Here is a 71,138-nt window from a genome sequence, read left to right on the forward strand (position 1 = left end):
GAAAAGCAATGTCTGCTGTACTGTTTTTGAGTACACCCATAATAAATCTGACCCCACATCCTGCTTTCCATTCATTGCTTTCATCCTGAAAATGAACACATTCTTAAAATCTCTTATGTTTAATGTGTGCAATTCAGTTACTGAGAATTTTTTTAAAATAGTACTTGAAATCAATAGCCTATTACAGCCTGCTGCTGTTGCCCATTTCAGCTCTATTTAACCTACTGAAATATAAGCCTGTGTGCCTAGAAGTGCCAAAGAATACTAAGAGTACTGGTTCACTAATGCAACTTCGCAGTTTCCAATTCTTTGAAGTCCTGATTTCTCCAGGATAGATCTCCCAGGTAATAATTTAATCTGACCACCACCACCCATAAGTCAGCCTATAAAGGTGCAAACCTTTGAATATGAATTCATACCTCTGAAACTGACCAGCACCATAGGCATCCTTCAGTCTCGAGAGACTACAGTAACATGGTCTGAATCAAGGAGTGTCCTCTCCAGAGCATGAAGCCTGGGTAAAGTAATATGGAGGATAGGCTGTTACCCAAGCAGCAAATCCCCCCTCTCCTCGTCGCTGAAATGGTCCAATGGAAAGGCAAGAGCCAATACAACTGGTTTCAGCAACATCGCAGGAGCTTCCAGAATGACACGAACTGCCTTCGGGACTCCAGCTCTGGATTTTGCCTCTAGGTTAACTCCTGAAGCCTTTTCCATGAGTGGATATATCCACAAGGCAGTGGAGGTTTGAAATTGGAGTTTTCCTTCTCCTGGATGGGCTGCCTTCCATGGCTGACGAGCCCCATCTACCCAGCACACCTTCAGAAAATCCTAGACAAGCTCTACTTATTATTATATGGTCGTCATCGTCATCTTAGAGCTGCAGAGCTGGAAAGGACCCTATAGAATACATTGAGTCCAGCCCCTGTCAAGGAGGCACAGTGGGGAATCAGACTCCCAACCTCTGGCTCCATACCAGATGCCTAAATCACTGAGCTATCCAGTCAGTGCCCAATATCAGGTTGTTAGTACAAGAGGTAATTGTAAAGGAATATTTAAAAGCAACTGTGTCCAACACAGCAAATATTCTAGTCCATTCAGAAGATTAAAAGATTAAACACTCTTGGGCACAGTTCACAAGATAACTCAAGTAAGGCAGAGGTTAGGAATTCAATTTCCCACTGTGCTTCTTGTGAGTAGAGCCAGCCTGTGTTGCCTTGGGCAAGCTGCACCGTCCCAAAAGTGCTCCCCAGAAGAAGGGAAGGGTCAACCACTTTTGAGTACTCTCTACCTGGAAAACCCTGGAAAGGGTCGCCATAAGTCAGAATTGACAAGGTGGCACATCATTATTATTTTTCCATTGGATACAACAGTGTGTGAATTGTACAATATTAGTCACCTAGATGATGTGAAGCTTCCTGAGGGGAAATGTGTCAATATAAACCAAATCGGGTAATTTGTGTGTTTCCAGAATGACCACAGAGCAGAGCAAAAAGCCGCTGGTCATCACTGGGACAGAGCAAAATCTCCACAGAACCCTTCACTTCAAAGTCTCCTCTGATTTTCTGGAGTGCTGGGCGGGGCCCCTGCGCTGGGCACACTGGGTTCCAGCCATGACTGGAAGCAAATGGGCAGCCACACAGCTTAGAGGGAATGGTGCTTGTGTTAAACCCAGCATCCATGCATTGCAAATGGAACTGGAGAAACAAAGAGAAAAATGAATAAGATGAAAGAGGGGATGCTCGTTACAGCTTTTCTTGCTGCAAAATTATTGGTTAAATCATCAAAGCCTTTACTGCACTTGATGATTTGACCAATAATCATGAGCAGCACTTATTTCAGATTCAGGGAACAGGAAGGAACAGGAAGGAAGGAGCCAGAGAGAAAGAAGAAGTGTAGAGAAGTTAGTGATGATCCCTGCGAATCACTCTTAAGAATAAACCAGAGGTGACAGTGCCCATTGCATTTTAAGCCCCTCACTCATTCCCTTCCTGGTGGCTGCCATAGGAAACTGGCTGGGACCTTCTCTCCTGGGAGCTAGGGGGAAAACGAAAACAAGAGATTTTATTTAATAAGAAAATAACAGCATAAGAGAGCACTCAGCTCTGCACTCTCTTGCAGGCACCTTTCTGCCTTACCTGCACCATTGGGTCTATGACTTGGCCGTGCCATTGGTCTGAAATAGGTGTTTTGGAAAGGTGGGGATGCGCCTTTTGTATCTCTAAATGAAAGACCCAAAGCATAAAAGAGGCTCTCGGTCGCATAAATCGGGTTCTTACATGAAGTGCCAAAAGACAGCCTATAGAACATGAATGATTTGTGCTTCCAAACAAAGGGCACATGCAAGGTTTAGATTAGACATGGGATATTCGTATTTGTATCTCTGTTTTTGCCCTTTTCTTTCTTGAAGCATTTTTGCTGCCTGGGCCTGGCCTACCTGCTGGACTAGAAGAAAAGAGAAGGCATCAAGTGGTATCGGGGAGAGAAATCTTCCAGTATCCAAATACTGTAGATTTGGTTTTGATGTGACTCTGATTATAATTTTCACTCCACTCTGGTGGAGTGAGTTCAAGAGGTGTCGGCACTGGGGTACATGTGGCTGGTAGGCAAGCTGAATGATGGAGACCATCCATTTGGCAATGTGCTGGGAGGAAACCTGAAGGCCCTCAGAGGCCAATTATTCTTTCAGTCTCCTCCTTAATAATTACCAGAACTTCTAAATCATCACCTTGTGCTTGAAACACTGGCAACATCTAGATTCAAAAGCAAAAGCAGCAACAAAGATCAAGTTCAGCAGATACTGAGCTTCGGCAAAGAAAGGTTCCTGATGCAGATGAGAAGAGGAAGGACCTCCATCCTGTGAATCATCAAAATCAAAGATATGAAATGTGAAGTCAAAGCCACCTCTCTCCAGACACATCTGCAATCAGTTCAAGGGCCAGTTCACTCATTAGTGCGACTGATCATCTGGATGTCTAAGCCCCTGTCAGATGTCCTCTCCCAAAGGTCAGAGGTTTCATCATGGCATTTGATTATTGGTATATGTTACAAGCAATAGATACCTAGAAAACTTATTGCAGAAACAGTCCTGACAATTGCTTTATGTAGGAGAGAAGTGATTAACTGGTGAAAAAAGGTTATGGGATTTTCCCTTGCTTAGTGTCTGTTTGTGAATGGCAGTGAACATAAAAGAGCATCTTGTAGACCATCTTGACTGCTGCCATGGGTGTTGTCAACATTCAGGATGCACGTTGTGATGTTACGTTTGGAGTCTTTTTTTCCTGCTGGCAACATGAGCATGATATTATTCAGCAATATTGGGCCATTTCCTGACATTTTGAATCATGGATATAGAAAAACAATATATCACGTTCATAAACAAGAGGTTTTTTTGAAAAATGGAATTTTCTGGCTATTTATAATGGAAATTTATAACAATTTCAAACTTCCCTCATGTAAAATTATCCAGTGCTAGAGGATCTCAGAAGATAAGCACATGGTCCATAATATGGTCAGGAGAATTGTCACTCTATTACTTTCTTTAAAGCAACCTTTTTTTTCACTCTTAAAAGAAAACCTTTTTTTACAGTCTGTTTCTGTAAACTTTCTCTCCAAATACCTCCAACCCCACCTACAAATGTATAAAATGATTCATTTAGTGAATCTCCTGCTGGCAAGCCTGTACTATGCATGCTCTGTCTTATAACAAAGTGTCTGTTTTTCCCTATTGAAAGGCCTTTTTAAGGATCAACATTTCAGCACCTGCAGCTTGGATTCTTTCCAAATTAAAAAAGAAGGTGGGACCAACCATTCTCTTTCAAGATAAGCAAGATGGGCCTTTTCAATTTATGCTATCTCTTTTAAATCTGAGGTTAGGTGTTGCCGATTTCAAGAAAGGGGCAGTTTTATATTTAAAAATTCATAACTTCAAAATCTTTTGTCAAAAAGTCCACAAATGTGACACAGAGCAAGAGCAGGGTGTCTGCTACATCTATGCCAGATTTGGTGCTGATCTGAAGCCCAGTGTCAAAGTTCTACTGTTTTCTGTTTGAGCTGCCCCTATTTTTAGAGTGCCCTCGTAGAATGTTGATTTGCTTTGCTGCACAATAACAGCCGTTGTCTCTTGCAGCTATAATAAAACTCTGCTATATAACTCTTGCTGGCCACCTTCAGGTTATAGAATGCAATTCCCTGTGAGGCTAGGCTGGCTTACTCTCTTCTGGCCTTTTGGCAACAGGTGAAATTCTGACTTGTTCAGCAATTAGTAACCAGTTTTCCAGGTTCAGATGAAACAGGAATCAGAAGTTTCCTGGCTAGTTTATTCTTGCCATGATGTAAGATGCAAAGGGGCTCATTCACATCTTAGCCCAAGAAATAATAATCAGAATTCAGGTAATTTATATTGCATTGCAGCATTATTATCTAGCACAACAACTGAAAGGTTTAATTGCTCTAACATAAGCATAGTTGAGATTTTTTAAGGAGCCAGTTTTACTAAAGCACTGTAGATCTAATGTGGGTGCCTTCGACTTTTTAAAAAAGCGCCTTACCTAACTGTTCTCTGGAATTCTTGGGATTTCACATGGGAAAGATTAAACCAAGTAAGAGAAACCTTACTTGGATCAGACAGGATTGGGTTCAAACCCCATTCCAGTCACCATGGATGTCTTTATATTAACATACATCTCTGAGGCAATCTGAAAATAAAGTGTAGACACTTGCCAGGGATGCAAGAACAGTATGTAAATTTAGACCTCTAGTTGGCTATTTATTTTGTAAAAATATAATGCGGTAAATTGATCTGCCGCGCTTAGCCATGGGGCAGAATTCTCAAAGATGATGGTCCAGGAAGAATGGGAAATTGTCAAATATGAATTCTGCACAAGTGAGTAATATTGCAGTTAACATGACTTCTGACTCATCCCAACTTTTTACCTACTACGAGGGGGTGCTGACAAGTATTGAGCCTTTGCCAGAAAAAAATTGAGCTAGGAAGCTATAAATCGCAGGGTGCATTGGCCAATTTGTCTATATTCAATGGTGCAAAAATCATCTACCTATGATTTTAACTTATCTTTCAAGTTCAGGTCCAAAGTGAACATTTTTTCACTTTTTTTTTTCCTTTAAATGTTTGATTAATTGATACTGTTATTATTTTCTGTTAGATTATTTTTATTTATTTATAATTGTATAAGTTATTTATTGTGGGTTAATTGATTGTTTGTATTTTTTTTTCTTTTCTCCTCTTTTCTTCTCCTTTGATATGGTTTGGAAGGCCTGCCTTCCCAGCGAGGGGCCCCAGAACATTTCTGTGATTACGGGTAGGGGGAGATATGGCGTTGGCTCCGTCTCTGCTCGTGTTAGAAGAACTAGGGACAGATGTTTAATGGCTGTTCCTTGTTCTGAGACGGAGACCAGCCCCCAGCATCGAGGTAGCCAGACCAGCCAGCCTTCCACTCTACGCCTGGTGTTGTTGAACGCCAGGTCTGTATCCAATAAGGCCCAGGTAATTCAAGACCTTATCCTGGAGGAGGATACAGACCTGGCTTGCATAACCGAAACTTGGATTGGCGGAGAGGGGGGTCCCCCTCTAGCTCTCATCTGTCCGCCCGGTTATGCTGTCCAACACCAGGGTAGACTGGAGGGTCGGGGGGGGGAGTAGCCATTGTCCATAAGTCCAGCTTGGAGGTCACTAGGCGCTCCTCGGTGATAAAGCCGGGTCTGGAGGCCCTCCACGTGTCTATCGGGGCCAGGGATGGTATTGGGATCTTGCTGGGCTACCGTGCTCCCCGCGACCCAGCCACCTCCCTACCGGAGCTGGTGGACTTCGTCTCCGCGGCACTGTTGGGTTCCCCGAACCTTTTGGTGCTGGGGGATTTCAACGTGCATGCGGGGGCGGAGACCTCTGGTCCAGCTCTTGAGTTCTTGGAGACCATGGCCTTCTTGAACATGTCCCAACATGTCAACGGCCCCACTCACGTGGGGGGTCATACACTTGACCTGGTTTTTTCTACCAATGGGAGTGAGAGTGGTCCGATGGTGACTGACCTTGAGTCGGTACCCTTGTCATGGTCGGATCACCACCTAATAAAGTGTACCATTAAAATGGCTCTCCCCCCCCCGCAGGGAGCAGGGATCTATTGTTATGGTCCGCCCTCGAAGGCTACTGGATCCTGTTGGATTCCAGGATGCCATGAGAGGGGTTACGGCTGACCTGGCTGGCGCTCCTGTTGAGGCTCTGGTAGATGGCTGGTTTGCCGCTGCGACTAGGGCTGCTGACATGATCGCACCTAAACGCCCTCTCCGCCGCAGAGATCGCCCGGCTCCCTGGTTTAACCGGGACCTCCGGGCGAGGAAGCGGGTCAGGAGACGGCTAGAGCGCAGATGGAGAAGGGCCCCGACGGATTTTAATAAGATAGCTGTCAGGGTCGCTACTAACCTTTATCTAGCTAAGGTAAAGGCTGCTACTAGATCATACCTCGCTAACCGGATAAGCGAGGCGTCCAACCAGCAGGCGGAGTTATTCCGTATAGTACGCGACCTCTCCGGAGTTGGTCCGGGCGATGGGCCTCCCCCTAGTTTCTCGCCGGACCAATTTGCAGCATTTTTTAAATCAAAAGTGGAGGCCATCCGCCGGGACCTCTCTCCTTTTTTGAGTACAGTGAGTCGAGCTGAGATGTCCAGCGCTCCGTCTTGCCCGGTGATCTTGGACACCTTTCAGCCTGTTACGCCTGACACTGTCTCCAGGACGCTTGACCGCTGTCGTGCCACCACCTCCTCTTTGGACCCTTGCCCGGCCTGGCTAATCAAGGCAGCCAGGCCGTTAACAACGGAGTGGGCCACGGCTATTATAAATGGGTCTCTCCTTGAGGGCAGATTTCCATCTGCCCTGAAGGACACACTCATTAGGCCCATCAGGAAGAAACCTAGTTTGGCGGCGGACGAAATTGGCAATTACAGGCCTGTCGCCAATGTTTCCTTCCTTAGCAAGGTAGTCGAGAGGGTGGTGGCCGACCAGCTTCAGGCGCTCCTGGAAGAAACAGATGCCCTGGACCCATTCCAGTCGGGCTTCAGGCCCCGCCATGGCACAGAAACGGCTTTGGTCGCCCTGTATGATGACCTACTGAGGGAGGCCGATAGGGGCAAAGTGTCCCTGCTGGTCCTCCTCGACATCTCAGCGGCCTTTGATACCATTGACCACGGTATCCTCCTGGGGAGGCTCTCCGAGCTGGGAATAGGTGGCCTGGCATTGTCCTGGCTCCGCTCCTTCTTGGAGGACCGTCCCCAGAGAGTTCAGCTTGGGGAGAGAGTCTCGGCCCCGTGGAGCCTCAATTGTGGGGTTCCACAGGGGTCGATTATCTCCCCAATGCTATTTAACATCTATATGAGGCCGCTGGGTGGGGTCATCAGGAGGTGTGGGGCTTCGTGTCACCAGTATGCGGACGACACGCAGCTCTACATCTCCTTTTTGCCAACTGCAGGAGAAGCCGTCCTGTGCCTCCAGCGCTGCCTGGAGACTATACTGGAATGGATGCAGGAGAACGGACTTAGGCTGAACCCGGACAAGACGGAAGTACTGAGGGTGGGCCCCCCCACAGTCCGGGATTTGGGAAACTCCCTCTCTTTTGGGGGGGTGACCCTCCCTGCAAAGGATGGGGTACGCAGCTTGGGGATCCATCTGGACCCGGTGCTCTCCATGGAGTCACAGGTGGCGTCGGTGGTCCGCACCGCCTTTTTTCATCTCAGGCGGATAGCCCAGCTGCGGCCCTACCTGGAGGTGGGGGCGCTCACCACCTTAGTACACGCGCTCGTAATCTCGAGATTAGACCACTGTAATGCGCTCTACGTGGGGCTTCCTTTGAGGTTGCTGCGGAAATTACAGGTGGTGCAGAATGCGGCGGCCAGATTACTCAGTGGAGTGAAAAAATTCCAACATATTTCGCCCACTCTGGCCGCATTGCATTGGCTGCCCATCAAGTTCCGCATTGACTTCAAAGTGCTAATGCTTACGTATAAAGCCCTAAACGGTTTAGGGCCTCGATATCTGGCGGAACGCCTTCTCCCACCAAGTTCTACCCGGGTCACACGGGCGAGCCAGGAGGTGAGGCTGAGGAGCCTAACGCCGAGGGAGGCCCGGAAAGAGAAAACAAGAAATAGGGCCTTCTCGGCGGTCGCTCCTCGCCTGTGGAATAATTTACCTCCTGGTATTCGCGGAGCTCCCTCGCTGGGCACTTTTAAGAATCTACTAAAGACCTGGATGTTTCGGCAGGCCTTCTCACCAGATTACTTCTGATTTTTTATCTTTTATTGTTTTTTACTTTTATCTGTTTTCTAATTTGTTGTTCTATTTTTATTGTATTCTTCCCTGTTGTAAGCCGCCTAGAGTAGTCCTTCGCGACTAGATAGGCGGGATATAAATAAAATAAATAAATAAATAAACATGGCAGCACCTCCAGAAAAGTTCAATGTGGAAGAGCATAGGACCATATTCAAGTTCCTGTTTCTCCAAGGGAAAGGTGCAAAGCAGATCCATGATGAAATGTCACAAACTATGGGTGACATATGTAACAGTTAAACATCGGGTTGTCAAATTTAAAACTGGCCATTTCGGTGTGGAAAGTGAGAAACCCAGTGGAAGGCCTGTTTCTGCCTCTGTGCCTGCAAATGTGAAAGCCATCCATTACATGATCATGGAGGACCACCGAATGTCAGCCAAAAGTATTGCTATATATGAGAATATCATGTGAGAGAGTTGGTGCCATTATCCACAATGGAAATGAGAAAGCTGGCAGCAAAGTGGATCCCCAAACTTTTGACAACCGAACAAAAGAGGAAACTTGTGGAGTTATCGGTGGCTGTTTTGGACCATTTTGCAAGAAATGAGTCAGATTTCCTGGGCAAACTGGTAACTGGTGAGAGACATGGATCTACTGTTACGATCCTGAAACAAAGGAACAGTCTAAGGAATGGAGGCACAGTGGTTCCCCCAGGCCACAGAAGTTCCAAATGCAAAGGTTGGTGCAGAAGCAAACGGCAACAGTTTTTTGGGATAAGAAGGGAGTTCTGCTGGTGGACTACCTCCAACAAGGTTCAATCATCAATGCAAAATATTACTGTGCTTTATTGAAGAAATTGATGCAAAACATCAAGGAAAAACGTCGAGGAAAGCTCTCCAAAGGTGTTATCCTGTTGCATGACAACGCCTCATCACACACTGGAGGTGAAACAATGGCAAAACTGACATCCTTAGGCTTTCAAGTGATGCCCCATCTCCCTATTCTCCCGACCTGGCTCCTTCTGACTATTATCTGTTCCCCAAGCTCAAAAAACACCCAAAGGGACGATTTGGGGGTGTTCTGGAAGCAACTAATGCTGCAAATGAGTGGTTACACCAGCAGTCGGAAGAATTTTATTTGCAGGACAGATGTCGCAAGTGCATTGACTTCCTGGGGGAATATGTAGAACAGTGTGGCAGTTACAGCTTCCTATCTCATTTTTTTTCTGGAAAAGGCTCAATACTTATCAGCACCCCCTCATATATGGTGACTCTAATCTCTTCTCAAGATGTTTCCACTTTTATGTCCTTTACAGAAACTAATAATCAAGACTGCTGCTTTGCTCTTATAACAATCTTTCTTGTTGCAACGTTTATTACAGCTACTGTTCAGTGATGCTAGTGCATTCAGCCCTGCCGCATTGTCTGAAAGTTTGACATGTTCACCTGTGGGTCTTTTACACAAATGGGCAACTTAAAGGGGAAATAATGGGGTGAAAATTGTGATTTTCTAACCCCACCCTATCATAGGAGTACCTTTTTGTGCAACACTTTGGAATACAGTATCGTTTCTGGAAAAGGTGAGGATTACACCACCTGTTTACTGGCAAACACTGCATGATCTACTTCTTTATGAGATAGACTTAAAGGGTAATCACCTCTCTTTCCTGAGTGGCTGTGTTTTTCCTGGAGATCCAGATGTTTTGGAGACAAAAATGATAAAGGTCATTGGAAATATTCAATATACATCCCCACCTTTTGTCCAAGAAACTCTAGTCAGAAATGTACCTGTTCCACCAGACTGCTGTGTTAATGTTCTTGTGATGAAGTCTTGCTCGTGCAGAATTCCAAGTGGGGGAATCCATATTATTTCCTTGAAAGCCTCAATGTATAAACAATTGAACCATGACAGGTACTGTATTTCACTTCAGCCTTTACTACCCTTTCTTCAGTACTGGCCCTGCCATCTTAAATTTCACTTTGGCCCTGTTAGAATTCAGATGTCTCAACAAAAACAGACCTTCAACCTGTCTCTTCGTACACATACCTTTGACACAGGGGAGTACAGCAGAAGAGGTAGTACATGCTCTTTTATTACAACTATGTAGCCTCATTCATTCTGAAGCGACAGGAATTGTTAGAGTGTAAAACTGTCAGTAAAAGGGACGTGGATGTACAAGTGCAGAAAATAGCTCTCATTAACTTGAAGATTGCTGTTATGTTTTATGAAAGCTTTAAATACTGACAATTTGTCTTAGGCACTTACTTCAGTCAGTCCAGCGCCTTTTTTGACTACACATAGGAAAGATAATTGACAAAGATAAAAGGCAACATCAGTTTTCAATCCATTCTCCAAACCTAGTGATATCAAGCAGCAGTTTGAACCAGAAGGCAATGAGACTCATTCATATCCATGCTTACTAGTGGCAAATGAATGGGGAAGATTCATCACCTTCCAGACAGGCATCGTGCGTCAGTTACAGCAAATAAAGAAAAGTGAACAAATCATGTTGCACCTCAAAGACTAATGCAATTTTGTCATAATTCCTAACAGGCCAGAATACACTGCAGATGCAAAAAATTAGGAAGAGATGTGTGTAAGCCGCCTAGAGTGGTCGAAATGACTAGATAGGTGGGGTATAAATACAATAAATAAATAAAAGTATCCCTAGCACAAAGAGAAAGTGTACTTGGTTGTTGTGGGTTTTTTGGGCTCTTTGGCTGTGTTCTGAAGGTTGTTCTTACTAATGTTTCGCCAGTCTCTGTGGCCGGTATCTTCATGTCCATTGTCATGGACCAGAGCACAAAATGCTGTCCTCTGAAGATGCCGGCCACAGAGACTGGCGAAACGTTAGGAAGTAACAACCTTCAGAACACGGCCAAAGAGCCCGAAAAACCCACAACAACCATTAGATCCTGGCCGTGAAAGCCTTCACGAATACAGAAAGTGTACTTATTTTTGCAAAGGAAAACGCAAAGGCCAAGCAATGTAAGAAACAGCAATAAGTGGGCAGTGTTACCATCAGAGAGCATAAATGAGCAGGACCTAGCCAGCATTGGGAATTACCCTGTAGGTGTGTATTTACATGCAGGATACAGTCACTACCAGTGTCTGAGTGAGAATTCTAGAAAAATCAACTCTCTTAATGAACTGTACTGCAGCAATTTGAAAGTAGAATTGCTGACTGAAAGGTCTGTATATAAATATCTCAGAGGCTGGCTGGAGTGTTGTTTTTTAAAAAAATTCTGTACTCATTGCCACTTTTAAAAAACGGGTTTAAAGAGTGCTTTGTGATGTAACACATTGCTCTAATTACTCTTCTCTACACAGTTAAGTACAGGAATGACCAAAACTCCTTCAACATGTTCCTCCAAACTGCCATTTTAGAAAGAACAAGTAAGTGCACAGGGACTTACTACGCTAAAATACTTGCACTTCCAAGCACTGGATCAAATCTTGTTGTGCAGCTCTGTGTGCACAACAACGTCATTATCCACAGCAAATTGCTGCTGTTTAAAAGGTGATTGTGGATGCACAAAACCCATACACAATGTAATAAATTCACATGCACCTTGAAGTCAACAAAGGCACCTGTAATCAGTGATTTGCCACTGATGACATCACCACTGCACACACAGAGATACATAACAAGATTTCAGTATTTGTTACTTCTTATAAGCATCAACCTCAGTTAGCGTTAGTTTATTTGCCATCAAGTTGCTTTCAATTCATGAAAACCCTAAGCAGAGTTTATTGTAAATGAGTTTTTCAAAGATTGATTTACCATTTCTATTCCCCATGAGCTTTTATGGCCTAACGGTGCTTTGAATTGAAGTCTCTTGAGTCCTGGCCCATAGTAATGCCATTACCTGTACCTATATTGCTTCCAAGATTTGAAATATCCTAGGATATAAAAGTGCTTACTCATGGGTTTTAGGGCATTACCAGGTTTAATGTTTTATCTGCATTTCTTTCCTTTTGGAGAGGTCTATTAGCTTACTTGTGTCTACTGACAACGAGGTAAACCTTGGAGAAGCAAAGTATAGGGTTCAATATGTCCTGTTTTTATAACTATCTCTTTCATGATTGAAATAAGAGAAAACATAAGATACTCTCACTGGTCTACCTATTTCAACTGCAGGATCTGAAGAGTAGACATGAGATTTAATGGTATAGAAGCACTGCTACAGAAAGTCGAAGGAAAAGTTGTTGATAATGCTAGATGTTGTATTTCTTATTTAAAAAACCCCTGATACTGGACAAAGCTGTCTATATTCTTGCCATTTTTTAAAAAGTATCAAAGTACTGTACACTTCTCATTTGAACCTATATGCACGTGTGGACACAAACAGTGTATGGTATCCTGTCTACCTCTATGCACACTAAATTCATCAGAAACATTGACAGTCAAGTTTGCCTATTGTTACAGAATATTGGTGATCTATACAAAGCATGATCAGCTCACAAATCTACAACACCATCACTTTTATTAAGAAAGATACAAAAAGTTAGGACAGCTGCAGATTTAGAATCATTCTGTCCAGCATTTTTATAAACATTGATTACAATGTAAAAGAACTCACTTTTAAAAAAATGTTTTAAAATTGGCAACAAGTTTCTTTTCATACAACAATCTACACGGAGTTTATCCTGCAGCAAACAATGCCATCCTTCCAGACATAGAAAGAGAATCAAGCTATTGAAAAGCCATGAACAGTGTTACATGTCCTGAAATTAAGAGTCATGTGTCGCACACAAATTAATTTTTACTTGAATTATGCCATCGCTACAGAAGATAAGACAATGACTGCAACTGTTCAACAACATCTCGGAGTCACACATATATCCAGATGCTGGTTAAAGTGCAAATTACATGTGTGCCAAATACTTTTTAGAAGGCAGAGCTGATGTTCAAGATGCTACCATGAATGGTTATACAACCAACCATAGACACTGGCACATTGGCATAAAGTCTAGCCCAGCTCCTTCACTTTTGACTACCAGCCAAACATGTACTCCAGAGCTTTGGACACAATGCTTTCATCTTTCCTTGGAGTCTGTCTGTCAGAAACCACCTAGAAAGGAGAAGCACATAATAAGTAGCAGATCTGAATCGTCAATAAGAAAACAGGAATTCCTCTCCTCCAGTATAAAAGTGCATGTTGCTATTTTTCTCACTATGTTCTGTTTAAATACCTGGTAGTCACTAGTTGAAGCTTTATATGCTGTCGCCAGGGGTCTCATAGTGGAGATCTTCTGTGTACTTGAAGGCTGCACTGGTGTACCTGGTGTTTTCACTGGTGGTGTGAAGACCGATGTTGGGGATGATGCAGAGCCTCTATCTGTGCTTTCCATCACACTCTACAAAAAATTCAAGTACTTTTTAAAATATTAAAGTTATCTGAATCTAAGCATTTCTTTTCAGAAGCATAACAAAACAATACTACATTTCATCATCAAAACTAGGCTGAGGGACTATATTCCTTTTCAGGGAAGAACAACTGCTGTAAACAATGATTAAATAAGCTATGTAGGCATGCTGTTACATGTAAGTATAACTAAGGTTAAATGAATGTAGATGTGCTAAAAACTGAGTCCAGCAATTCCTTGAACCTTAATTTTTGATGCTGAGCAATATAGTAAAGCTTTACTCCTATCCTTAGGAACAAGTACACTCCCACTGAATGCAGTGAGGCTTCTGAATTCCCAAGACTTGTGTAATAAAGGTTATACTTACAAGAACACACATTCTGTTTACTGTTAAAATAGATCTCTTTGCAATTTTATTTAAATACGTAGTACCCATTTAACTCCAAAGAAAATATGATGTTGATGCCAGCTCCTTAGACTAGATTTTCCTTTAACTTACTATCCATCTCAAGAAAAGGCACTTGTTTATCAGACCACCATTATCATTCTTGAAAGGAAGTAAATACTAAAATACTCAAAACATCCTACTCAATTTATGCACCGAAATACTCACAGGGAGGTGGCTTGTACTGATGTCCTGTACTAACTGTGCCTCATTTTATTACTGTATAAGGTCCATCTAAATGTTTAATATAATTCAGGCATTTGGCAAAAGCATGGAATGGTCAGGAACATAACAGACCAGAAAAAGTGATTAGAAGACAAAAATAGTAGACTCACAGAACTAGAGACAGACACATTTTTAAATAAGATCACTCACGTTCAATACTCCATTTATGATCGAACTTTTACAACTTAAATAAAAGATAAAGGTGGGATCAAGGTTCAGAATCTAACACACTGAATTACAGCTGCACAACTTATATATATATAAAACAACTGAAATTACTTGCAGGGGCACTTTCCCTATGTAAGAGGCACTGCTAATACATCTTAGTTCATAGACAGCAGTCATAGCACTTTGTAAGTTCTGTTCCATTGTACACATTGAACAGAAGCTTCAACAGTTTCCCCACACTTTCAAGGCCATATAAAATCAACTCACTTTATCTATACAGGGTTTCACACCAATCATAATGGATTCACCAAAAATCCTTCCATCTTTACTCAACGCTTTCCGGGCCTGTAGTTTTGACTGGTAGCGAATGTGCATCCAGTTCCCAGTGTTGGACATCTGTACAGATTAGTAAGAAAAAGACTTAGAAGGGAAGCAGAAATCCATAGACAATTTTTAAAATCCATATATCTAGACTCACCACATGCTTTAATATGTTTCCATACTGTGCAAATTGTAGCAGGATATATGAAGCTGATGCTTGAGGAAACCTGTGAAACCAGTAAGACTCATATCATTTAAGGATCAGAAATAAAATGTAAATACTCAATATTAATGAAATGCCACTGGCAGTATTCCCAGAACTACAGGTTATTATATAACACCTAAGCTGCTATCAGTCTCCAAACACTGCCAATCCAGTCATCCATCATTTGCTTCCTTGACAGAGGTAATACCATAAGACCAAACAAGCCACTTTAGCTCAATTATTATGGCAAAAACTCAAATCCTTCTGTTTAAAGTTGATTGTGGGCCAAATGCATGATTTGTGCAGGGTTTTTAAGTGTACACATAGTATAATGTTGAAGGAGATGTAACGAAGTCTGCAGGTGAAACCACAGTGGAAACTGGAGAGTTCTAAATTCTAAAGAACTCTTCATAAGGTTTTCATGGTTGCTCTACTTAAGTATAGAAACTGCTTTAACAGTTTGTTGAACACAGTGGACATACGCTATAAATATTAAAATAAATTAACATTGTGGTGCAATGGTTAAACTGCAACACTGCAGTGCAAACTCTGCTCACGACCTGAGTTCAATCACAGGCTCAGGTAGTTGGTTTGAGGTTGACTCAGCCTTCCATCCATCCACAGTTGGTAAACTGAGTCCTCAGCTTGCTGGGGAGGGGGAAATGTGTAGCCTGAATAACTGAATTGTAAACCATCCAGAAAGTGCTCTAAGCACTATGAGGTGGTATATAAGCAGCACACTTTTGACTACTCAACAACCAGCACTAATTTCCCAGCTTAAGAGGAATCTGAACACAGCAGTAATGCCTAACATTCCATAAATGTTCAGCTTGCCCCTTTTGTTGAAATGTTGTATTCCATGAACTGAAAAGCTATTATTATTTCATGCTTTTCAGTATCACACTGTCCTCTCAGTCCTATGAAACTAAAGATCCCTTACCCAAACACTGTTACCCAGGTGTCATCAAGATGATCTTCTGATGTTAAGGCATCTCCCTGAGTATAGAAGGGGTCTAGCTGGGCTGGAGACATTGTGGTCTTCCTGGGCTGTGCAAGACTTGCAGGACTGAACACATTTGCACCTGTCAAATTGTAGTAATATTTACCTCAAAGGTCACTGCATTTAAAATTGGACTAGACACTCTATTCTGAAACAACAAGCAGCATGCATTATGACTCTAACAGAGTGCTTGAGTTGACAGTCATTGGCCCAAATCCTCTTGCCTTAGCTACACAAGCAACACAAACAACATTAACTTTTGGAGGCAAAATGGCCACTGGAGATACTATCTGTTACATACAGATGTGTGTGACTTAGTGTACAGCTGATAAAATCTACAGCGATTTTTTAACTTGGAATGCTTTGCCTCCATAAGTTAATCCATTTGTGCAGCTATACAAGAGAATTTTTACCATTAAGCTCATCCATTCATCAGAACTGTAGGGGAGAAAGTCCTTATGAGAATCTGCTGTCTCAATGCCAGTAAAATTGGTGCCTTTCTTCCATGCTAATATGTACCTTATGCTAATTGTGGGAGAAACATCTAACATATGCTAATACCTGTGCACTAGAGGATTGTGGGAGGAACACCTAGCCCCTGATGGGGATCCCGCAGGGCACCCCAAAACACTGAGGAGCTCTCTTGGCCTCTGGCAGGACTGGGGCTGTGCAGCCCTGTACTGAGTGGGAGGTGCAGCCACGGGGTCACCATGCCTTGGGGGGGTCAGGGGACGGAGGGGGGTAGGGGTTGCAAGGGCCATTCCAACTCATACCTTGCAGGAGAAATACTATGTTGTAGAAGTGGTTTTCCCAGGGAGAGACCCATCCATTGCACTTTGGGTGTGTTACTGATCCCCATGATTTCTCCAAATGTGAGGAACTCAACTGCATAATTTGTGTTAATGGGGATTGCCCTTGTGATTTCCCAGGTGTTTTTACAATCTCTTTACCCTTTGGTTCCTGGCTGTTTTCACCATCCTCTACCATCTAAATTTGCAGCCATAGCCCCATTGGCAATGCTTTCCAAGATGGTTTCCCCCCCTATTGAAACACATTAATTACGTAAGACCTACTTTTTTATCCCCCAAAATTAGGGGAGAAAGTGTATGTTTGTTTGTTTGTTTGTTTGTTTATTTAATTTATATCCCACCTATCTAGTCCCTCAGGACCACTCTAGGCGGCTTACAACAGACATATAACAATATAACTAAAACAATTTTAAATAAAGGGAAAAACATTAAACAAGATGGGGCAAACACTAGGAGAGGTTTCCCTGGAGGCAGACCCTAGAAAGCTAGCAGCATACACTTTCTCCCCCACTTTTTTGGGATCAAAAAGTAGGTCTTATTTAATTAATGTGTGTTCCAATGGGAGGGACCGTCTTGTGAAACAGGGTTAAAAAAAAACCAAACCATCTTGCGAGGCTAAATATCATCCAGTGAAAACTGCCCATAGGAACAATCGTTTTGTGAAGACATTGCTCAAAAAAAGTCATTGTCTAGCGAATTCCTCATTTTGCGAGGTAATCGTCTAGTGAGGCACCACTGTACTGTTCTCTTAGTGCCCAGCACTATTCTGGGTAGTGTACATATAAAACAGCTAAGTGTCCAAAGTAAACAAAATGAAACCACCAATCACAAAAGAAAAAAATAAATCAGCATTAAAACCCAATGGTGCCGCGAAGCAGAGCATGTAGGGGTGAATAACTTCAAAGGCGGCGGCCTTCAAAAGCCTGTCAGAAGAGATGCATTTTCAGCAACCTCTAAAAAATGGAGAGGGAAGGAGCCAGGCATAACTTCAACAAAAAGCAATTCCAAAGAGATGGTTTAACTTCCAAGAAGCCCCAACCTCTTGTTGAGGATTTTCTGGCCTCCTTCAGTTTGGCCACCCAGAGGAGCACAGCCTGGGAGAATCTGATGACCCAGGAAGATGGCCTTGGGAGAAGTGAGCTGAGAGGAAACGTGCATGCCAATCTATGGGACATGAAGTTGCCGATAAACAAATTAAAAGCAAGCTGGGTAGCCCAGTGGCTTCTGTGTCTTGCTGCAGATTCAGATGTTGGGAATTCAATTCCCCACTATGTCTCCTATGAGTAAAACCAGGCAGTGTGGCCTTGGGCAAACTGCACAGTTCCAGGGGTCACCAGAAGAAGAGCATGAGAAATACTTCTGAGTATTCTCCACACCTGGAAAACTCTGAAAAGTGTCACCATAACTCAGAATTGACTGGACAGCACTTTATAATAATGATTTATTATTTATTTATTTATTTATTGTATTTATACCCCGTCTATCTAGTCATGATGATACATTTAATACTTTCCCCATGGGCAAGATGAGAAAAAAAAATCTGAGGAAAAGCAATATAAAGTCACCAAAGCCCTATTCAAGGCATTACTCACTTTGTTTTCTTCAACAAGGGAGCAAAGGAGCCCATAGTCCTATCCCCTCCCCATCATAAATGCCCATGCAGGGAAATGGCACATCTGAAAGCACTGAAGAGGGTTTCACAAAAATCATTTTCCACCTCACAAGAAAAAACTTGTGTCATCAGGGCGCATCTGCCACTGACGTCCTGTCAGTTGCAGGCCAGAGGTCAGTGCACTTCAGCATGTTAAGCCTACACTGGTGTTTCTACTCAAGAGCTCTGGTTTCAGACAGAGAAGCAGTGCATGTGAGCACAAGAGACCAGCATATTAAGAGAAGAAACAAACTTAACAAGTCCTACCTGTGCCAGGGGTTGCTGGGATTGTTCCAACAACTGGACTCTGTGTCACAGAAAAACTGGTCTGCAAAAATGAGTTGATTTGAAATTCGTTTATGAAAGTCCAGAAAATCAAATGATTGAGAATAACATTTTAGAGTAAAAACCAATCAGTGAAACAACTGCGCAACATGAACACAAGCCTACCAAATTGCCACAACAGTGGAGAGCTTCTGAGTGTGTCTACTTTGCTGAACTACTCAAAGAGGAAAATGCTACTTTTTGCATCCTCTGCCCATTTAGCAGCCAGACACAACACAAGTTCCACTTTTGCACAGTACTGTGACAGATATAAAGGTCAACTGCCAGGGGCAAATGCGGGACACAATGAAAGTTGCATATAATAGCCATTGACAACTGGGAACAGGAAGTTGCCCTTTTAAAGTAACAGTCCAATTAGAAATCCAAATATGGCATCAATAACAGGCAAGGCAAACAACAATTCAGTTTGATGGCTGAAATCCTGCTGGGCAGGGTCCCCTTGCACAACAGGAATGACAGAGAATGATGGAGTTGGAAGGGGCCTCTAAGGTCATGGAGTCAAACCCCTGCTCCAGGCAGGAAACTCTGCGGCTGCTTCCCCTTCCACTTGTACCTTTCTCAGTCCAGCTGGATCCTCCTTCAGTCCCATCATGCAATTACATTGGTGGTGGAAGGCAAAGCCTTCTGTGCCTTTCATATGTTATCACTGGCAACAGCAGAAATCTGCTGGTAATTATGACATCATTCTCACTGTGAAGCAGAACTCCACCACAGGAATTCAGCCATCATTTTTATATTAAAAAAATATAATAAATGGTGTAACATGCATATATGCCTTTCCAGAAATACAGAGGTTCTAGTGCAAACCCATCTCACTCTTTTTTTAACCACCAGGTTAGAGCTTAGCCTGAAAGTGATTTCAGTATTTCACCTCAGTAAATGAAAAATACTTCAAGTATGTTATCTATGTGTACTTCCCTGCCTTTATTTTGACCAATGAACTTTATAGAACTCTAATCTGCTCCTTTCTCAAAAGACTGGTGCTAGATATGAAATTCTTCAAGGGCCTGCACATGTGCAGATGCAAGCCACTCCTCCCTCATCACCTCTACAAAAACAAGCAAAGGCTCTTCCCAGAATACAAACACAGCCTCAGAGATGCCCTCAGCACACCAAGATCTGTCTCTATTGTTCAGCCTGCTGCAAAGCTCAGTACTGTACACTGTAATTCTCCAAACTCTTAAGAAAGGATGGAAACTTTCAGAGTAAGAAGTGTGAGTAAGAAGTGTGCTTTCCTTCATAACTACAATTGTGAGCATTTTCAGATAGTTATGGTTAACAGTGCAGCAGAGTGTAATTTAACCATAATTTGCGTTTGACCAGATACACATTCTATTCCATTGTAATTTCAGAAAAAATTAGGAAGGTACAGTGGTACCTCGACTTACAAACATCTCCACTTGCAAACGTTTCGAGGTACGAATGGCTCCGTTCGCAAAATTTTGCTTTGACTTGCGAACAGAGCCTCGACTTGAGAACAAAAAAAGCAGGGGGGAAGGGTGGGAAATTCAAATTTCCCCTGCCTTTTTTTCGTTCCATTCAAACTGTTGTTGGCGAAGAGGCTGCTCTTTCGCCCCAACGGTTAGGAAAAGGGACCCCAGGAGGTCTCCGATTGTGGCAGGGAAGCTCCCATGGCTTCCCCGCTGCCAACAGAGACCTCTTGGGGGTCCCCCGCCACCACGATCAGTCCCTTCGGAGGTCTCCGGAGGCCTCCTGGGGGGTCCAATTGCAGTGGCGGGGGACCCCCAGAACATCTGATGGCGGTGGGGAAGTACTGGGAGACCTCCTGGGGGTCCGATCACAATGGCTCCCCCACCACCACGATCGGACCCCCAGGAGGTTTCTGACGGTGGTGGGGAAGCCCTGGGAGACCTCCTGGGGGTGCCCCGCCGCCACGATTGGAGGCAGTGGTCACTCAGCACCAGGAGGCTTGAGCCACCCACTCAAGGCCGCGGAGCACCAGGAGGCTTGAGCTGGCTGGGTGCTTGGCCGCTCACCCCCAGCCGTGGCGGAGGCAGCGGAGCACTAGGAGGCTTCAGCTGGTCAGGCGCTTAGCCACTCACCCCCAGCCCCGGCGGAGGCAGCAGAGCGCCGGGAGCCTTCGGATTGGTAAGCCCTTTTTAAAAAACTGTTCTTGGTGGGTTTTGGAGGATGGGTTTGGACTCGGGGGTTATGTTTCTGTGCTGTGTTGTTTTTGGATTTGTGTCTTTTTTGTTTGTTTGTGTTTTTTTTTTGCAGTCCCAGCATGGGAGTTGCTCCGTTTATTTTTATTTTTAGTACTTATTTTTTTTAATGCTGGAATGGATTAATCCCGTTCCCATGCATTTCAGTGGGAAATGGTACTTCAACTTACGAACACCGTTCCAATATGGATTAAGTTCATAAGTTGAGGTACCACTGTATTTTCCACAGTTTTTCTACTATTACCCAGAATTCGATCTGTTAGGATAACCTTTTCTATAGTTATTTACTTCACCATACAACGATGTGCTACCAAGTTCTGTAATTAGACAAGATTATAGTTTGGGGGTTTTGTCGTTGTTTTGTGTGGCTCCCCCCCGTATGTAACACAACATGAAATCAAAATATTTTCTATCCATAGACTATAACTTATAGAAAACTAATTTCCTCAGCAGAATCTGAAGTTATTCCCCCCCTTCCATATAGTAACACCTGAACAATTTACCTGCCCATAGAGAAGCATCACAATAATTCACAAGGTACAGGTTTCATTAAGATTTTTTAAAGTATTTTTGTGTCACTCACTGGTCTTCTGGATGTCAGTGGTGTTGATCCAAGACTTGGACTGGCTATTTCATCGTAAATACTTCTAACAGGTGGGGCACCCCCTTTATCTTTATGGGTCGGAACTACGGGCTGTAGAGGCGACCCACCTAAGTGAACAGAACACAACATTTTAATTTGTTAACATGTCATTTTTGTGGGATTTCTTATACTGTGGTACACCTCAATGAAAGCATTTTGTATTGCACCAACTTTTTTTCTATCTGGATTTTGCTCACATTATTTCCAGTGTGCATGCTAGAAGACCAAGATTTTGAAAAGTATGACTTTTCCTCAAGGTATCAGGTTCAACTTCAGAGCAGTGATTTCAACCCATATTTAGTACAAAAGTAGTATAGAAATGTTTCAGGTAATGCAACCAGCAACTCTGCACTTTGGGCACAAGCCACTTTCTACAGAAAAACTAAATGTCATGACATGCATAACTGACAGTTTTCTTCAGTAGGGTATCCTTATGCATTAAGCATGTGGATGTCCAAAATGGGAAGATGCTAATACATACCCGATATCCATGATTTATTCTGGGCAAATGCATTTTGTATAGAGTTTTTTAAAGGAACGCAGCATTTTTTAAGTTAACACGCCTGGAATATTTGCATGTTTTCCTATCCTTGGCACCCTTTCAAGGGTCTGTGTGCTCAAAATCTGCATAATGAGAAAACTAATGTACTATGGCAATCTGTATAGTGCAACTAAGCTCAGACTATATGCTAAAACTCAAACCTATATTGCTTAATGAAGAACGCTGCATTCCAAAAATAAAAATATTGAGTAGAAAAATGAATATACTCAAGGAGGTACCCAGTATGTAGTACAGCGGCCCCCAACCTTTTTGGGTCCACAGACCGGTTGGGGGGATGGGCTCCGTGCACGGGGGGGAGGGGGCACACCTGCAGCCTGACACGCCCACCATGAGCATGACAATCCGTGTGAGCGGGACATGCCCTGCGTGAGTGCGAGACGCCCACTGTGTGGGCGAAGATCCGTCTCTGTGGCCCAGCTCCAGCAAGCCCACAGACCGATGTAATAGATAGGGTGACAGACTAGGACTCTAGAGCAGTGGTCCCCAACCTTGGGCTTCTAGATGGACAACTCCCAGAAATCCTGGCCAGCAGAGGTGGTGGTGAAGGCTTCTGGGAGTTGTACTCCAAGAATATCTGGAGGCCCAAGGTTGGGGACCACTGCTCTAGAGCCCAGGGTTCAGATCCCTGCTTGTCCATGGAAACTCACTGGGGGAGTGGAACTGGTTAAACCACTCCTTAAATATCTCGCTGATCTTGAAAGCTCTATTAGAGTCACTATAAGCTGGTTCCCACCTGATGGCCCAAAATACACACGGAGAGCTCTTTGGAGATACAGTATGTAGCCACCCAGCAGGGTTGTTTATGTACGAGAGGCTAAAACGGTTCTCCGGCTCTCTTCCCTTCCTGCCACCAGGGGGCTGGAAGTTCTTCTCTCGGCGCCAGCCGGCTGGCTTGTCAGTTACACCAGTGTACTTGTTGAGCAGATCTTAACGCGCTCCTCTGGCTCAGGACTTCAAAGGAATAAATGCTTCTTCTTTCTTACCCCTAATGATCCCGAGGCCTCCTGCGACGTTTCGGAGCACCTAATTCCATAAGTGAATGTTATTTCTTCTTTTCACTCTAGTCTGAACGAACAGTTTTGCGAGTCTCCTGGGCGACCGTGCTGACGATGCTCCGCCTATAACCGACCGCCGCCCCGCCCCCGCCCCGCTCTTTTCGCTGAGCCAACGCCCGGCGTGGTGTCCTGGAGAGGGAGGGAGGGAGCCTCAGCGTGAGCGCGGAGAAAGGTCTCCCTCGATTTTTCAGCGCGATGCCTCTCCGTTCCAAAACGAAATAGTCCGGCGCTCCTTCTCGCCCAGCGGGTTCCCGAGGCAGCCTGCGGGCGCCGAAGGGGCCGGGTCTCCTCCCTGCCGCGGGCGAGGGGAACTGCTCGGGCCCTGGCGCTCCTTGAGCCTCCCAGCCTTTTCCCCTCGGCAGCCGCCCGCCCACCCATCCCCACTCCAAACTTTCCCGTTCCGCTTACCGGCCAGCAGTGGGGTCCTCATCTCCACTACACCGAGGGCAGGGCCGCCGAGCGGGCGAGGCTGCGGGGTGCCCGGGGCGGGCAGGTCGCCCATCAGGAAGCCCGGCAAGAACTGGGCGCCGCCGGCCTTGGGCGAGGTGGGCGAGCCCAGCGCCATCGGCTCCGCGCCTGTTGCGGGGAGGGGGAGGGAGGGAAGAGAGAGGGGTGGTCGTCAGGAGGAGCGTCTCCTTCCCCGGTACCGAGCTCGCCTCCCCAGAGCCCAACCACCGGCGCCGCAACCAGGGACCGGCCGACCGCACGGAGGCCCGCCCGGGCGCCTACCAACGGCCGCCGCCAGCGTCCAAGTCCCCTTGCCGGCAGGGCAAGGGGAGAGTCGGTCGCAGGAGCCCCGGAGGGGAGAAGCGGCGGAGGGCCAGGCCCTGAAAGGGTCCCCGGGCGACTCACCCGCGGAGGCGCCCGGCAGCGGCAACTCCAGGGGAAAGGCGGCCATGCCTCCCACGCGCCGGGCCAGGCAAGGCGGGACACTCGCCGGCTTCCGCCGCCCCTGAGGCACTTTCCCAGAGAGCGGAAGGGCCCGAATCGCCGCGCTGCCGAGGGAGGACGTCACTTCCGGGAACAGAGAGCGGAGGGGAGAGCGGCTACGCGGCTGTAATTTATGCTCCTTCCGCCTTGAAGGGATCGCACAGACCAACGAGCGAAAGAAAGGGGCTGTTCCACCACAGGGCGCTGAGGAGGAAGAGGCCGCGGCGAAGGAGGCGTGCCTTCCGGCAAGCCCTGTGGGATTGCCCCAATGAAACAGCCGGCAGTGGCTATGAACCAGCAACGCCCCCCTCTTATGGCAGCAGAAGCGGCGGCAGCAGAGAGTGGAGAAGGTCCCGCTGGCACGGAGGGAGGGGCTGCGCACAGCGAGCGGTGACTAGCGGGGCCCGTCGCACCCCCGCGGCATCCCGGCGTGCCCGCGGGAGGATTTTGCGAGCGCCCCCTCCCCTCGGGGGCCCATCCCGCTTCCTTCCTGCAACTCGCCAGTTGAAATTCCACAGGTTTAGTGAACGTGGTAGGAATATTTGCCCGCTCCGTTTTCTCTAGCTCGGTACCTAAAACGTCGTCTGTAGCCGTTGGACACCCCCTCCTTGGGTTCTAACTCAATTTGGGACAGGCAAGAAGGAACTGGCTCCGTGGAGAGCGGCAGCGAAGGCCATGCCTGGAGGCGACATGCCCGACCTATCCTTGGCTCCCAAGCCTACTTGGCCAGAACCTTGTGAGGGGGGAGGTCTGCTCCCAGGACTGATCCCCCGACAGAAGTTAAGACGTGCCTGGTGTTCTCTATTCTCTCGATGCTTTTCTTCCTTCTGCATCTGTTCCCTGCCATTACTCCCTAATAAGATTTCCACACCTCCTTACTCCTCTGCTCTCTCTCAGTACTGTACTTTAAAAGTGACCCATTCTCCTGCTCATGGATTCTCTTTCATTCTTTCTATCATCTTCTACCGCTTCCTTCTCCTCTTCCTTTGCCCAGCGCGCCTCAGCAACTGTTGCCACTGCCTCCGCCACTCCCCCCTTTTAATCTCCTCCTCACCGGCCCAAACGGTCACTTCCAACGGTTTTTCCCTCCCTGAACGTTCCAGAATTCCTATATTCCAATCAGTCTTCGGTGCCCTCAAGTCTGTTAAGGCTGAGTTTTCTTCAGCCAACCTGTCAGGTTTTGGGGTCGGAGGGGAAGGCACCCCTATGGGTGTCCCTCACCTCCGTAACAAACTTTTCAGGATCCTGTGTTGAGCAGCATGGCAGGGGCCTGTCTTCCAGAGACACCACCCTAGAAGAAGGTCATGGCAGAAGGCAGAGGCATAGATATAGGAGGCTTGCAAGCCAACAGAGACCAAACCCCCCCCCCCCCCCCCGTCTTCCTGGGCTGAGAAGGAGCCTGTTTGGGGAGGTCTGGCCAAGGCGGCAGCGGGACGGCTCTCTTGCCCACCAACTAGTGTGCCCAGTGAGAGTCCGTGATCTCTCAGGGAGAGGGCATTGTCAGTCCACACCACTCCCACCTGGAATGTGGATCTGTAGAAAAGCTTCTTTGCCATTACTGGCAAAATCCAAAGAAACAAAAACAAAAGGACAAAAACATGTGGTACCTTAAAGTCTAACTTATATTTTAATGTGAGATTTCATGGACACGTCCACTTCATCAGACATATGGAAACGGAATGAAGTAATAAATGAAATGCCACATGCACAAGTAAAACATTCTAAATATTCATTGTCTGTAGAAGTCTTGGGTGTGTGGTACATTTCACATGCAGTGATTTATGGCCTGTTTGGTTTAGGTTTCTGTGATAAGCATTCAGTTCCAGGAGACTGAAAACAGACATCAAGCCTGAGCAAGGATGAGGGGGACAGAAAAGGGAGGGTAAAGGCTGGAGATTCTGTTTCCATGAAAATAAGACTTAACCTGAAAATAAGCCCTAGTATGATTTTTCAGGATGCTTGTAATATAAGCCCTACCCCCAAAATAAGCCCCAGTTAAGTAAAAGCCCACCTTCCACCATTGTGCAGCAACTAGAAGATGACATGATTGCATTTGAATAAATGTAGATTGTTGTACATGAAAAAAAGTTCCCCTGAAAATAAGCCCTAATGCATTTTTGAAGCAAAAATTAATATAATACCCTCTCTTATTCTCAGGAGACCATGGTAGGAACTCAGGAGGGGAAAAGAATATATAAAAGTAGTAACTATAAATGTGAAAGAGGATAACAACCTACCTCACAGGACTTCCCTAAAGTCCCCTGTAAGTAAGAGAATGGCCCTTTTGCTCACAATACTAGAGGTGCCATACTTCAGTTTGCTGCCCCTCTCCTTTTATCTTTCTTCCACTACTCCAAGATCATGCAACTTAACTGCATTGTGCCCCATGCTGTGGGTAAAATCCCCACCCACTACAAGCTAGCTGCTGCTCCAACCTGGGTAACTGCCCACTCCCCAGGGTGACTTGTCCTCTTTTTCCCCAACACTGCTGGCATTTCGTGCTGGCAGTCCCCCTTTTCTGGGTTCAACCAGGATGTCCCATTACAGTCATCTAGGCACTGTTGGGGTATGTGTGGGGGCATATAAAGCCAATCTCAGAATTTGTCAAGGTGAGGAAAGATCAAGTGTTTACGTTGAAGAGAAGTGGAAAGCTATTTGTCTATTTAGAAAAAAACAAGCTTTTACTAAGCGGGTATAGTGGCAGAAAGCTTTAGATTGGTGTCAGCAACTATTGAAACTCTTGAGAGTTGCTGTATGGAGTTCTACCAACCACCGTGTTTAAAATTCTGTGCCCCAAAATAGAAAAGCCACTCAACATTTAACCCTCTGAGTGAATTAAAGCAACTACTTCAAGATGCAATTATTGCCTCAACATACATTTCATCATCCAGGCCAAGGAATATACAGTGCAGAGAACCCTGAGGATTAAAGGTAGTTGAAATCAGTTTAAGTACCACCCAAGCGTCAGTACCACGCATATGAACAGCCTCTAATAACGTACAGAATGTGATCATCCTGGGTGTCAGCATTGCTGTCTTTCTCTTTTTCAGTGAGGGAATGCCACATGGCAGGAAGGCTTTGTCTTCATAGTTCTCTCTAATAGGGGTGTTTAAGATCTGTTATCTAATCAATCTATACTGGTAAAATTCAAGAACAAGTGTATACTCATTTCTACCGCACCCAGGGAATTTGTATATCCCCAGTTGGATTCAGGACTTATTTTGAAGAAAGTGCCTCTGCCTGAAATTGGGAGAGTTGGCCTCCCCTCCTGCACTGTAGTCTCCCATGGGCAGCTGGGTCCCATTATGAAACTTTTTCAGGAGCCAGGAGGGCTGCCAGCAGGAGGTTCAGGCCAGTCTGCTTCTTTTACCCCAGTTGCATTGGCCTAAATGTAAATCCCACACAGTATCAAGATACAGACAAGTAGAGGAATCATTGTATGTGATATGAAAATGGCAGGATGGTGGAGGAAGAAAACTACAGTGGTGCCTCGCAAGACGATTTTAATTCATTCCGTGGAAATTGCCGTCTTGCAAAACCCAGTTCCCCATTGGAATGCGTTAAAATCTATTTAATGTGTTCCAATTGGGGGGAAAATCACTATCTTGTGAAAATTACAAAACACAGTCCCGCATACCATATTGGGGAAAAACAATCCCCTCACCTGCACTGCCTTGTGAAATTCAATGGGTCTCAGATGGCCTTTCCCCTCTTCCTCTCTCTAGCAACAAAGAGGATGAAAGGAGTCAAAGCAGCCCCCTGGCTCCTGATAATGGTGACTGCTTTTGCCCTGCTCCTTTACCACTGGGAAGAAAAAGAGGAAGAATACAATACATCACTAGGACTTGCTGCCTTTGCAATAGGTCCTGATGAGAAGAAAGAGAGATGAAAAGGAATCTAGAAAAATCAGGGAAATCACAAGTGCAATCTCTCATTAACACAAATTATGCAGTTGAGTTCCCCACATTTGGGGAAATCACAGGGATCAGCAGCATACCCAAAGTACAATGGATGAGCTGCCCCCTGGGAAAACCACTCTTATGACATGGTATTTCCTCTGCAAAGTCTGAGTTGGAATGGCCCTTGCACCTCATACCCCCTTCTGTCCCCTGACCCCCCAAGGCATGGTGACCCCGTGGCTGCACCTCCCACTCAGTACAGGGCTGCACAGCCCCAGTCCTGCCAGAGGCCAAGAGAGCTCCTCAGTGTTTTGGGGTGCCCTGTGGGACCCTCATCAGGGGCTAGGTGTTCCTCCCACAATCCTCTAGTGCACAAGTATTAGCATATGCTAATACTAATACCTTACCCTAATTGTGGGAGGAACACCTAGCCCCTGTACTGCTGATCCCTGCAATTTCCCTAAATGTGAGGAACTCAACTGCATAATTTGTGTTAATGGGGGATTACATTTGTGATTTCCCTGTTTTTTTGGTGTTTTTTTTTTTTAACAATATCTTTACCCTTTGGTTCCTGGCTGTTTTCACCATCCTCTACCATTTAAATTTGCAACCATAGCCCCATTGGCAATGCTTTCCAAGATGGTTTTCCCCCCATTGAAATATATTAATTACATAAGACCTACTTTTTTATCCCAAAAAATTGGGGGAGAAAGTGTATGTTGCTATTTTTCCAAGAGGCAGACCCTGGAAAGCCAGCGGCATACACTTTCTCTCCCACTTTTTTGGGATAAGAAAGTAGGTCTTATGTAATTAATCTGTTCCAATGTGGAGGAAAACCATCTTGTGAAAAAGCGTAAAAAAAAATCATCTTGCGAGGCAAGGACCCAAACATCATCCAGTGAAAATTGCCCATAGGAACAATCATTTTGCGAAGCGCAACACTGCTCAAAAAAGTCATCATCTAGCAAATTCCTCATTTTGCGAGGCAATCGTCTAGCGAGGCACCACTGTAGTTTGATTGAGCCCCTAATAAGACATATCTTGGAGAGAGGCTTGCAAAAGACATGTTACACAGTTTTAAAACTCTCTTGCCCTGTTCAATTTAGGGGTGCTTCAGAAGGAAGGGAAAATATGTGATTCCTTTCTCTTTTTTCCAATCTCCAGAGCCAGCCACCAACATTACTATAGTAGTGAATTATTTGGGTTTGGGACTAGCAGACAGTTCCAAATGTGGGCCTCTGGTACCGTATAGCATGGCCAAGAAACATAAAGCAGGTGGTGTGTTTCTCGCTCAGCTGCATTTATTTGCCTGCTCTTAGAACTTGATTCCTGCCTGTTTGGAATTACCCTCCACACTGCCTCTGACATGTATGGGCTCTAAGCCAGCCTCACTCTGGATCTACACACCCAACACCCTCAGAGCTGCATTCTCCCCAAGGCTTAATTCACACACCATATTGGTCTGGTAAAAAAACAAGATGTATTTTTTTGAAGACAATTTACTTTCCTAAGGAAAAGTAGATTTAAAATTATACACTTAAATGTACATTCTACATTGACAATTCTAGCAATTCTAAACATCTCCCATTACACTGCAGGCGAAAAAAGTTCAGTTTTTTCTCATAACAATGGAAACAATGTTGAATTTGTCCTCTTTCATCCTTCTGCATCATTAAAGTTTCCATTTTTGTAACTGCACTGATGGTATTTGTGAAGTTGCTCCATAAAACCAGGATTTGGGCAAATAGCAGGCCTTGCATTTTTCACCAAAGAAAAAGCCCTGGAAAAACTGAGTCCTTCTGAATGCATTAGGAAGCCAATTACGATTGCTGCTGCTCGAGAAACTCCTGCATTACAGTGAACAAGCACCACACCATCCTCCAAGAAAGAGAGGAAAAGATCACATTTAGAAAGCCACTATCAAAAATAAATTACTCAATGCAATCTTCTCATAGGTAAAGGTAAAGGTTCCCCTTGACAATTTTTGTCCAGTCATGTTCGACTCTGGGCGGCAGTGCTCATCCCCGTTTCCAAGCCATAGAGCCAGCGTTTTGTCCGAAGACAATCTTCCGTGGTCACATGGCTAGTGCGACTTAGACACGGAACGCTGTTACCTTCCCATCGAGGTGGTCCCTATTTATCTACTTGCATTTTGCATGCTTTCAAACCGCTAGGTTGGCGGGACCTGGGACACACGATGGGCACTCACTCCGTCGCGTGGATTCGATCTTACGACTGCTGGTCTTCTGACCCTGTAGCACAGGCTTCTGTGTTTTAGCTCACAGCGCCACCACGTCCCTCGTCTTCTCATACATGTGTATATTAACTATAACCAAGTAACACTTGGAAAAATCATTTGAAATAGCCTCTCCAAATGTAAAATTGCAGTGTACTGCACATTATTTCTCCTTCTCTCTCCTGTATTCACCCTGAACCCAAATCCTTGTAGACTGCATGCATTCATCTCTGCCTGAGGTGTCCAGTGGGTCATTCCCACTGGACAGTACTGTTAATTTGATCAGGTTTGATCAGCACTTTAGAGAAGACAGTTGCAGTGAAGTCTGGATTGAGTCCTCCCAGTTAAGCGTTTGTTAGTCTTCCCTCAAATCCATGCTTGACCAAGAGGAGCCAGTGGTCTACTTCTGCTATCCCCCGATTTACCTGCCACAATCGGTGACTCCACCATCTTCCTGGAACCACCACCACCAGGACAGAAGGATACAGTGGGTGCAATAGTTCTATATGCATGGGAAAGCCCCCCCCCCCGCAAAAAACAGTAATGCAAAGTACTTTTGAGTACTTTGAGATCTAAATGCCTTCCAGTCTGTGCTTTGGCTCAAGAACTATGGATCTGTATTAAAATGTAACCCAAACACCAAATCATTCTAAGTAAATGTTTTGATCATTTCTGCATTAGCTATTTTAGGCTGCAAGGACAATCCTAACAGCAAAATAAGCCTACACTGAATTAGCAGTTAATTTCTCCTTCTGTTAAAATGTAGCTACTGAATGGCTTATCAAACAACCGGGATGGATTTGATTTAAATCAAATTGTTTTAAATCATAATTTAAATTTAAAAAAAAACAGATTTTCTATTTAAACAAAAATGTTTTAGTTAAATCATGATATACATTTTTAAATCATTGATTTTTATCCACTTTGCAAACAACTGAGATCTATGGAAGTTTGTGCCATATTTTTATTTCACTCAAATGCAGACTTTGCAGCTCACCATTGCTTCAAGTCAATGGCCAAGATCTAATTGGCCTAGGGTAGCCTTCTTAAGATGGCATGTGACATGTAAGTTTTTTATTTATTAAATTAAAACAAAGAAAAGGGTACACTAGAGTTGCTATATCTCTTTCCACTCTATCCCACTGCACCCCTTGAGAAATAGGAAGCCATTTCCAGTAGCGTTCAAAGGGGGGGCAGGACAACAGTCACACACCATTCTCAATGAAGTTATTCTTTTGGGAAATGTCTCTCCCAGAATGGAAATGTTTGCTGTGCATATGGAGGCTCTTTAGGTCCCAGTGAATAACTGCATGCCAAACTACTCTAGCTGGGCTTGGTTAAAAATAAAGTGTTATGTGAAAAATGCTGTTCAAGCTTTGGGCCCCAGTGTTCTCTTTCTCAAAATTCATATAAGAACAACAGCTGAAAGCGTTCAGTTCTTGATTCAAACCACTTATCTTATTAGATGCATCCAAACTAGGAACAGAGTTTAATTTAAACTATGGCTCATTGGAAAACCCAGGGACAAGGAAAACAGATGGCTCTTTTCTTGTTTCAATTAACCAAATGGATGGATGTCTTTGTTAGATGTAGTGACAAAGTGCAGTTGTTTTAATTCTAAAAGCAGATGTTTTCATCTCTTCCGGGACATGCCAGGAAAAGAGAAGGAAGGATTAGGTATCAAACTGTGGCAGCCTTATTCACATACCACTACTCAAAATTAAACAAAATTGTGCCTTTTAGGTGTTTTGGACTTCAACTCCTATAAGCCCTAACCAACATAGCCAGTGGTTAAGGATTATGGCTGGATTAGTCTGAAACACATGGAGAACACTAGATTGTCTGCTCTTTCATTTGCCTCTTACATCTATGCAGTTGTATACAGTACTCTAAATCACATGAATTAGTCTGGAGAAAGAAAATACTGTACTGCAATCCTGATCTTCCTTATTGAGGGGGTACACCTCAGATCTGGTTCAAATTCATTTCCTGAGGGGGGGGGAGCTTCAACTCTAGGTTTGCTTATCTTCCTAAGGCAGTTCAAAACCTCATGCTTTATTAATTGGCCCTCCATTGTCTGGTGAGAAATTTTCTTGAAAGGAGAATAAATTATCTGACTGTTCAGGCTGTCTAACAAAACCATCTTATATTATGAAGTATTGGAACTGTCAGGAAAAGATGATAAAAGCACTGAGGGGGACGTACTGAAAATTTAAACTCCCAGAGCAGAACAGTGGCATTAAGCAGCTGAAGCTAATTTAGAAATGAAGTGGAAACTGTAACTGGAACCCTCCAGGAGGGCATGGAATGAATACTCGTTTCAGGTAACTTGTAAACAATACACCAAATTCTTTCCTTCTAAAATAACACAAAGCTTGATGGAGCCATATTATCTTTCTTAATTCCAAACTATGTGAATAATGGAAATGGTTGGTAGATCTCATGGAATAATCTGGAGCTGGGCTTGAAAGACTGTCAACATGTAGCATCAAATGGGCAGAGTATATGAAACTCATCAAGCTCTGATTTCCTTATACAAGATATTAGATATGTGGAGGTAACCTAGAATGATTATAAAATAATCATTCTAACTTCCCCCCACATCCATAGGTATACCCAAGCAATATGTTACTTGTTCACAGTACTTGGAAGTAGTGTGCAGAATTCTCATAACATTTACCTTCATGAATGTCAAGCTTAGTTTTTCATAGAATCGTAGAATAATTTAACTGGAAGGGTTCTACAAGGCCATCAAGTTTAAACCCCTGTTCAAGGCAGGAATCCAAATTAAAGCAGGTCTGACTAATGGCTGTCCAATTTTCTCTTGGATCATGCCTCCAGCATTGGAGCATTCACCACCTCCTAAGATCATTGGTTCCATCGTTGTACTGCTCTAACAGTTAAGACATTCCCCCTGATACTCAGCCTAAATCTGGCTTCCTGTAACTTGAATTCATTATGACATGTCCTGCACTCTGGGATGATTGAGAACAAATCCTGCCGCTCCTCTGTAGGACTACCTTTCAAGAATTTGAAAAGTGCTATCATATCTCTCCCCACACACAAAGTCTTCTTTTCTCAAGGCTAAACATGCCTAGTTCTTTCAGACTTTCTTCACAGTGCTTCGTTTCCAGTCTCCTTATCATCCCTGTTGCTCTCCTCTGAACTTGCTAGTTTGCTGGCATCCTTTTTAAAGTACAGTTTCCAAAACTGAACACAGTACTCTAGATAAAGCCTAACCAGTGCAAGTATATGACAGCTTTACTTTTAAAAATAATTAACTTCTTAAAAATAAAATGTTCAGATCAAACAAATCAAACCCAGTTTAGTCAAGAGCCCCTATTTTTGTGATTCTACTTATCTGTTCAGTCATATAAGAACAAAAAGGGCTTGAAACAGTATACGAAGTACTTAAAATAACTAAAGAGTTCATTTTAAGGTCAGACTTTAAGAGTGGGAGATCAAGATATTTTAATTTATTTCATCAGGGAACCATCTTAAACATAATACTGTGCGGTGCACTGTACAAAAAAAAGGTCACTGTGTTCAATTTTTTCCCCTACTGCCACCCGCAATCAGAAATCACACACAGCAATAGTTACCTTTAACTGGGCCTCCTCAATAAACTCAAAGCATTCTGGGAAATAGGAGACAATGTCGGTCTCAGGAAGGTCTAGGATAGGGATCATTTTATATGTGAAGTCATGAGGAAAGGCATTTTCAACTCCATAGGCCACATTTAGAACATGGGTGACCTGAAATACAGAAGACCAATACAATGAGATAACAAGCCAGCTTTGCACTCTTCTGCATCTGTTATGGTTGTGGACCTCAGTCCAAGAGCTAACAAACATGCCACAAAACCTTTCTTCCATTTATATCCTAGCAGGATTGAGAATACTTTTTCAACAGGCAGCCTTTAGGACAATCCATAATTTGTTTTACTTAATGTTAAGTACAGGAGATGAAAAATCATGCAAACCTCCATGTTAATCCTAAACATTTACTTTCTACCATGTTTCCCCAAAAATAAGAAAGGGCCTTATATCAATTTTTGCTCCAGAAAACACACTAGGGGATGTTTTATTTCTTTCATGTACAACAATCTACATTTATTCAAATACAGCTGTGTCATCTTCTTCTGGTGGCTGCACAAGGGTGGAGGGCAAGGTTTCACTTAACTGGGGCTTATTTTGGGGGCAGGGCTTATATTACGAGCATCCTGAAAAAAATCATACTAGGGCTTATTTTCAGGTTAGGTCTTATTTTCAGGAGAACAAGACCTATTGAGTTGTCGGCTTTACTCCTTGAGTAAGGAGTGCCTGGGATTGCGGTTCACGTCTCATAGATTTTCATAGTGTTTCCTTCCATGCAAGTGTGCCTCGATAAAGCATCGGAGCACATTTTGCAATTTCTTATAATGCTCGGCAACCTATTTTTGAGGCGTGGACAACAAAAGATGCAGAAAAACATACCGCCTTGAGCTCTCCTGAACTACCGCCATTTACGTATTACATTAGAGGTATCACAAACTTTGCTTTGATTCTTTGCTCTCGCCACAACCTTTCTGAAACACACTTTTGAGCTAAAGTACTGGCTGGGCAGGACAAAGTTGGCAGAAGTTGGACAAGCCCCACCTGTTCATATGTTTGAAGTGAGACACACACAAAAAACAACCAAGCCCCATCCCATCACACCTTACCCCATATTTTTTCATGGTGTCCAGATCATGAGCAGCATCTTGCGAGCCTGTCAGGAGACATATGCGTTTTATCCCATCAGAGCAGGAAAGGGGGAGCAGGCAGAGCGCGCCCCACTTCCCGCCACCGCCCCCACCCCACCCCACCCCGGCGCCTTTCTGCTGCGGGAACCTGGGGGGGGGGGAAATGCTTCGCCCTGCCATCATCGCAAGCGCCGTCTTCCCCATCGCAAGCGCTCGGAGACCCAGGCGACAGCCGCTGTTTTAGGGAGAGAACGGCAGGCAGGCAGAGAGAGGCGAGCAGAGCGGGCGTTTCTAGCATTATTCCGACAGCAGCCCAGGGAAACCCAGGATCGAAGCGCTTTGGACGCCCGCCGCAGGGGCCCGATCCTGCGGCTCGGGCTCCGGCCACGTACCCACGAGGAGCCAGGGCTTCACGGCGCCCACCCGCAGATCCAGGCTCCGGTCCGGCACGTAACCGCAGGCGTCCCCCGGCGGCGCCGCGGCCACCTCCACCACCTGCACCTGTGCATCCTTCCAGGTCTCCAGGGTCCGCCTCCCGCTCAGGGCGGTCACCCGGGTGCATTGCTTCCGCAGGTTGTGCCTGGAGAAGGCCCGGATCTCCTGGGCCAGCGAGTGCATAGCAGGCGCCGGGCGGGGGAGACCGACTGCTGGGACGCCGGCAGGCCCCGCTCCGGCCTTCCTCCCGAGGCAGGCGCCCGCGCGCAGGGAAGGGGAGGGAGCCTCCCCATTGGCCGCACGGAAACGCTACCCGATTGGCCAAGAGGTGCCCGAGGGTGTGGCTTGTTTCGGCGGCAAGCCAGCCCCGCACCAAGTGGCTAGTGCAGATCCTCCTTCGCCCCGCAAGGCTGGGAGGAGTTTTCTGGGTCGTGGAATCCAACGCCTGTCGAGGGAGCACCATGGGGGGGGGGGGGGAATCGAACTCCCAACCCTGGAGGCCAAAACCACTGAGCTATCCACATGAAAAAGCACACCCAACCAGTGGTCAGCTCACAAGGCCTTGCCTTGCCTGCCCTTTCAGGTCAGCCTCCAGAAGGAAAGGGAAAAATGCTAAATTGAACCCTGGTTGACTAAACAGTTTCCCTAAAGCCAAACCCAACGGGGAGGCAAGGCGTACATATATGCCCATCCCCAGTGCTTGCTGAACAAAACGTTCACTGATTCTACACTGGGCCAGAATCCTACTCTTATTTCTGCCAATGTAAGCGCAATGGCATATATGGAAGCTTGCACTTGCGGCTAGTCTAAGTTGGCCTTTGCATGCCTTGTCAATATGCCAGTCCTGTGAGCTGACAGAAGACAAGAACAATAAACGACTTTGCCGCTGTGATTTATTCCATTGTGCTTGTGGTGAGGTAAACAAACAGTAACGTCTGGCCAATATAATTAGTACATATTGGTGGAAATCGAATAGTAAGTTGCAACTAAAGTAGGCCCATTGAAACAGCTCTAGGCATTCAGTGGGCCTACTCTTGACTTACTATACTGCATTTCAGCCAGTTGGCTGAGTTATGGCTAATTATGGGGATAGAATATGTGCAGGTACTCAGCAGGACGTAGCAACAAAGGATGTCTAGCAGTGAAGAGACAAAGGAAAGTAGGAGTAACAGAATTTTGACCAAAGGCTAAACTCCACATGTGGATTCCTCTGCTGGTTTGAGGATTGTTGGGTAGCTCTCACTGTGAGGCATCATACATACATCATTCAATCTGTTTAAGACAATTACATACTGTAACCTCTTTGTAATATAACCGCTGCCACTTTTGAGTGGACTTTGGTCCAGATGGGCGGGGTATAAATTTAATAAATAAATAAAATAAATAATATAACACATATACTTATGTACAAAGAAGAGTATGGGGCAAACCAACAGTTGGCCTGCTTTCTGTAAAAGGAGATTCTGCTGCATAAAGATAAGAGAAATAGCTCAAATACCATTATCCTTAAAAGGGGCTTATCTGAAAAATTACAGGTGAAAAAAGCAGGCAGTTAAAAAAGATGAGAAACCCTTCCCAATTCTTTCTTTTCCCCAAGAAGACAGAAGGAGTTCAAAGTCCGACTATGTGGCGCTCTGTTCCAAACAATCTATTTTAAGAATTAGCTGAAATTAAAGTGATAAACAGGAATCACAAACAACACATATATTTTCACAAGAAATGTAACCTAACTCCAATGTTTAGCACACTGTTTATGCCATGTGAAAATAGTGTGTGATGGATGCTGAACAGAGAAAAATATAATACATTCTGGACAGCATATGTTTTACATTTCCATTACATAGCAATGCAAGCAAAAAAAGCTACCCCCTTTACAATCTCATGTCTAGAAGTGGCTTTTACAACACAATGGGTATCAGTTTCATTTTGTTGAAATTTTATTTACAAACTTGCATGTTGTCTGTGGTTTGTGTCATTGGGAGATACTTTTCTGGGCTGGGGTGATTGCCTTTCTGTCCAGCTCTAACCAATCATCCCTTCCAACCATTGTATTCAAAGGGAGCATTGCGTTTCTGAGTGTTTCTTTCCCTCTTTTTTAAAGTCTGTTGGTGTCAGTTATTGTTGATCTGTTCAGTTGGTTGCTAAGTATGTGTGCAGTAAAGTAAACAGTATGTACAGGAGTGGTCCTAGCCGCCTAGAGTGGTCCGAGCTGACTAGATAGGCGGGATATAAATAAAATAAATAAATAAATAAATAAATTGTAATAAATTTTAAGAAAATAATTTTTAAAAATTCTTTCTTCCTACAAATGTGTGACAAATGGGTACGGCAGCCGGGGGGGTGAGTGGTAAAGGCGGGAAAGAGACGAGGAGAGACTCACTCCTTCACACGCCCCCCCTTCCAAGTGGGCCGTCCTGTCTTGGCGCTCACCCTCCTCACTGTCCTGTCGAGAAAAATAATCCGCATTAGAGTGGGTGCTCCCTTTTTTTATATTGTACTTGAAAGGAGAATGGTTGTAAACTTAAATACCACCGGGTCAACCTGGGGTTGGTGTCTTTCATCCGGTTAAGCCACTGAAGAGGAGCATGAGGGTAAAGAGAGCCCCCAACAAATAATACCTCAATGCCTGGATAGCCCATTTAACAGCCAGAGCCTCTTTCTCTATCGTGGCATATTTCTGTTCTCGCACACTCAGTTTTTTACTCAAATACATTATCGGATATTCTGTTTCTCCTTTCCTTTGAGATAAAACTGCCCCTATACCTCTATCAGACGCATCTATTTGCACCAGAAATGGTAATTTCGGGAGCATAACGACTGGGTAAAGCTGACAATATCTCCTTAAGTTGATTAAAAGCTGTTTGTTCCGTCCTTCCCCATGCCAATCCTTTTCCCTTCTTCTTTTTGGTTAAGTCTGTCAAAGGAGCAGCAACCTCTGCAAAGTTGGGCATGAATTGTCTATAATACCCGGCTAGACCTAAGAATTGTTGTACCTCCTTATTGTTCTTAGGTACCCCCCAAGAGACCACCTTATCGACCTTGTCAGATACTGGTTGTATCTTTCCTCCTTCTACATGAAACCCTAAAAATTGAACCCCCTTTCTTGCAATTTTACATTTCTTTGGGTTCACCTTCAACCCAGCCCTCTCGATTTCCTTTAAGACTTCCCGGATATGTTTTACATGCTCTTCCCACGTCTTACTATATATCAGGATATCATCAATATAGGCTCCCGTGAACTCTTTCACTGGGGCTAACACCTGATCCATTAGTCTTTGGAAAGTCGTGGCTGCTCCGTGTAATCCGAATGGCATTTTTTAAAAATGGAACAAACCTTTGGGGGTCACGAAAGCAGTCTTTTCTTTGTCCTCCTCCCTTAAAGGAATTTGCCAATATCCTTTACTGAGGTCTAACGAGGTCAGATGGACTGACCCTCCTAATCTTTCTAACAGGTCATCCACCCTAGGCATGGGGTAGGCGTCAAATTTAGAAATTTCATTCAACTGGCGGAAATCAATACACAACTGCATTTGTCCGTCCGGTTTGGGTACCATCACAGGGTAACTGCGCCAAGGACTACGCGAGGGTTCAATGACCCCTAGCTTCAACATATCTTCCACTTCCTTATTAATAGCTTCTTTGAGGTGATACGGCCATGTCCGATTCCCAGCCCGAGTAACCAAGCGTACTGGTATATGTATCTCATGACAAATCAATTGTGTTTGTCCTGAGAATAAATGTTTGAAATCGTTCTCTATATCTTGTAGATCTTTTTGTTGTGGAACATCTAAGGTTTCGTCTATAGGTAAGCTTCCATCAGTCTTAAGCCAAATCTCTGTTTCAGGCCTGAATTCATTTTCTTCTACCTCCCCCCAAAGGGCTTCCCTCTCTTTCCATTCCTTAAGCAAGTTCACATGGAAGATCCCCTTCTTTTTGGTCTTATCAGGCATGAATATCTCATAATCCACTTGGCCTATCTTTTGGATAACTTCATAGGGACCTTGCCAAGTGGCAAATAACTTGGCTTGATCAGAAGGCATTAATAACAAAACCTTCTGCCCCGGCCTAAATTCTCGAGTTTTAAGGTTCCTATCGTACCTCGTTTTTTGGCCTAGTTGTGCCTTGCTCAAATTGTCCTTTGCTATACCCGCAACTGTCCTTAGATGTTCCCGCATTTCAATAACATGTTGTACCGTTATTTGTGCTTCATCCGTTCCCTCCTCCCACCAAATCCAAGATACCTCTAGGGTTCCACCCGTACATCAACTCGAAGGGTGAGAATCCCGTAGAGGCTTGTGGTACCTCTCTGATAGCGAACATCAAAGGAGCTAATAACAGATGCCATCTCCTAGGTTTTTCCATGACCAATTTTCGTATCATCCCTTTCAAAGTTTTGTTGAAGTGTTCCACTAAACCATTACTTTGCGGGTGGTAAACCACGGTATGGATAGGTTTTACCTCTAGGAGGCGCCATAACTCTTTTAAAGTTTGACTCATAAAATTGGTGCCTTGATCGGTAAGAATTTCTTTAGGAAAACCCAATCGAGAAAAGACTTGCATTAATTCGCGGGCAAGTACTTTAGCCGTGGTCGATCTAAGAGGAACAGCTTCTGGGTACTTAGTGGCATAATCTATTATCACCAATATGTGTGTGTGTCCTCCCTGTGATTTAATTAAGGGACCCACAATGTCCAGACCAATTCTCTGGAAGGGATAGTCCATAAGGGGTAGAGGTATCAGCTCTGCTCCTTTTTGGGGTCTTCTCTGTGTTTTCTGGCATTGTGGGCAGGTGGTACAATATTCCTTAATATCCTTTCCTAACGTAGGCCACCAAAACCTTTGTTCCACCCATGCTTTCATTTTCTCTTCCACTAAGTGACCAGCCAGAGGGATATCGTGAGCTAACTCCATAATCTTAGTTCTCCATTTTAGGGGTACCACGAGCCTCCTGTCCCCATTTTCATGTACATAATACAATACATTTCTATCCATTTCCCAACCATTTTGTCCTCTTACTATAGTTCCCGACGGTTGCGCAGCTAATAACGGCTCCTGCAACAAGGCATCGTCCTGTTGCATGGCCCTCATTTGTTCCCGCGAAGTCTTCTGCAAAAAATCGGACTGATCTTCACCTTGCAAGTCTTCCCCTTGCAACCCTTCCTTGATATTCCCTACTGCGCGTGAACCAACCCAATCCCTTCCGAGCAACATTTCCCTAGAGAGTCCCGGAACAATGCCAATGTTCATTCATCTCTCCTCGTTCCCCACTTTAACATTTGCCCACATAGTTTGGTACTTCTTAAGGTCCCCATGAATACACCTTACAGAAAACCCTTCGTCTTTCTTGTCTCCTGGCAAGTCCCGTACCAGCGTTTTCCCGCACCCAGTGTCTATAAGAGCTCTCCTCTTTTCCCCATTCACCCACGCACCTATTTCCCATCGTTCCGAAGAAGGTGCCTGCGGTTCCTTCATTTGTCCCACCCACGAAAATTCAGCCCCCGGGCAATTTTACGTGGCCAGGGACCCCGCAGGAAAAGCAAATGGGCCGCCCCTCTTTGTTCTCTCGCCATACCATGCCAGGATTATAGATGGGACATCCGTCCTTGCCTTCCCTCCATCCCGTTCCCGGGGCATAAATCCGGTGATCTACCGTAATCGGCCGAACGGGCTTGGAAGTAAAGGGCTCGAACATCTTTCCGCGTGGCTTGGCTGAACCGCTCATCTCTGCAGCCTGTTTTGCACTAGAATTTAAAGTCGAAAGAGAAACTTCTCCTCCACGCGGTCTCTGTCTCTCCGCCCAGGGGGCGGATACTTTCTTGCTAGCTCCTTCCATGTTGCTATAGTCTTCCAATAAGGTTATCGCTCTCTCCAGCGTCTTCGGGTTGTTCTTCTGTATCCAATCTTTCACGCCAGCTCCCAGGGACTGTACCAACTGTTCCAAGACCACCGCGTCGACTATCTTTTCTCCACTGTTCTCCATCGGTTTCAACCACCGCATAGCATTAGCTCGCATCCGCTGTGCCACCGTACAAGGGTGGGTTCCTGGTTTCCATTTGAGTTCCCTTAGTCACTTCCGATACGTCTCCTCTGTCAGATTAAGCGTGCTCAAGATGGCGTTTTTAACCGTCTCATATTGAGTCGCCTCTTGCACACTTAGGGTATCCACCACCTCTTGCAACAGTCCAGTCTGACAAGGGATGAGGACTAAAGTCCACTGGTCTCTTGGTCATCCCGCTGCCAACGCGACTCTCTCGAAAGTGTGCAAGTAAGCCTCTGGATCGTCAGTATTGGTCATCTTTTGCATTCGGATAGGGGCCGGTCCAGCCACTAAGCTTCCTCGCACACTCACCACACTTTTCGCGCTCTTTTCCTCTTCACCTCCTTGCCCTCGTAACTGTCTCGCCATCAATTTCTGTTGCTCTGTCAAATTCTCAATTAGCCTTGCTTGTCTTTCCATGGCTTCTCTTATCTTGGTCATCTCTTCCTTTCCCGCCTGAAGTGTACCCCCGGCCCCACATTGGGCGCCACTATGACAAATGGGTACGGCAGCAGGGGCGGTGAGTGGTAAAGGCGGGAAAGAGACGAGGAGGCGATTCTTCTTCAAAATCAACAAGTTTATTTGAATAAGAATTTAACTCAATTGGATCAAACGGATCCCTCAAAACATCGTCTGATAACACGTGGTATCTTTTGGGGGGTCGCACTTCCACATTCCCCTCAACGTCTACAAGGAGGCCGGGCCAAAGCGCTCCTGATCCATCATCGGCCGTAGTGGGGTGCTCCTTACCGCGCATACAGTCCCGCAACAAGGATGGCGGGCCCAGTCTCCCTCCGGAGGCTTCTGCTGGAATTCGGGGCCTGGTCTGGTCACCTTCTGGCCACCAAAGAAATTCCGGGGGTACACCGACACGATCCATTCCAAAGGATCGTATGCGCGGCCGTGACTGCCTGGGGGCAAGGGTTCTGGCAGTAATCCCCTTCCTTGTCTTAAGTTGGGGAATTCCCGCGCGAGGCCCTGTGTAATTCCACTGTCGAGCATGGGTTCGGTCTGAACCCCTCTGTTCACATAACCACCTAGTGCTCCTTCTCCCAGCCAACTGAAAACCCGCACGCTTCCCGCCTCCTTTTCATCCTCCCACATGATCAAATTGAACTCCACCCCCTCCTCATCAGCCAAACAGACTTCGGTAGGCTTCCTCTTCATTCCCTCATCCTGATCTATTTCAATCAAGACGCCCTCCACGCAGCCACTCTCCTCTGTCTGTGCTTTTTCTTCGGAGGATGGCACACTCAGACTCACTCCTTCACAAAATGTCTCAGACAAAAGAACAAAATAAAAATAAAAAAATAAGACAAAAATGTTTGGGCACCTTAAAGACTAACTGCTATATTTTAATGTGAGCTGTCATGGACAAGTCCATTTCCTCAGACAGTTAGTCGTCAAAATGCGATAATATTTTTGTCTTCTTTATTTTTTATTTTCTTTTTGCCTGACATGCTAGTACAGACTAACATGGCTACCTCTTCTAAAAATGTCTCAGAGTTAGTTATTGAGAATTCAAATGCCAATTAATGAAAAAGGGTGGACTATCTGGGGAACATGTAGCTATTCTCTGTACAGTGGGGTCTTGACTTAAGAACGGCTTGAGTTAAGAACATTTTGACTTAAGAACCACTCTCATAGGAAAATACTGACTTGACTTACATACTTAGATTTGAGTTAAGAACTGAAAAAAACCCATGTGGGAGGCAGGGAAAGTGCAAAATTTAACTGTTGGCCAGTGAAAAGGGTGCCTGTCTGCTTCCTCACTCCTCCCAGCGTTTAGAGAGTGGATTGGGAGACAGTCTTCAGACTGCCTGGTACTGAACTGCCTGGACTGTATTTTCCCTGCCTTCCCTGAACCTTTCTTGACCTAAGAAAAAAAGAAACAAAATATCCCCCCTCTAGTGGTCGAAGGCGGAATAGCAGCTTCCCATTAGTTTCTATGGACGGAAAAGAGCAGATACGGATCAAATGGTTTTCAATGCATTCCTATGGGAAATGCAGATTTAACCTGAGAACTTTTTGACTTGAGAACCGCCTTCCAATACGGATTAAGTTCTCAAGTCAAAACCCCACTGTAGGTCTCTGTGCTTCTACTGCATGGCAAAAGGGAGTTTTACCAGAAATTCAGAGCTCTGCAACATATTTTTATAGACAATTCCCCCCCCCCATACCTGTGTCCCAGGATAATTATAACCAATGGTGCAGTTCCAATCACATATTTCTCAGGTAACATGAAGCTTGCTCCAAACATTGTCTTATTGCTTGGGGCCTGTCCTTTCGCAGAGATCCCTTGCTAAAGAATGAAAGCATAGTGTTTGTAAAATTGAAACAATCGCAACTGGACTGGACTTTCTGCAAATGTACATACTTCAAGTCAATCTGGATAAAACTGTAAAGCACATACTTCAAACATGACTTTGTTTTGCTGCAAAAGATGATTTACATGCTGACGTTTAATTAAGTCAACTTTTTTATTTTATTTATGTATTTATGCCTTTCTCCTTAAGAAGAACACAAGGTGGCTTACATCATTATAAGACAGTGTTTAAAGCTAAGAACAATGTGTAAAAAGAGGCAGCTAACATCACTGAAAGATAATATTAAAGCTAAAACTGTAAGTATACAAATATTTAAAAGGAAAAAAACAAATGCCACTCTAAGAAATGGTTAACACAAGCAGTACTAAAGACCCAGTCAAAGCAGTAATGCAAAACAATCCATTTAAAAAGATCACACTCAGGCTGCCAGTCCCTCAGGGAAAGCTTGCCCGAAGCGAATGGTCTTGACCTGCTTGCAGAAGGACAGCGACCAGCCTGGCCTTTTGGCAAGGACAAATACTTTGTGGTAGTATCAAGATGTAAGTGAGAATGGCGGACCTAAGAGGGAAAATTTATTCCATGATATTGTTTCCAGTCTCATGTACTGTATTCGCTTAATTAAAAATTATGTTATAAATACCATCTCTTGGATTACCCTGACTCATCTTTAATTACCTAAGGTTCATTCATTTTTGATTTTGTGTGAAAAGTAAAGTGTGGCATGAGCTCAGAAAGGCTCTTCCCGCTTTAAGTGCTCGTAATTGACATCGCTGGCAACATCCTCCAACCGTTCCTACTTGCATAAATTCATTTGAAGTGTACCTCGGCTGAAATCCTGTGGCTCAGCGTAGGACGCCACGGCCAGAGTAGGCCCACTGGATCCGTGAGGGTTCAGTGAGTCACCTCCTCTGCAAGTTCTATTGATTCAGTGGGCCTGCTCTAGTTGTGGCTTACTATGTTAAGCCACGGGAACCTAACTGGGATTTTCTACGAGCTGATACTTACTTGTGGACACAGCAGCCCCCACGGAGGTGTCAAATAGAGAGGAATCTACATACAAAGAGGTGGCAAGGGGGCAGGAAGGGAAGCCTGGAGGGCCTCGAGCCCCCGACTCCTGCTCTACATTGATGGGACCGCCTTTCTAATTTTTCAGGAGATATTACAAAGGTGTATTGATCCAATTCTGTATTGCGCTTGGTTGTCTGCACTCATTTAACGACTGACAGCTAACTGTCAAGATGCATGCAAAAGCGAGCATCCACTTTTATATATACAGTATGAAGACAGCTTCAGATTTGGGTCTCTCAAATCTATGTTCTGAGGTAGCATGCAGTGTATGTAGCCAGCTGAAATATGACAGTGGGGGATAACCTAAATAGGTTTTCTTAACTGAAGTTATGTTATGCAACAGAAGTGCTAAGAGCAGGAAAAGCTGAGTGAGCGATGGTGTGGGGGGCAGAGCTGCTCCTGCAAGAAACAGGGGCGGATTCTACCGGCTCACCCCCACCCCTCTCCATGGCAGGCAGGGAAGTGGGGAAGCAAGACAAGACAGCAGCTTCGTCTTCCTCCTCTCTCTTAACACTCAGCTGTTATGGGAACTAGGCAACACACACGAGGCCAGGATCAGTGCCCAAAGCTTTTGTGATAAGCCATTGCTCCCTCCCTCCCTCTCTCTCTCTCTCTTTCTCTCCCTCTCAATCTCTCTCTCCAGTGGTCCAAGATACAAGGTAGTCTGATTCATCCTCTCCTTTGTTCATCAGAATTTGTCTTCTGGATAGTACAGCAATGGGGTTTCTGCCTCATGAACCTCCCTTTTTTGGTCGGCCAGCTAAGAGGTGAGCGAGGAGGTGGGGCACGAGCAGCCCCTTTCCTTTCTTTCCCTTCTCTCACTCTGTGGGGTTGATTAGAGGGTCTGAGCAAACAGGAGTTGAAGTTAGGAGAGGTTGCCTTATTAAGGAAAACAGGGACTTGCCCCACTTCATGCCCCCTCACTTCCCAGTCATCCAGTCACTGTCTCCCATCTGCCCTCTTAGCAGAAGGGAGGTCAGGGCCCTTCCTTACTAGAGCTGGAGGGTTAGCAGGCTAGTTCAAGAAGGGCAAGATGCAGGAGTTTTTGCAACCTCCCATGCTGCCAGAGTAACAAATAATTCTTTTCTGCCTCTAAATTCAAAGACAGCCCCACCTCTCTGCTCAGTGCTTTCCCCTCTTTCTGATGGAAGCAGTCAGTGAGTCTGTTGAAGTCTGTTGCTGAAAACAGCCATGTTTGTCAGTTTGCTTTTTTATCTGTCCACAACTGTAAGTAAAGAAGATATTTTTATACTTTCTCCTGCTAATGTTACAGAGTGAGTTATTGAAACTGTGAGTGCCAGTGGATGAGGGGGGAAAAAAGATATGGACTCCTCTGGGGAACTAGAAACTATTCTGCTTTGTGAATATTGGAACTCCATGTTTGCTGCACAGCTAGAGGAATTGACCCCAAAATTAAAAACTCTGCAACACAGAGCAGGTTATACGGTGATATTTTGGGGTCTGGGACTGCCCTTGCTGGTACCAGGAGTTGGTTCTAGCAGTGAACTTGGAAAGTTACTTCTAACTAAGAGGTAATTAGTTGCTATTTTTCCAATAAGTAGTTGTAGATCAGTTACATTTAGGAGACTATTGCCACTGACAGGAAAAAAGGATTTTACTTCCAGCTTAGGCAACAGGTTAAAGCCTGAAATTATCCATATTCCAATAGGTGTTCCATGGCGGCTGTTTTTATTGGTCTGTTCCCCCACCCACCCAGGTGTGTAGTAATCTTGGTCTGATTTGGTTTTTTTTTCTTTTTCTGATGCTACTTTTTCTTGCTCATCATTGTTCCTGGTCTGTCTTTTGTGTTTTAATGTCACCACTCCTTCAAGAAGTTATTTTTATACTGACTGGTCTTGAATTTCTACTTGACTAATCTACCCAGTTTAATTTCTTAGGTACACAGAAGAAGTCGTGAGGAATTAAAAGAAGTATCCTTCTCAGATCTTTCTCAGCATTTCTTCATTCTTGGCCAAACGCCAACAATGACAGGGATACACCTTTCCTGACAGCTTTGCTTTGTCTGTGGGTTTTTTTTTAATCTTCTCCAGCAGATATCTCTGTGCATAGCAAGTTTGTGTGTTCATGCAGGAATGAGGAAATGCAGCTCTCTTCTTTCAAAGGAGAGAGAGAGATGGACATTATACGGTTGGTGCAGAGTAGCAACATTGAACTAAGCAGAAAAAGAAACAGGCAGATTCATAAAATGGTTAGTTTCAATAGCATTATCTGAATTTTTAAATTTGGCTGTTCAGTGATTCAGACATGCTATTATGTGACAAGTGTGCAGTTCTTAAAGAAATGCAAAATATATTCGGTAAAATGAGACAAATATTCCAAAAAGTTCACAAAATGCATCAGTGATGTTGATGGTCTCTCGGTTCTTGCCAGTGGTGTCCTAGACGCTGGTATAGCTCTGTAACATTTCTGTAATCACATTCCACGCAGCACTCAAAACTAGCAACATATGTTAGTTTGGATCTGGGAATGGGGAGGGGTAGCATCTTCCCAATAATTAAATGTTACTATTTGAGCATCCAGAAGATTAATCTTTCCTATGCCACCACACACTGGGTTGGGGAAATAAATAATTATTATTAGTGATTTGCATAATTTCCTTCTCCACATAGATACAACCACAAATAAACAACAGCTGCCCTGTTTGGACACATCATTCAGACCCAGGAAGTAGAACTCAAGTTGGCTTAAAGATCTCTTTTAACAATCCTTCACTTTGGCACAATCTGTCTTTCATCAAGTTAAAGGCGTCATTAAGACCAGAATGGATTTGCTCATTCAATTTGGAGGCCACCACATGTACCCCAATGCAGTCCAGAGCCATCCCATCCAATTTGATTTGTACCTCCTGATCCTACTAAATTTGTAAGTCCCCGATTGACTTGCAGTGGGTAGCTAAAATAAAACTAATTATTACGGGGTTGGGGTGGGTTGCCCTGATGGACCTTTTTGGTCCGACCGTAGTGCTTCTACTTTTGAGGGTCAGGTTGAAGTGCTTTCTCAGCAAATGGAAGCGTTGTTTTAAGGGAGATCGCCCCCACGAATGCAACCCTGTCCTGGTCAAATCAGGTGTGCAACTTTGCAGCCGTCTGATGCCACCATCCATTCTGATCCTTCATACTTGCAGGAAGCATGTCAAGGAAATGCCTTCCCTGTCTGCCTTTCATGAGCATTCAGGGATGGGAGAGAGAAGGAAAGGAATTCCTGAAACCCACGGGAGAGGCTGACATCTAAGGAAGGTGGATGTGGCAGATTCAAAGGCTGAGCCTGGTCTTTCTCACCTACTGAAAGATGCATTGAGAATCATTTTGGGATTTTTCCCTCTTCCTCCTCTAAGCAGTGGTTATCATCCAACCTGCCTTGTAAAGTTGTGCATTGAGGAGCTAGGGTAGTGAAGGCCTCCCTCATCCTTGCACTCCTTATGTAAGATTGGGACAAATAGAATAACTATATTCCCTTTTAAAGATGTCTATTCACCTGATCTCTCCCACTACAAGTGGTGCCTCGCTTAACGAGTGCCTCGCTCAACAATGTATTCGCATAACGATGGCCTTTGCTGGAAATTTTGCCGCCTCACCTAACGATGTTTCCTATGGGGGATTTTCGCATAATGATGTTTGGGACCTTGCTTCACTTAACGATGACAGTTTTAGGTCCCCTGTTTCACTTAACGTTTTTTTTGACAGCCCTGTTTTCGCTATTTTAAAAATATTCTAAAATGTTTAAAAATGTTTAAAATGCTTGGAATCGTTAGTGCACCTAATAAAACCTTCGTTAAAGTAATTTGGCTTCGTTCTGAGTCTTTTTGAATTTTTGGTGATTTTTTTTCACCATTGAAATGTATTGAATAGGCTCCTATTGGAACGGATTAACCGGTTTTCAATGCATTCCTATGAGAAATGGTGTTTCGCTTAACGATGTTTTCACATAACGATGTTTTTAATGGAACCAATTAACATCGTTATGCGAGGCACCACTGTAACTCCAAAATCCTCAGAGGTGTGTGAAGCAGTAGACAGAGTACAGTATGTTCCATGTGCTGCATCCAGCCCCCTAGGAAGCTGAATACATCTACTGCATGGCAAAAGGGAATTTTACCAGAAATGCTGAACTCCACAACACATATTGTACAGGTACATTTCCCCCCCCCCAACATCTATGCTCCCATATAATTAAGACCAATGCTGCAGTTCCAATCACACATCTCTCGGGTAACGTGAAGCTTGCTGCAGACATTGTCTTATTGCTTGGAGCTTGTGCTTACTCAGTGATCCCTTGCTAAAGAATGAAAACATAATGTTTGTAAAAGTGGAACAATCGCAACTGGAGTTTCTGCAAATGTACATACTGCAGGTCAGTCTGGGAAAACGCTTAAAGCATGTACTTCAAACACAACAAGATTTGTCATAATACAAGTAGAGTTAATAACGGCAGAGTGTGTTCTTCACTGATCATTCTGCTGCAGAGGATGCAAACAGGAGGGTGGAAGGGAAGAAGGGTCTTGAACAACAACAGTTGAATGTCTGACGAAGCCATGGGCTCAAACAGGGGGCATGTAAGAGCATGCAGTACAATTTGCTATGACCACTGCGGAAGCAGGGGTCTGGTAGGAGGTCGAAGATTGCAGACCTTTTAGGGAGAGATTCACAGTTGGGTGTGAAAATAAACGTGACGATTCTGAACCAAGGGGTTGGTATGAAATGATTGCTGAAACATAAACCTTCAGGGTAGAAAAAGCCAGACCTTGATCAAATAAGTGCCATAAATATGTGAGTAAAGTCACCGGTGAAGCCAGTAGAGATTGGAGACCTCTGGACTTAGTAAAGCATAAAAAAATTCTCCATTTGTAGGAGTACAAAAGCTTTGTCGCTCACTTTATCTGAGGGACATGGTGGTGCTGCGGGCTAAACCGTAGAAGCCTGTGCTGCAGGGTCAGAAGACCAAGCAGTTGTAAGATCGAATCCACGCGACGGAGTGAGCGCCCGTCGCTTGTCCCAGCTCCCGCCAACCTAGCGGTTCAAAAGCATGCAAATGCAAGTAGATAAATAGGGACCACCTCAGTGGGAAGGTAACAGCGTTCCGTGTCTAAGTTGCACTGGCCATGTGACCACGGAAGATTGTCTTCGGACAAAAATGCTGGCTCTATGGCTTGGAAAGGGGGATGAGCACCGCCCCCTAGAGTCGAACACAACTGGACAGAAATTGTCAAGGGGAACCTTTACCTTTACCTTCTCACTTTATCTAGGTCTTCCCTAATTACAGTGGAATTCTCCAAGCTGTTTGATGGAGGGAGTCCAGATCCGGATGACATATCTTGCCTGCATTCTGCGTGAGCAGCTGTGGTAGAAGTGGCAGTTCGAAGAAGTCCATTGCAATAAACTTGAGCACTGTAAACCATGGTTGCTGAGGCCACTATGGTGCCACAAGTATGACATTGGCCCATGTTTGCCGAACTTTGACCAGACTTCTTTGGATGAGTGGGATATGGGGAAACAGATAAAGGAGATCATCCATCCATTGTACCATGAAGGCATCCCCCAGAGAAGCTTTCCCTCTGCCTGCTCGGGAACAGAACATGTTGCACTTGGTGTTGTGTTGCGTAGCAAACACGTCCACATCCAGGACTCCCCATCACTCGTAGATTGTGAGAAATGTTGGTGTGTCGAGCTCCCACTCATGCCTCTGGATGGTCAGACGACTCAACGTGTCCGTGACCTCGTTGTCTTCTGTAGATATATGGATGGCTATCAGAAAAACGTGATGGTCGTAGTACCATCACTCCCACAGATGAACTGCCAGGTAGAGGAGTGACATTGAGTGGGTGCCTCCTTGCTTGTTTATGTAATACTGCACATTGTTGTGGTGTCGTCTGTAACCACTTGAACACTGCAACCTTGTATCAGGGGACAGAAGGCACGAAAAGCTGTGATGACAGCCCACATCTCGAGATGATTTATGTGGAAAAGTCTCTCTCTCTTAGACCACGGGGCATGTATCTTGTGTGGTCCGCAGCCCACTTCCCATCCTGTGGGGCTGGCATCTATTGTCACTTGGACTGTCAACTGCAAAGGGTGGAATGGACGTCCCATGAGAAGATTTGGCATGAAATTCCACCACCTAAACTGCCTTGCCAGCTCTGGTGTGAGGTGGAGACGCTTGGTTGGGTTGTCTGTCAGAGGGTCGAATTTGGACAGATACCAAGCCTGCAGAGATCTCGTCTTCAGCCTCGCATGAGGAAGGGCAGATGTGGTCAATGCCATGAGCCCCAGAAGATGACGAGTGTGATGGGCTGAGACTTTGGTGAATAGACAAAACTGACGGATTGCATGGTTTAACTTTTGTGCATGCTCTGGTGGAAGAAAGATGTGTGCATTGATAGAATCTAGGTTGTAGTCCACCATCTGAGCTGGAACAAGGCGAGACTTCTTCATGTTTACTTTCAAGCCTAGGTCATTTAGAGTCCATAGGATGAATTCGGTGTCCTGAATGGCCTTCTGACGGGAAGCAGCTACGATTAACCAAGACCGCTGTCACATACAGCACTGATGGTACCTGTCTGTCATGGGTTTGGAGGGAAAGTTCCATCCTATGGGGAGTGGAAGGCGGGACATCAGGGGGGAGGAGCTGTACTGTATATATATTTGGAGCTTGTGTGGAGAAGAGGAGTTGGAGTCTGTGTGTCAGACTGGGTACAACTGTTTGTCAGTTAGTACATACCTGGTAGGTTCAGGTTTCTATTTAGGTAGCCAGAACTGATAGGTTCAGGGTCTGCGCATTACCTTAAAGGGTTCTGTGGGAACCAAGCTGTTGTATGTGTGTGATTGGGGTTATGCCACGTTACATTATCCTATTTACCTGATTCTTTTATTTACCCTGTTTGTTATTTCAATAAACCTTGTTCTGTTATTTAGTAAAATCCATTCCTGGTCTGTGTGACTCCTTACAGGGAATGGTTGGTGGCAGCATAAATACATGGTGGCATACTCCAGTAGGTCTGGGGTTGCCACAACCGCGATGTCAGGTAGATGAAGGTATGCTGCTACCGGGGCCATGCATTTTGTGAATGTTCGAGGTGCGGTGGACAGTCCAAAAGGAAGGGCACAGAATTGATAAGCAGTATCGATAAAGAAAAAAACAAAGGTATTTTTGATGACATTGATGAATGGATATATGAAAGTAGGTGTCCTGCAGGTCTATAACCATGAACGAGTCCCCTTGATGTAGTAGGTGGAAAAGATAAATCTAGGGTGACCATACGAAAATGCCTTGGATGAAGATAATTGTTCAGAAGCCGAAGAGCTAAGATGAGTCCGATACCTCCATCCCTTTTCAAGACTGCAAAGTAGTGGGAGTAAAAACTGTTTAGGACGTCTTGAGACAGTACGCTTTGAATAGCCTGCTTCCGAAGTAGAGTGCGTAAGACGTGATTTTGATGTTACCGATAGGGGGAAGATCTGTAAACTCTAGTAGGTAGCCGAATTGAATAATGACGAGCACCCAATCGTCCTTGGTTATAAGAGACCAGTTGTGAAGAAATGGGGCCAATTTGGGTTGATAATGAAAGATGGATGGACTGATTATGATACAGTCAAAGATACTGCTTTCCTTTTTTTTTTTTTTTTTTTTTTTTTTTTTTTGCAGGTGGATGGTAGGACTGTTGGCGCTGTGTGGAAGCCTGAGACCTAAAGGGAGCATTTGAAGAGGAAGCCTATGAGGACCTTGCCTGAGCTGGTGGTTTGTAAGAACGGTAAGACTGAACAGGAGTCTGTTGATACTGTTGGTGACCATATTGTTTACGTCATTGATATTTCTGGTATCTAGTTTGCTGCTGTATAGTGTAAGATTTGGCCGTCTTTTTGATCTTATGTAAGTTTTCCATCACTTCATCTGTTTTTCGTTAAACAATCCCATGGCATCAAATGGGAGCTCTTCAATACGGCATTTGGCATCTTCTGTAATTCTGGAGGATCGGAGCCTTGCGTGCCTCCGAAGAGAAATAGCAGATATCATTGACTTAGAGGCAACATCAGCTGAGTGGCGAGATGCCAACTTTTGGTGTTTCGGCACAGTAACTGCTCCTGCGTGGGCATTAAGGAGAAATGCTCTCACATCTTCTGGAGTCATCTGAAGAGCAGGGAGAACTTTAGCCCACAGCTGTCTTTGGTAGGCTCCAAATTAGCGACCCTTAGCAAGAAGGTGACAAAAGAGTACAATTTTGTCCCAAGATGTTGAATTTTCTCCCCTCCCTTTTTGTGGGAGTAACTCTGGCTTTACCTCCTGATCTGGACTGGTTAGACTGCACGATTGAGTTGGGTGCAGGGTATTTGATAAGGAATGTTGTATCACCGCCATGCGCACAATGATGATTCTCAACTCTTTGGGTGACTTGCATGGATGTAGAAGGCAAAGTCCAAGACTCTTCGATGAGGTCCATTAGAGAAGGAATGTAAGCAAGACTGAGAGGGGGTGATCTCTCTTGGTTAATATCATCAAATACCAAGTCTTGTTTCTGTGGAGGTGGCTGTTCCACATCTAATTGCAACGACTTGGCCATTCGTGAAACCATTTGTACGTAGGAAGAGAAGTCCTCAGAAGGGGAGGACGGATGCAGGTCAGCCGCATCAGAATCAGGGGTACGTCCATCCTGAGGAGATTCCTTGGAAGCGTCAGAAAGCATCCCTTGCTCCTGATCAGATGCAGAGGATGCAATGGAATCCTCCTGAAAAGATGAAGATGGTGATGGTGGGGCTTGATGCCTTTGATGTAATTGTTTAGATGTTGAGTGCTTTGAGGATTGCTGACCTGGAGGTAAATCTGATTGAGGTTAGGTAGCTGCTGGAGCAGAGTAACCTTTTGAGGCATGAGAGTGGATCTGCTGAGATGTCTCCTTGCCTGCCCCACGTTGTTTGGTAACTTTCGGTGTCAAACATTTGACCTAGTAAAGCTCCTGATGCTGACGTCTCAGCGGAGATGAAGAAGAAGAGTAAGATGAAGAGGCATAAACATATCGGATCCTTTTTCGTCTCCCATATTGTTCGATCTTGGATTTAGGGTCGACGTTGTAATCATCATGCCGGTATCGACAGCGATCCAATTTGCTTTCAATCTCCACATAGATAGGGCCGTCATAGTCCGAACGGGATTGATGTCGAGAAGATCGAGGCACCACAATAACCTCCCAATGAGAAGACCGGTGGTGGTCTGGGGAGACATGCTTACGCTTCGTCGTCCGCTTACGTGGAAGAGACTGATGGTCAGAGGTCTCGGAATTGGAAAGGCATATAACCTTTGCCTGCCTGGTGGAAACAGGGCTGGAATGGGCAGAAGCCTGGCTAGACATGATGCCAGTCTGTGCATGGCTAGAGCTCGGAGAGTGGCTTGGCATGGATACTGAAGCCTGAGCCTGTCGAGGTGGAAGTGAGGTGATTCCCTCTGACAAGGACTCCGTGTCTGGTCGGTCCCGAGAGGAGTCTTCTAGAACAGGAGATGGGAGTGAGGCCGAGATAGGCGGAATCTCTTGAGGTTGATCAGGTTTAGAAGAGCATTTATCTTTCCTTAGCCCAGTAGAAGTCTTCTTTTTCTTTTGTTCTGTAGGTGGCTTCTTCAAGATCGACAAAGCCGTCAAAGCCAATTATTTTTTGGGATCGATCCTGCTTCCAAAGTTTTTTTAACAGGCTTGTCAGAGGGTTTAGTCGAGGGACCAGTCAGTAAGGTTTGTACTGGGGCTTTGAAGCGAGGAGTAGGTAGCTGAGATGGTGTTGATTCCACAGCAGTAGATTTGGGGGGGGGGGGAGAGATTTCTCTCACAAAAAAACCCTCAACCTCTGCTCACGTGCCTTCAAAGCAGGTTTGGTGAATTTTCAACACTCCTCACAGGTATTCGCGAAGGCTTTCACGGCCGGGATCTTATGGTTGTTGTGGGTTTTTTGGGCTCTTAGGCCGTGTTCTGAAGGTTGTTCTTCCTGACGTTTTGCCAGTCTCTGTAGCTGGCATCTTCAGAGGACAGGAGTAGCACTTATAGGACCTTTCCAACTCCATTATTCTGTGATTCTGTTGTTTGTGCTCCAGGCAATTTCAGGTTTGAACAAGAGTTGCATCTCCACTGACATAGTGCAATGTTCAGAACATGGACTAGCTTGTGTAAAGGAAACTAAACAATTGCACTTGTATCTGTGAAGATTCTCAGTTATCCAGGTGAGGTTATTTGGAAGTTGAGTCATAGCAACTGGACTTCTTTCTTGCAGTTACAGTATACCACAAATAAAGTACTGTAATATTATACCTTAAGTTACCATTTTATTGTTACTGGGAGAAAGGAATCATCAGTTATTATTTGTAACTACTTCCTTCCAGACTCTACTCTGCCCACGCAGGACAACAAGAGTCAAACTAATAGCTGCAAATGAGCTAAGGAGGCAGTATGGTGATTTGGTATTGGTAACTAGAAAGAACAAACAGAATAAAATCTTATTTTGTGACTTATGTAGAAGAAATAGATCACTTCAGCCTCCCTGACAAACCCTGGGAAAGTTCTCACAAATCAGAAGAAAGTTACCTGCTGATTGTGAGAACTGAGGAGCTAAACCATCATTTCCTTGCTGTATCTACTATTTAATGGAGCAGAGGGCAAGCTCACCACCGAAATCAAATCTTGAAGTGACAAAATGAGAGCAGCCCTGAATTGCATCTTCAGAAGGCTTCCAAAGGGACAGACTAAGCTTTCTGCCTTTTTCCTGGGGAGGAGGCTTCTGAGAAGTTAGCGGGTTTCACTAGGAGGTGGTGGTTTCCAAAATATTCCAGCGGCCCTCTTGTATCTTGCAGGTGACGAGTTCCATCCTGTTGTCTAACTACATTTTACATTAGTGTCACCCACCTGAAGACGACCTCTGCTCGCTTTGGTGTTCCCAATAAACAGATAGCTGACAATGCAACCCCATTTCCGACAGTTGCATTCTATTTGTTTTAGACATTTTACAGCTTTGCCATCTATTATCCCCTGCCCTATGTATCTGAAAAACAAACAGTGAGGTGGAAAGAGAAGTACAGACTATGAAGAAAGGAAGAATGAACCACTGATAGTCCTTTTAAGCTGCAAGTCAACGGCAGGGATAGGCAAGTACTGTTAATAGCCAGGCCATTCAGGGGGAGTGTCCAAAAACCCCACTCAATTTAAGAGCCATGTGTTCAAGTACCTTGACCTGGGCCTGGGGAAAGCGTTGAACCACCAAAGCTAAGAGAGGTTGCAGGTATTCTCATAACTACTGCAATTGAATGGAATAATTACCAGATGTTTCAAAACTCTAAGTTTATTACTTAATGACTGCATAATTAAATAAATAAGAGGTAGAGGAAGAGAGGAATGTGCATAATGACATTGTAAGGTTGGTATCATAAAATGGCATGAGACAGCTGTACAGTATTTAGGCAGAAGGAAGATTTCTCCTTCTCCAAAAAGGTCCATTTTCACCTAGTTTTCTTTATTGAAGAGGCCTTTCAGAATTCCAAAGAATGAGTCTCCCTGAACTGAAACTGAGTCTTACTGCTGACTAAGTAGGATAGTGGCCTTTATCATGGTCCCCTTTCAACCTCACTTGTTGTTCCCAGTGTGGTGAGTAGTGGACAGAGTGATGGATTAGGACTCTGGAGAACAGGGTTCGAATCCCTGCTCAGCCAAGGAAGCTCACTATGGGAGTGCAACTGGCAAAATCACTCCTTAAATATCTCACTTGCCTTGAAAGCCCCATTACGGTCTCTGTAAGTGGGTCGGACTGGATGGCACAGAACACAGACATGGTTGTTATAACTCTTATGAGTTACTTTTGGCCCTAAAATAACTATGGGTTGTTGTGGTGGTTATAAAAGACAAGACAGTCTTTGACTGGTATTATCCTGTATTCAAGTTTTGACCAAAAAACCTCAGTTAAATATCAGTGTAGCACGCATGTTCTTCCTAATATTGTCGGCATTTCTAGCTCTGATTGTGTTATTTCAGAGTTCTGCAGCTGAATTTCAGAGATCTGGCAATGAATGTTATGGAATTCATCATCATCATCATCATAAAGAAAGGCTGCTTCCTTGTAGGTCTCTGGCTGCAAAGCCAGAGGTTGGGAGTTGGATTCCCCCGCTGGGCCTCCCTGACAGGGTCTGGACTCCGTGATCCCTCGGGTCCCCTCCAGCTCTGCAGGGGGCAGATGACGACAGTGGCGCTGCCGCTGAGGGACCATGTAGGTAGGCGGCAAGGGCGGAAGAGAAGCGGAGAAGGTCCCCCGGCGAGCGGCGGGCACTTCTCGTTCCGGCCCTGCTTCGAGCGGCGCTTCCCCTTCCCACCGTGGAGGGGCAGGCGAGAGGCGCGTCACGTGGGGCGACGGACGGAAGGAGGGAGGCAGCGAGCGAGCGAGGGCGGCCTCCCTCTCCCTCCGTGGGCAGCAGCCGGGCTGGAGCAGCAGCAGCAGCAGCAGCGCCGCCGCCGCCACGCCTAACCGGGCCCGAGATTGGCAGGAGGAGCGGGGGAGGGGAGGAGGAGGGGAGGCGCCCGAGTGATGGCGGCTTTGTGAGGGCGGTGGGAGGGCTGGCGGGGGCGAGGGAGCGCATGACGGACTGACTCGGGGAGGGGGGGGGGGGAGCCGCCGCCGCCGCCTCGCCCGCCTTCTCTCTCGCCGATCGACCAGGCCGACCGACCCCGCCGGGTCTGGGCTCCGGCCGCCAGGATGTCTCGCTCGGCGCTACAGCCGAGCCAGCAGAAGCTGGCCGAGAAGCTGACCATCCTCAACGACCGCGGCGTCGGCATGCTCACCCGCCTCTACAACATCAAGAAGGTGCGCGCGCCCGGCCGCAGGGAGGGGGGGAGGGAGGGACGGAGGAGGAGGGGGGGTCGCCTCTCCCCGGACGGGCCGTTGGCGGGGGAGGGGAAGGGGGTTCGGGGTCCTTGGCGTCAAAGGCCCGCGAGGCTCCTCTCCGCGGCCTCGGCCTTCTCCTCCTCAGGCCTCTCTTCCGCCCCCCCCTTCCCCGGGCCGGCGCGAGGGAGGCCCCGGGGGAGGGGGGGCGACCTCCCCCCCCGCACAGAGCTTTGCCCCCTTCCCCTCCCCGCCCAAGGGTTGCCTCTTGAGTCAGGGAGGCCTCCTTGCTCGGGGCTGGCGGTGGGGTGGGGGAAGGCGGAGAGAGGGAGGCACTACGCCTCTGGGGCGGAGGCCGGGAAACGAGCTCTCTTTCCCCCCCCCAAGGCCGACTCTCCCCCCCCGCCGCCTTCCCCGTTTCCTTTCCGCAAAGGAGTGAGGGGAGGGAGTTGCAGACGCCGGCAGGGCTGCTGCTTCCTCCGTCGGGGAGCCACGAGAGACGTGGTGCGGTGGGGGCGCTCGCCGGTGCTGCTAACACGGCCTCCTGGTGCGAGGAATCCGGAGGGTTGCCCGCCAGGGACGCCTGCCGCCTCCGGCCCGGGCTTCTTCCCTCCGGGCGCCTCCCGTCTGAGTCAGGCCACCGAAGTACACCGGGGGGGCGGGAGGAGAGAGAGAAAAAAAACTCTCTCTACTCGAGCCGCCTCAGTGGCATACTCTTGAGGTGTTATGAGGCATCTCAGAATACCTCAGAGTATGCCACGCCGGGGGGGGGGGGGGTTGGTCGCTTTTTAATTTTTTTTTTTTATTTAAACGATAAGAGGAGAAAAATGTAGTAAAGGTTGCAGGATAATGATGGTTCGGCCAGCGTTTACGTCCAGGAACGAGAGAGCGGCTTTTATGGGTGTTTTGGTTGTGAAATTCATTCACGGGTCCCGGTCGTGCTTTCAGACAGAAGCTGGCACAGGCAGGAGGACGTTTGGCGATTAGTGGCCCTTTTCGCACCGGCAGGCCCACGACCCTGTACTGTAACATGCTGAGGGATTTCACTGCCAGCTGTTGATACCGTTGGGGGGGGGGGACAACAGAGTGGATTGCCATGTCAGTTTCCCTTGAGTTTGTGTTTTTTGGAAAATGTATAGTCAGTCTTTGTTTTTGTTTTTTTAAATATGCTGTCTTGATTAAGCGACTTCAGGTTTCCAGAAGCACAGAGAAGCAGACAGTAGCTTACATCTGCTTGGCGGCCAATTGATCAATTTCTGGTATCCCTTCAAGTGCCTGTTGGCTTTTGGGATCATGGTGCTGCAGCAGGTCTTTTACAGCACAACAATATATGACTATCAAAAGTGTGTTTAGTAGCGCTTACTACCAGGGAAATCTGTACAGGATGGCACCCTTATGTCCTTAAATGTGAATGCATATTAGCAGTCACTTTATACAAATCAGTTATTTCCCAATTAATAAGAGATCTAAGCATGTACTCTTGCTCTCGGTCTCTAAAATACATTCTTGGACCACCTGGATTTAAAAGAAAATACTGTACATGAAAGAAAGTAAGGACATAAAAAGATCTAAATTGCATCTGTTCCTGATCAAAAGCATGTAATATAATGTTAAGTGTGATTTTTAGTAATGGGTGATGCCACAATGAAAAGCTTTCACTTTATCATTAAGTGAAAGCTTTTCATCGTGGCATCACCCATTACTAAAAATCACACTTAACATTATATTACATGCTTTTGATCAGGAATAGATGCAATTTAGATCTTTTTATGTCCTTACTTTCTTTTGTGTACAGTGTACTAGATATTCCATTATCTGGAAATACTTCCAGGTATACTTGTAAAGAGCTGCTTGACAGATCACCTATACTGAGCATGCATTGCTTACAGGAGATCATCTTTGTAGAATTTTTTAAAAGTCTGCCATGGTGTTAAAATGAACAGCTTCTTTATCTGAGCTGGGGTAGGGGGTTTATTAATAAAACTGCTTCTGAGTTTTAAAGATAGTTCAGATTGATAAAATTAGCCTAACTTGTCAAGGCAAGTCTGGCTTTTTTAAAAAAAAACTGAACTTCATCATTTGTTCTCTTACCTCATGAAAGTTTGAGGTAAATTAATATTGTAATATTTCAGTTTGGACTGGCTTTCTCTTTATTCGTGTGGATAAAAAAAACAATATTCTTTTCTGGGATCAAAAAAGATGAGATAACTCATTCAGCTAGCCCACCTGCAACTTTGAGGGATGACTTTTGGCTGTCTCCCACCTCTGCTTCTCATTGTATTCAGTTAATTGCTTCATTATAATTTCCACAAGCATTTTAGATCACTTCTCCACCTTATACAAATAGTTCTCAAAATATTGAGTAGAAAATAATAGACAACATAAACAGCTAAGCTTGGCATAATTCATTTTCTATCAGTGTGGAAATAATTTTGCAATGAATCCTCACTGCAGTTTTGTATCCTTTTTTTAAAAAAATTCAGTATTCATCCCTATGGCAACTGTAGGAGCTTTTCAGTAGGTCTTGTTAATGTGGTTTGGTAGATGGAGCAGAAAGGATGGCATTCATGAAGTTCTGAATAGTGCAGTATACTATTTATCATGCTTTTGCAAAGCTGTTCCTAAGGCTAGAAAAAGCCAGAAAGCCCAAAGATACCTGTCGTATTCAAATAATTTTTCCACATTTTTTTGAAATAGTAAAGTGTGTATCTCCAGTGCCATGGGGTGGTTTTTTTTTGTTTTGTTTTTTATTTGTTCTTAAAATAAGCAAGAGAAGATTTCCAGGCAATATGTGGTCTTGTGGTTACATGAATTAGTTACAGTTTTGTTATTTTTATAGAAAAGGGGAAGTAATAGTATGTCACCATTTCCAGCTGGCCCCTTGCTGCTGAGGTTAAACACTCTGTGATCCCACTTGTTTTGACTATAGAATTCTATTTTTGCTCTTATGTCAACTTCAAAATTGGTTTAGTATGTTTTTCAAATTAAAATTTACATTCCAGTTTCACTCTTGAGCTAAGATGAAGACTCTGCTATTTCTACCTTCAGACTTTATACTAACCAGGGTGTATAAAAATCAGTGATTTTTTAAAAATCAAATTGATTTAAATCATTATTGTCAGAAACCCAAATTTTTAAATTTACATTGTCATTTAAAATAATCAGCTCCACCCTGATACTAATGAAAACTGTACAATTAGCTGGGTGCAGTAGGTCCAGTCTAGTGTTTTTTTATGTAGTGTTGTTTCATAATCCCAGTATTTTCTGTTGCAATATACTGCTGGATAGCTCAGTGCTTTAGGTCTCTGGCTGCTGAGCCAGAGGTTGGAAGTTCATTTCCTCCTCCTTGACAAGGGCTGGGCTTGATGATCTGCAGGGTCCCTTCTAAGATGATGAGGGTGATGATGGTGAAATTTGTGCCGTCAGTTCTGACTTACAGCAACATTTTTTCCATGGTTTTTTTGTCTGTTTTTGTTAGAGAGTACGCAGGTTTAAGTGCCTTATGCTGTGGACGCTTAAACTTTATTCAAAGAAAGGGAAAGAAAGACAGAATATGGTAGAAATGTTGTAATATTATATAAATTCAAAGTTTGTGGTCCTTCATATATTCAGAGTATTCATTGCATCAAGCATAAGGTCTCTGGTAATCTTATTTGAAAACGGAGAAAGGCGGTGGCTGCATTTGGATGCTTATCTGAGGCTTTGTAAGCCAAGGTCTAAAGTGTGAATGTAGGCTAGACTTCCTGATTCTGTCTGACCTGGAGAACTCTGGCGTGAAGTTGATTAACAAACCAGGAAAATAAGCTGCTATCACATCCTGTTTTGTTTTCCTATGTGTGGTATAACACAGGGCTCTAGCTCAATGAAATCCCAAGTTCTTCACTCTGATGAAGATGGGCACAAAGAATGGAGAATGGAGGAACATGTAATCTACAGCGTCATAAAGCATGATTCTGTAGGTCTGTTGAAATATAAAGTGGTCAGTACAGTATGGTCTTTTATATTGAAATATAAGGTTTAGAAAAAAAATTCTGATGTATGAATCAAGTGTTTTCCTTTTTGCCAGAAATAGGTTTCTTAGAGTTTTGATTGTTTCTACAACAAACCAGTATTATTAATTGTAAGCAATTTGGTCTTAAATGTGGGTGAGACATTGGTACAGGACCTTTTTTCTTTTAAAAAAAGTTAATAGCTATCATTCTGCATGTTTGTGTTGATCCAGAAGGGCACTTACTCGGTCTTTGAGTATAAATCTATAGTTACTGTGTCGTTTAGTTTCATGAAGTGGATGTACTTGAGAAATCACTTCTGATGATGTATTGATTCTTTGTTTCTTGCTCCTATTAACTTTCCTTTGAGTGGCTGAGATCTTCATTGTCTGTGTGTGATGCTTGAAGTTGAAAGGTAGCTTAAGAATCAGCCCAAAGCTATAGCAGCAAGTAAGGTGAAAATGAGGGAGCCTCTACTCACTGTTAATTGGTACTAGGAGTTGGTATTGCTATAACAGAACCTAAAAACTATTGCTTCTGCAATTTTGTCAAAGGGATAGGAATGGCTTATGCTAGATCTGGTATATCATCTGTGGAGACTGCTGATTTATTCACAGATTCTGGTAAGGTAGCTTTCCTGTGAAATATGCCAGAATTAGTTGGATCAGCCTATTTCTTAGATCCAGAATTGTATCCAAAAGTCAGAAGCATGTACCATGAATTATACTAGTGTTACTGATACCATTCATGTGAGAAAACTTTGCAAGGTTACACATGTGGTTCTAGTGTTCTGGTTTCCTTTGTAATTGTTTGAACCAAGAAATATATGAAATCCTTGATCTTCTAAGGCAGTATTCCCCCAACCTTTTTGTGATTGCGCACTAGCTGAGCCTCTGAGGAATGCGGGGCACCCCCCCCCGTGCTTGCGCACGCGGTCTCAGATGCATACGTGGGGGAGTGCTTACACTGGCGTGCGTGCGCAAAGCAGCTGTGGGGAGGAGAGTGTGTGCGGGGGTGGGTGGGAGATCTGTCTCCGCGACCTGGTCCGGCTCAGGCCACAGACTGGCACTGGGCCGTGGACCGGGGTTGATGACCTCTGTTCTAAGGCACTGGTTCCCAGCCTTGGGTCCCTAGATGTTCATGGCCTACAGAAATCCTGGCCAGCACAACTAGCGATGTAGACTTCTTGGAGTTTAAATTCAAGAATGTCTGGGGATCTAAGGTTGGGAACTACCGCTCTAAGAGAATACCTGAGGTGTATAAGTATTAGCAGAGGAGAATAAAGTATTTCTGGTCCAGAGCAGCAAAAGATTCATAGTTTGTTAAGGAAAACAATTTGTCTGATTAACATAAATTATTTTTTGCACTAATCTGGGTCACAGGATGAAGAGTAACACCAATTTTCTGATGAGCAAGATAGCGCTGATAAGACATAGTGGTTACAGATAACTTTCTAAGTAGAACACAAAGAGTTTCTTGTGACTCTTTAATTGGCTGTGCCATAGTATTTGCTGTCATGTTATAAACCACAGGCTTTATTTATATATATTTTTTATTATTATTATTACTGACCTCAGTCTGCTGAGCAACCTAGGAGTTGCTTAAGTATGGCTGTGGCAGTATAAGTGTTAACATTCTGAATTTGATAGCAGTAGACTCCTACACCTTGTTACAAATTTCTTTTGAAACTTAACATAATTTTGTAAGTGCTTTTTTGCAAGGAATGGGAGCTGTTTGGTATAGGGAAAGCAGAAGCTTCAGAAGCACTATGTAGCTGTGTATGTCATTGTTTGAACATAGAATTTTACAAGGGGAAACTATTCAAGGTCATGTCACCCTTTTCTACTGGGATAATAGCTGGTTACAATCCTGTTGCATAGGTTTTGCCTACAGAAGGGTAATAATGTGACCAGCAAGGGAAGATTTTCAGTAATTAAAGACTTCCTACTTTTGTCCCATGGCCCGTCTGACTTCCTTTTATAAGTGTAGTTGTGCTCAGCCTTTGGGAACCCCAGGATGGAAGGAAGAACTCTTTAATTTCTGTATGTCCTTTTATAGTGTGGCTTTTGACTGTAATTGTGTGTAGCTCCTCTATGTCTATCTCTCTGTTTGTTTGCTTGCTTGTTTGTTTGTTTGTTTTTGTTTTCTATCCTGCCAAGATGTAATTATCACTCAAAGAGGATGTAACATGTCTCAGGTTACAACAGCATATCATGAAAATTGGGAAATTCCACATTTCTGAATATGAGAAGATACCTGGTGCTACAATTTGGCCGAAATCCTGTTTGCATGGGCAAATATTTAAAGCTGATGAGGTTGTCAGCCATGGTGATTTTTTGGAAATAAAACAATTCTGAAAAATACTTGCATAAAGAGGATTTCAAACTTTGCTATAAGTAGTCCATGTGGTCAGTAACTCAGTTTCAGCCAGAGTGGATTTGATTTAAATAAATTTAATTAAAAATAATTGATTTTTATCCATTCTGATTTCAGTGCATATGCAGTATCATGAATGAACTGAGGAATGAATCTGCTCCTAGAATGTCAACTCTTATTATAATTAATAATTGCATCTCATTGAGTCATTAAATCAATGTTGATGGATACTGACCTTGTCCAGGGTTTTCTAGGAGTAGGGTACATAGAGGTGGCTTACCATTCCCTTCTGGAGGTGCATTGTGACTATGGAGCTTGCCCGGGACAATGCAGGTTGGCTGTTCTCTAAGGAGGGGCAGTGTGGAGTTGAACTTCCAACTCCTGGCACTACTGCCAGGTACTCCACCTCACTGTACATCCAAGAGAAGAAAGTTTAAAATTGTGGGTTTATCTCCCTTTATTTGTTCTCTCTTAATATTTAATTCCTTTTAATATTAAAATATACTTGTGGTCTCTCCAACCTGATTGATGGTTCCTTGACTATTTCATGGATAAGAATGCAGTTATCTCTCATTCTTCACATTTCTTCAAATATTATTTTACATTTCATACTTCAAAAAATATGCCAAAATGTGTGTTGTGGGGGGAGAGCTCCAAAACCACCAATTGCAGCGATGGGACCCCCAGGGAGGTCTCCCACGGCGTGCCCACCACCATGGGAGACCTCCCTGGGGATTCCTGCCACAGCGATGGGCACCTTTGGAGCTCCCAAAGGGCTTCCTCCAATGTCGGGCGGAAAGCACTTTGACAGCTCCGAAGGCAAAAAGGCAGGGGGAAGGGGTGGAAAATTGGAATTTCCTGGCCTTTCTCCCTTCCTTTGGAGCTTTCAGAGGGCTTCCTCCAATGTTGGGGGAAAGCCCTTTGAGAGCTCCGAAGCCAGCGATCATGGCGGCGGGGACCCCACGGAGGTCTCCCTGGGGTCCCTGCCACCGCGATCGGCGGCTTCAGAGCTCTCAAAGGGCTTTCTCCCGACATCGGAGGAAGCCCTTTGAAAGCTCCGAAGCCAAAAAGGCAGGGAGAAAGGGCGGGAAATTCAAAGTTCCTGCCCTTCCTCCCTGCCTTTTTGCAGGGAGCCATTTACAAACAGCTCTGCTGGCAAAAAAAATGGCATTGACTTGTGAATGGAGCCTCGACCTTGTTCGTAGGTCGAGCTCCATTCACAAGTCGATGCCAATTTTTGCAAATGGGGCTATTCATAAATCGAAAAGTCCATATGTAGGGCCATTCGTAAGTCGAGGGTTGACTGTAGTTGGCTGGCTAAGGAAGATCTGGGAAGTAACGCTAATGTTTAAAATACACCTGTTTTAATAGGGAATTAAATTATCAACATAATAATCTATTTATTGAAAGATGGGCCTTGTTTATCAATTCTGGGAATGATAAAATAAAAAATCTTTCATTTTGTGTTTATTCAGCTTAATGTAAATATATTTTTTCTCTTTCCAAGTGATGTTTTAGAAATAGCATATAAATATAGCTATTTCTCTTTGTACTGTATATTTAGCAGTATGTTCTTGAATTATTGGTTATTCGTGAATTAATTTAGGTTGTTTATGTGAGTAGATCATGTAGTGTACCACCTTTGTTGAACCTGTTACATTTTATAATCTGGCATATGAATGACATTTTTGTAATCAAGTGACTTAAATGATTCACAAATAAAAATATCTCATAAAGAAGAGGTACTGTTTGCCAGATTAGACAGTGAAGATCAGAATTTTATACTTGCTATCATAATGGAATTGGTGTCACTTTCAGTGGCAAATTGGTGCAAGTTAAAAAGTCTGACATTTCCTATCATAAACCAGTTACTTAACTTGATGTACGATAATGTGAATGAAAGACAAGTATTTGTTTTCTGCTAGTTGTTGATTGCCGTATCTAAATGTGGATACTTAACTGCTCTGTGTGCATGAGTGAAACAAGGTGCATAGTAAACAGCACCCTATAGATTGGCAACACATGAAAAACTGACAAATGAAACTGTGTCTCTGTTTTGTGTGGCAGGTTAAATAATCTTTAAACAACCAGCAATATTAAATTACTAACAAAATTATGGCTGAAATGCTCTTGCACAACATTATGCAGCACAAGTAGGAAGACATCATCATCCTACAATAGTATAATTTAATTTGTATTCCAATGCTCCATAGGGCCCTCTTTCTACTGGAAGAAGGCTTTGGAAACCTCAGGATAGGGGGAAACCTTTAATAACTAAAACCCTTTGCTAGATTGGTGGCATCAGTCCTGGTTGCAAGTGATGTTTGGTTATTAAAGGCCTTCCCCTCCCCCAGTGCCAAGACTGGCAACGGTTTCCTCGGGTCAGAAAGAAGCCCTACTGAGTCTTAAAACCTAATGTGGTTGTGGTGGGAAATAGGGAACTAATTAAATATTATTGTTGTGGGTGATAACGTCATCCTACTTGCTTGGCATAAAGTTATGCCAAGAGGATTTCTGCCTCTACGAGGCAGTGCTGATAAGTATTGAGCCTTTCCCAGAAAAAAATGAGCTGGGAAGCTGTAACTGCCACACTATTCTACATATTCCTCTAGGAAGTCAATGCACTTGCGACATTTGTCCTGCAGCTTCTTAAGTCCCTGCAAATAAAATTCTTCCGACTGCTGGTGTAACCACTCGTTTGCAGCATTTGTTGCCCCCAGAACACACCCAAATTGTTGTCCCTTTAGGTGTTTTTTGAGTTTGGGAAACAGATAATACTCAGAAGGAGCCAGGTTGGGAGAAGAGGGTGGATGGGGCATCACTTGAAAGCCTAAGGACAACAGTTTTCCCATTCTCACACCTGCAGTGTTTGACGAGGCATCATGCAACAGGATGACACCTTTGGAGAGCTTTCCTCGATGTTTTTCGTTGATGTTTTGCCTCAACTTCGTCAATAAAACACAGTAATATTTTGCATTGATGGTTGAACCCTGTTGGAGGTAGTCGACCAGCAGAACTCCCTTCTTATCCCAAAAAACTGTTGCCATTTGCTTCTGCACCGACCTTTGCACTCAGAACTTCTTTGACCTGGGGTACCACTGTGCCTCCATTCCTTAGACTGCCCCTTTGTCTCAGGATCATAACAGTAGATCCATGTCTCATTACTATTTTGCCCAGGAAATCTGCAAAATTTCTTGCAAAATGTTCCAAAACAGCCACCGATGACTCCACTCATTTCCTCTTTTGTTCAGGTGTCAAAAGTTTGGGGATCCACTTTGCTGCCAGCTTTCTCATTTCCAAGTCGTGGATAATGGCAGCAACTCTCTCACGTGATATTCTCAGATATGTAGCAATATTTTTGGCTGATATTCGGCGGTCCTCCATGATCTTGTCATGGATGGCTTTCACATTTGCAGGCACAGAGACAGAAATAGGCCTTCCACTGGGTTTTTTACTTTCAACACTGAAATGGCCAGTTTTAAAATTGACAACCCAACGTTTAACATAGTTCACAAACTATGGGCCACTGTCACCCATAGTTTGTGACATTTCATCATGGATCTGCTTTGCACCTTTCCCTTGGAGAAACAGGAACTTGATTATGGCCGTATGCTTTTCCACGTTGAACTTTTCTGGAGGTGCCGCCATGTTCACTTTGGACCGGAAAATGAAAGCTAAGTTAAAATCATAGGTAGTTGATTTTTGCACCGTTGAATATAGACAAATTGGGCAATACACCCTGCAATTTATAGCTTCCTAACTCAATTTTTTTCTGTGTAAGGCTCAATAATTATCAGCACCCCCATATAGTTCAACTTTTCATTTAATGGTTTAACAGTGTGCTTAGCAATATTGTAATTGCTATTTTACGAACAGTTCATGTAAGTACGGTGGTGCCCCACATAACGGGCGCCCCGTTTAACGACGAATCCGCATAGTGATTAAGTTTTTGCAATTGCAAAAGCGATCGCGTTGCGATGTTTTAAATGGTAAAACATCGCTTTGCGATGATTGGTAAGCTGTTTCGCTTACCAATTTTCACATAGTGATGTTTTTAGAACAACTGATCAGCGGTTCCAAAATGGCTGCCGGTTTAAAAAATGGCCGCCCGCTGAGTTTTTGCACCCATTCATCGCTTACCGGGCAGCGAAAATGGCGGCCGTATGGAGGATTTTTGCATAACGGTGAGTTTTTAGCCCATAGGAACGCATTAAACGTGTTTTGATGCATTCCTATGGGCTTTTTTGTTCCGTATAGCGACGAATCCACATAGCAATGATTTTTCCAGAAAGGATTATCGCTATGCGGGGCACCACTGTATAGGTTGTTGAAGCAAACTGGCCAGTGTGTGTGTTCTTCAAACAGACATGTTGACTTACTTCTGAATAAGGGCCTTCCTTAAGTATGCAGTGGGGTCTCGACTTACGAACGGCTCGACATACGAACGTTTCGACTTACGAACTGCTCTCATAGGAATATATGGACTCGACTTACGAACTTAGATTCGAGTTACAAACTCTTTTTCCTTTTTTTAAAAACTAAGTCATCTTAGGTTAAAAGGAAAAAAGGAAAAATATCCCCCTCTAGTGGCAGAAGATGGAATAGCAACCATTAGTTTCTATGGACGAAAAGAGCAGATACGGATTAAATGGTTTTCAATGCATTCCTATGGGAAATGCAGATTTGACTTAACTTTTCGACCTGAGAACTGCCTTCCAATACGGATTAAGTTCGTAAGCCGAGACCTCACTGTAGATATCTTTCTAACATGCTTACAATAAATGGTATACAGTGTTAGGATTTGCCTATAACTAGGATTTGCCTATAACTATTGTTTGTTTTTTCATTCTTGGCTAACATTTCTTTTTCAGGTATGTAACCTTTCACTGATAGTTGTTCTGTTCTGCTCTCCTGAAAACTGCGTATGTTGTCTGTTGTTAACTCCCTTTTGTTCTATCTTGCCACTTTGACTCAGTTATTATTTTGGAAGTTGACATGACATAACATGTTTTGCGTCATGAAAATTATTGTACATTAGGATTATTGTATGCATAATAAAGATAGTGCATATTAAAATGTTGGCTGTAAGTAGAATTATTTTAATATCGCCTAGTTTTGACTTTTAACAGTATTAGTTTGCATTCCTAAATGTGATGTTTGTGGGAATTCAAAAAAACATTTGTTTATGTGTAACTTCTCTTTCTTTGTTACAATGCTTCCCCAGCAAGGACAAGTATGGAAGGTTTGCAAAGCTTTTTCACCTTCCCTTTGCCCGCTTTCAGATCAGTATCCTATTCCATGACTTCTGTCTCTATAATCCACAGCAAACAATAGAAAATTAAAGACCTGCCCTCTTGGCTTTTCACTTTGTTGTGTAGAGGTGCATAGCATGTTCAAGTGTGCATGAGCCACTGCTTCTCTATTACTCGAGAATTTTGTGCCCAGAAAAAAGTGGCAGCATGAAAACCAAATTGTTGTGTAGCTTCCTTCTAGGTAGATATTAATCAGATGGGTGATACAATTCTGCTGTATGCCATTGATTGCTCTGTTCTCTGTTCCAGCTTGTCTTCACTATTGGATTGGAACACAGCTTATATAAGAGAGGTTTCACTAGCTTTGGGAATGGGTGGCTCATAATTTATTTTGGAAATAAACAATTGTGTAGTCACAGAATCCCATAACAGCTGATTTAGACAGTACTCTCTAAAGATATTCTCTTTATTTGAGAGGACTGAAAGAGTAGATAAATCTGGAGAAGCAAAATTAAAGCAGACATGCTGAACATTCAGCCTGGAGCCAGATGCAATCCAGAGAAGCCCCTCTTTTGGCACAGGCGGTTCAGTAGTTTAATTTTTGTCCCACAGCAAATATAACTAGGAAGTAGTTTGTTTACAAATAAAATCCTTGCCTTAGGAATGAAGCATGTGACAGTAGAACTGTTTGCCTTTAGCGTGGCTTCTGTTTGTGCCAATAATAATGAAAACTAGGAGCCAAAGCTCTCCTATTATGCAGTACACAGACATCAGTAGATTGCAGATGCATGCAGTTGGACACAAACCATGGTGGATAAAGATACAGTAATTTTTAAAAAAATCTAAATGATTTAAATCACCATTTAAATAAAATAACATTAAATAAAATAATCGTTAAATCTGATTTAAATCAAATCCGCCCTTATACAAATTCCAGCTAAATACTTTCTTTCAATAAGGGTAATTATTCTCTATAGGACTGTAATGTGTTTGTAGGCTGGACTATGCTTAATATGGCTCTCAGTTCAAAAGCTGTACAAAAATGATAATCATACTAACATACAATTTATATAGTTCTGCCTCTTTGGAACATTTTAGATGTATTTACTTTTAGAAGTAGGAATGCTTATTGTTAAGTGTTTTTGGAGAAATTTCAGAGGAATCCATGTTTACTACAGATCACTGTATTTTTTTTTTTTTTTTTTTTTGCTTTAGACAAAGTGCACTAAGGCCAGAACTATTTCCTTCTTGATTAGGTTCATTATTATATGGTGGCAGTTAAAGATGAACCTGCTTCACTAAAAGAGAAGTACCTTTTAAATTTACAACTGAGCTTCCCCCTCACTGCTGTTCTGCACTAACTGCTTTGAACCTTCCATGCATTTTTTCCAGTAGAAGAGCATCTCTGTACTGTCTCCCATTGCATAGTTCAGCTGTGACAGTTCCCATTCATTTTTTTTCACCTCACTGAAAAGCTAAGACATATTCCTAGTTTTTGGTTGCAGACTTAACTGACATGATGTTCTGCGAAAAGAATATGTTTTTAAATTCTGTTTTTATTTTCTTCCATAGGCATGTGGAGACCCAAAAGCAAAACCGTCATACCTTATTGATAAAAATCTTGAATCAGCTGTCAAATTTATTGTCAGAAAGTTTCCAGCTGTCGAAACGCGCAACAACAATGTAAGTAATGGAAGAGCAAATATTTGGATCTGTTAAGTAACAATTACCCTTGTCAGTTTTAGTGAAGCATGTGG

At 44.2% G+C, this 71,138-nt stretch overlaps 3 protein-coding genes and 2 non-coding genes across 8 annotated transcripts in view; 2 read left to right on the forward strand and 3 right to left on the reverse strand.

The window, feature by feature from the left end:
• Positions 1-12,746: 12,746 nt before the first annotated feature.
• NUP35 (nucleoporin 35) lies at positions 12,747-24,271 on the reverse strand. Its single transcript, XM_072981149.2, has 9 exons — positions 24,111-24,271; positions 23,667-23,834; positions 21,582-21,709; positions 18,738-18,798; positions 15,951-16,092; positions 14,963-15,032; positions 14,752-14,880; positions 13,473-13,637; positions 12,747-13,351 (listed from the first exon to the last, which is right to left on the reverse strand). The coding sequence occupies exons 1-9, from the start codon at positions 24,154-24,156 to the stop codon at positions 13,274-13,276; spliced, it is 987 nt and encodes a 328-aa protein (XP_072837250.1). The 5' UTR covers positions 24,157-24,271; the 3' UTR covers positions 12,747-13,273.
• On the forward strand, positions 16,776-16,940 carry LOC140703490 (U1 spliceosomal RNA). The gene has a single exon (XR_012082855.2). It is a non-coding gene; the product is annotated as a U1 spliceosomal RNA (small nuclear RNA).
• A 3,823-nt stretch (positions 24,272-28,094) lies between the features above and the next one.
• Positions 28,095-28,260, reverse strand: LOC140703394 (U1 spliceosomal RNA). The gene has a single exon (XR_012082810.2). It is a non-coding gene; the product is annotated as a U1 spliceosomal RNA (small nuclear RNA).
• Positions 28,261-29,548: 1,288 nt separating this feature from the next.
• Positions 29,549-35,765, reverse strand: DUSP19 (dual specificity phosphatase 19). The gene is made up of 4 exons (XM_072981153.2): positions 35,439-35,765; positions 35,026-35,072; positions 33,926-34,078; positions 29,549-29,965 (listed from the first exon to the last, which is right to left on the reverse strand). The coding sequence occupies exons 1-4, from the start codon at positions 35,662-35,664 to the stop codon at positions 29,744-29,746; spliced, it is 648 nt and encodes a 215-aa protein (XP_072837254.2). The 5' UTR covers positions 35,665-35,765; the 3' UTR covers positions 29,549-29,743.
• Positions 35,766-57,506: 21,741 nt separating this feature from the next.
• NCKAP1 (NCK associated protein 1) overlaps positions 57,507-71,138 on the forward strand; it is a 75,706-nt gene continuing 62,074 nt past the window's right edge. For 2 of the 4 annotated variants that reach the window (XM_072981134.2, XM_078393696.1), the window contains exons 1-3: positions 57,507-57,746; positions 69,354-69,371; positions 70,954-71,064. In XM_072981134.2, coding sequence (XP_072837235.1) covers positions 57,639-57,746; positions 69,354-69,371; positions 70,954-71,064 — 237 coding nt within the window. In that variant the 5' untranslated portion in view covers positions 57,507-57,638. The remainder of the gene's footprint in view (positions 57,747-69,353; positions 69,372-70,953; positions 71,065-71,138) is intronic. The other 2 variants (XM_072981137.2, XM_072981139.2) reach the window with 1 other exon arrangement.

This window comes from Pogona vitticeps, chromosome 1 (genome assembly GCF_051106095.1).
Source record: "Pogona vitticeps strain Pit_001003342236 chromosome 1, PviZW2.1, whole genome shotgun sequence".
NCBI lineage: Eukaryota > Metazoa > Chordata > Lepidosauria > Squamata > Agamidae > Pogona > Pogona vitticeps.

Bases quoted from the DNA above. Each gene is read 5' to 3' on its own strand.
- DUSP19 (XM_072981153.2), bottom strand. From the start codon at position 35,664: ATGCACTCGCTGGCCCAGGAGATCCGGGCCTTCTCCAGGCACAACCTG. The intron at 35,073-35,438 runs GTACGTGGCCGG...GTCTCCTGACAG, and splicing joins GAAGCCCTGGCTCCTCGTGG to GCTCGCAAGATGCTGCTCAT. The intron at 29,966-33,925 runs GTAACTATTGCT...TCTTTCTTGGAG, and splicing joins TTGAGGAGGCCCAGTTAAAG to GATGGTGTGGTGCTTGTTCA.
- NUP35 (XM_072981149.2), bottom strand. From the start codon at position 24,156: ATGGCCGCCTTTCCCCTGGAGTTGCCGCTGCCGGGCGCCTCCGCGG. The intron at 15,033-15,950 runs GTAAGGGATCTT...CTGGTTTCACAG, and splicing joins ACCTGGGTAACAGTGTTTGG to GTTTCCTCAAGCATCAGCTT. The intron at 14,881-14,962 runs GTGAGTCTAGAT...TAATCTGTACAG, and splicing joins GAAACATATTAAAGCATGTG to ATGTCCAACACTGGGAACTG.